The following is a 72,089-nucleotide window of genomic DNA, read 5'->3' as shown; positions in this document are numbered from 1 at the left end:
TGGGGAGGGGCCCGCCATCCTCGGGAACAGTGACTGGGCAGACAGGAAAGGTATGGAGCGTATAGCACTGCATCAAATTAAAGGAAAAAGGATCTTAATCACTATCTCGTAGAGGAATAGCCAATGACTGATTGATTGAATGTATTTGTCACAAAATAGAACAAAAAAATTACTTTTGGAAACATTCTGCCTGAACCAGCTAATGGAAACTGTGGTAGTGCGAGTGGCAGGAGAATATTACAACACACCGGACGTAGACTAACAGGCACTACAGGGGGGACAAGGGAATGGGGTTAACCTCTACATATTCCTGCCCAGGGAGACACCAGGCCTTACTTTAGGTCTGATAGGAACCAGAAGAGGAGGAGGAGCTAATCATGCCGGTGGCGTCTAAGCAGCCGCGGTGCGTCCATTGGGGCGTAGGGGCGTAGCCCCACCAGCCCACATGGACCCGCATCGCGGCCGCCGGCCGCAATCCTATTAAAATAAAATTACTGACTGTAAATAAACATTACAACAATAATCAGCCGCCAGGAATCCGGGACACACCCGGCGATTTCGGAGAGCGCAGGGGGGTGGTCTGCTGCAGCTTGAGTGACAGACAGTGCACACACTCAGGCTGCAGCAGACCGTAGTGCGCAAGTGCGATATGGTATCCAACTCGCCGAAGCATGCGCACTGAAGCTCCCCAGCGGGACCCAGGGGTACTTTCACCTGCCACAGCCCGGGTTTACAGACGGGCGACAGGGCGAGTAGCAAATGTGCCCCCCTAGCCGCCAGGATTGGCTGGTGGCACACACACACTGCCTCTGCCACCGTGCCACAACTTAATGGCCAATCACTGCATGGCTTCACAGTGAAGCTATGCAGTGATTGGCCATTTCGCCGGGATGCATGGGTTCCGTTTACTGCGCTGCTGTGAAGGGAAGTAAAGTCAGTCTGACGATGATCGGGATGACGGGATCGGATCCTCCATCGAGTTCGTGACCTGTAAGAGGAACACCCAACAGTAAGACCTTAAACCTGCTACCTATTACCCTATTATAAACTGACTTACACAATGTAAAATTCTATTCTGGGTGTGCAGGCTCCTTCCCTTAACAACTTGGGCTGCCGCTGTTGTCTGTCTGGCCATCTTCGTGAAAAAAGCACTCTGGTATTGTGAACGGAGTGTTTTGCACGACAAATGTATTTTGGCTGTGTAATCTTTTTGAAGATCAGTTATTCGAACCTCTAGCCGTCCTCCATAAGCCTAGCTGATTATATCTCCACGGATGCATGCTTCTCCAAAGCCTGTGAATTGTTTACATCTCCCGCCGGGAACAGAGCAGCGGCGGGAAATAATGACCGGCCTGTCTTCTGCAAATGTGCGTCGTTTGGACTCTGTTTAGAATGGTCAAATAAATTAATTCTAAGTAAGTCATCGGTAGATTCATTCAAAAGGTTAGGTTTCCCTTGTCAGATTGCCATAACTACTTAATCATATTCTGAGTGGGTTTCCAAATCGCCAGCACATGTTTCATTCATCATTTGTGGTTAGACTAGACACTAATTGGTTTATTATCTTAGGAGCAGGAAAGCATGACTAGGATACCCACAGCTATTACAGTGGTCATCTCACAATAATGAACTACATATTCGGTCATTAAAAGAGAACCCGCACTATGTTTTTATAATGAAGACATTAGCCTTGACAAAACATTGTGTAACTGTGCTGAATATTTCCCTTGCTTCTTTCTGCGCACATTGTAAGCCTGTCCAGCAACCGTGGGCACACTCCTCTTACTCTTTCTAATATGCCAGTCAGATTCTCAGCATTCAGAACGTATTCTCAAGTAGTGATGCTCATGCTGCCACTCAACATCACTCTAGTGACACGACTAATCGACTCAGGAATCAGATTCGGTGCAGCAAGGAAGTGACGCACAGTGTCAATCATGGTATTCAGGGATCGTCCCTTGAGCAGTATCTCACTTCATTACAGAATACGTAATTTGCGTGAAACAGTAACCTTTTTGTTACACAGTACAGAAATGCAGTCTGATGATTCTGTGGACTTAATGCCTCCATATTTCCCCCTGTGTATTCAAAGTAGTAAGTACTATGCAGCAGGATATACATCAAGGTGCCAGTGGGAGTCAGTCATCTGTGGTTGTTTAACTGCAGAGTATAACACGCAGTCTTGCAATGTTCTGTGACAAGCCAGGAGGAGTAACTCTTCACTGTTAACCTCTGTACACCAAGGTGGATTGAAGCGATCGAGTCGCAATCTGTAATGTTTATGGCTGTCTCAGAGCCTTATTTTGCTGCAGCCAGCATTGGTGTCCTGCTGTGCTGTCTGTGATGTTTGATTGGCCTGTCCATTTTCTGCTTTGTGCCACTCGCTGGCAATCAAGGAGGTTGCGAGGGTCATCCGAAGATAAAGTAAGTGATCGGGGTGTGGCACACGACAGTGTGTGTGGGGGTGTGCGTGTGTGTGTCAATGAAGCTTCGTAAAATATTTTCACTATTCAAAAGCTAATGCGATTGTCTTTATCAGTGGTTGTGCCTGTGTTTCTACAGACCTTTGCGCCATTAGTGTCGCTGCCTTTTATAGCAGCCGAGAGATTAAAAGTTGCCTCCTGCAGTCAGCCGGCGCTGACTTGTGACAGCAGAAGGTATTTCTGTAGGGCAGGGGATCATTAAAGCCCAGATGACCTAAGGGTATTGGAAGGTTACAGAGGGTGCAGGAAGTGACTGTACTACAGAAATGAGAACTTCCAGGAAAAGGTTAGCACTTTGGAAGGACCTTTTCGAAAACCCTTTCATCTCCGTGGAATGAACACTTGAGCTCAAATTCCTCCATCGAGTTCGTGACCTGTAAGAGGAACACCCAACACTAAGACCTTAAACCTGCTATTACCCTGTGATAAACTGACTTACACAATGTTAAATGCTATTCTGGGTGTGCCGCCTCCTTCCCTTAACAACTTTGGCTGTTGTCTGGCCATCTTCGTGAAAAAAGCACTCTGGTATTGTGAACGGAGTGTTTTGCACGACAAATGTATTTTGGTTATGTAATCTTTTTGAGGAAAGCCATTAAATCAGGCAGAGACCACTGAAATAGTCAACAAAGCCATACAATCACAAGAAAAGCGCAAACTCTTTTATGTATTGAAAACAATAGGTCTGCCTTCAGCCAGCTAAAAGCCAAAACTTAAAAAGAAACTCCACAAAAATAGAGTTGGCAGCAAAACCAACCTGAAAGATTAAGTCTTGCTGGAACCATTTTCAATGTAACTAAGAAAATGCAAAATGTAAACCAATTTCAATTTTTATTTGCTTTATTCGAAGTAAAATTCATAAAAGCAGAGTTAAAAACCATACCATTGTTACAATATCAAGGAAATCATTGCAATTAGACCATACTAAACATGCTTGATAAAAAAATGTAATAGGTTTTTTTTAAAATTCAATAATCCAGTTAAAAAACCAAAACATTGCTGTGTGCTAAAAAGGAGTTTAGTAGATTGTCCCCTGTAGTACTTCTATTTTCAGCAATGCATCATTATAAAGTGCAACAAATATAACTAGTGCAAAAATACAAGAATGGAATGAACAAACTACCCATCCGACCCTAACTCATATAACACTAGAGAAATTTATTCCTAATAGCCCATGACCAACCCAGGAATTTAGCAACTGCGACCGTTATTACTGGTGCTGTCTCTGTGCAAATTATTCTTAGGGCAACCGTGCTATCCCTTGTGCCAAATAACTTACATAGGGGTTTAAGCCACACTCGCCTGGGGGAGTTATAGGCATTGCAAGCGAATAGGGAGTGGCCAATGGTTTCCTTTTCACTTTTACACACTGGGCACATGTTTGAACTTCCTTTGAACCATCTTCCTGTTAATGCTCCTAAGGGCAGAGACCCCACTCTCAGTTGAAAATAGTTTCCTGTCGCCAGGTTTTAAAATAAAATCCCCAAAAGGTTCTAAGCTAGGGAAAGGTTTGAATCCCAGGAAGCGCCCTTCCATAGACGAAGATTCTGCAGCATGCCAATTCTGAATCTCTACCATTTCCCAATATTTTTCTTTGAGTACCTTTTTGGGAGGAAATTTGGCAGCCTCAGGGGTCTGCCACAACCCCGGCATACCCATTTCTTTCAAGGCTTTGGAAAGTTTGTTTAACCAATGAATCTTATGGAACCTGTCCGCTTTTAAAATAACCAGAAATCCCAAGGCATGCTGGGATAGTTCAGGGGTTACCCAGATCCTTCGCCAGTATAAAAGGGGTCGCAAACTTGCACTATCCAAAATGGCCCTTCTGCCCAAATCGTTACGTAGAGGTTTAATGGGAGTACTCCTAGGGAGCCCAACCAGATTTTTTAGAAATTTGTTTTCTACAAGTGTTAGGGTAGTTAATTTCTCATAGCCCCAAATCTCGGCACCATAAAGTGCAGAGCTAAGTGCCTGGACCTCATAAACTTGCAGAGCCGGATGTATCGGCTTTGTTTGTGATTTCGTGTGTTCTCTAGTGATTATACCTGCCTTCTGGGTGAGCTTAAGGGCAGACATTTCTATGTGTTTCTTCCAGTTGCTGGATTTGTCCATATGTATACCCAAATAAACAAAATCAGGAACTCTCTCTGGCTTTTGCCCACTCATATAAAAGTTCCCCTTAAAAGAGCGGTGCTGATTGAAAACCATAAGTTTTGTTTTATCTATATTTACTTCTAATCCCCTGTCCACACAAAAAATTTCGAAAATTCTTAGGGCTCGCTGCAGACCACTAGGGGTCTTTGATATTATCAGGGTATCGTCAGCAAATAATAGAATGGGGGTTTTCATTCCTGCCAGGGATGGCGCGTCCAGATCACTTGAAAGCATACCCTCAACTACCCCATTAATATACAATGAAAACAAAGTTGGGGCCATGGTGCAACCTTGGCGGACACCTCGTTCCACCACAAAGTCATCTGTTACCTGCCCATGACCCCCCCATTGAATTTTAGCGTAATTAGATTCATGCAGTCTCATCACTAGGGTCAAAATTTCTACCGGCATGCCTAGCTTATGCAGCACCTCCCATAGCTGAAATCGAGGCACTAAATCAAATGCTGCATGCAAATCTATAAAAGCTGCATAGATGCTACCATTACCTAACAAAACGGTTTTCCAACATAGTAAGGCAAATCGGAAGATCTGGTCGACAGTGCTGGTCAACCTCCTGAAACCAGCTTGAAAAGGAGATAAGATGTTCTCGAGTTCGACCCAGTTTAAGATCTTATTTAAAGTCATTTTCACGTTTATCTTTTGTATCGTGTTTATGAGGCTGATGGGCCTATAATTCCCAGGGTGGGTTTTATCCCCTTTTTTATAAATTGGGATTATTATAGCCCCACGCCATGAATTGGGTACGGGTGCTCCCCGAGCTACAGCATTGGCCAATTTTAAAATGTGTGTGTCCAATTGCATATTAGGATCTAAAAACAAGTCAGCCGGGACCCCATCAGGCCCTGGTGCTTTCCCTCTGGGGAGTGTTTTAAGGACTCGATTTACATTCTCCTTGCTAAAAGGTGGATCTACACAAAGTGTATTCCACAACTTCCCTATACCTATCATTAGGGCTACATGCATATTGAGGGCCATAGTGGTCCACCCAAATCCTTTGACTCACAAAATTTGTGGGAGGTGCAGGGTGTCCATGATTCCCCCGGTGTGTTACTCTTACAACGCATCTATTACAACGTAATGCTGTTACAACGCAGCTATTACATCGCAAATACCATTACAATGCATGCCATTACAACGCATGGCATTACATAGCAGATGCTATTACAACGCATACCATTACATCGTAAGTATTGGTAAGTATTTAATTTTTTTTTATTTTATTTAATATTTTATAATTGATTTATTTATTAGTAATTATTAAAAAATATTTATTTCGTTTTTAAATATTATAAATTAAATATATTAATTTAAGTATTTTTTTAAATAAGTAGGAGTATAGGAGTATATGTTTTGGGGTACTGATGTATATGTTTTCGGGTGTTTGGCTATTTTTAGGTTTTAGGGCAGTGTTTGGGTTTTGGGGTACAGGGGTGTTTTTAGGTTTTAGGGCAGGGTTTGGGTTTTGGGGTACAGGGGTGTTTTTAGGTTTTAGGGCAGGGTTTGGGTTTTGGGGTACAGGGGTGTTTTTAGGTTTTAGGGTAGGGTTTGGGTTTTGGGGTACAGGGGTATTTTTAGGTTTTAGGGCAGTGTTTGGGTTTTGGGGTACAGGGGTGTTTTTAGGTTTTAGGGCAGGGTTTGGGTTTTGGGGTACAGGGGTGTTTTTAGGTTTTAGGGTAGGGTTTGGGTTTTGGGGTACAGGGGTGTTTTTAGGTTTTAGGGTAGGGTTTGGGTTTTGGGGTACAGGGGTATTTTTAGGTTTTAGGGCAGTGTTTGGGTTTTGGGGTACAGGGGTGTTTTTAGGTTTTAGGGCAGGGTTTGGGTTTTGGGGTACAGGGGTGTTTTTAGGTTTTAGGGCAGGGTTTGGGTTTTGGGGTACAGGGGTGTTTTTAGGTTTTAGGGTAGGGTTTGGGTTTTGGGGTACAGGGGTATTTTTAGGTTTTAGGGCAGTGTTTGGGTTTTGGGGTACAGGGGTGTTTTTAGGTTTTAGGGCAGGGTTTGGGTTTTGGGGTACAGGGGTGTTTTTAGGTTTTAGGGTAGGGTTTGGGTTTTGGGGTACAGGGGTGTTTTTAGGTTTTAGGGCAGGGTTTGGGTTTTGGGGTACAGGGGTGTTTTTAGGTTTTAGGGCAGGGTTTGGGTTTTGGGGTACAGGGGTGTTTTTAGGTTTTAGGGCAGGGTTTGGGTTTTGGGGTACAGGGGTGTTTTTAGGTTTTAGGGTAGGGTTTGGGTTTAGGGATAATTAAATTATATTTACCATTTTAAAATTGATTAAAATATATTTAATAAATTAAATTAATTATTTTACACTAATTACATTTTTAAATTAAATTAATTAAATTAAATAAATAATTATTATTAATTTAATTTAATTTCATTATCAAAAATATGTACTTTAAACTAATTACTTTTTTTAATTAAATTAAATTAATTACTATTTTTAATAAAATTACATTTATTAAATAGATATTATTTATTAAATAGATATTATTTATTAAATAGATATTATTTAATTAAATTAATTTAATGACAATTTTAAAATGTCTTTTAATTAAATTATTTTAAATAAATTAATTACAATAAACTAAATAAAAATTTTTTAAAAAGGTATACTTACCTATACTTACGATGTAATGCCATGCGTTGTAATAGCATTTGCGATGTAATGCCATGCATTGTAATGACATCCGTTGTAATGGATCCCGCGTTGTAAAATCTGCGTTGTAACGGAACGCGTTGTAATACAACGCGTTGTACTGACACCAATCCGATTCCCCCACTTAATAATGCTCGAAAAGAGCTTAGAGTCTTTGGCACGGCTAGCTAATAAATAATTCTGCCAGTGCAATTCGTCCCACCTTTTCTTAGCCAAATGGACTATTTTCTTATAATTTTTCCTAGCATTGCGAACCGCGGGAGGATGCCCTCTTTTAATCACGGTTCCTAGGGACTTCCTTGCAATTCGGCAATTCTCATCATACCACCCCACGCTTGCTGGGCAAGGAATTACCCCCCTTGGCTTCGTAACAGTCTTCCTGAAGTGGACCCCGATATTTCTAAACAGTCTATCGTGTAGATTCGTAACTTGGTTCATACCCTCCGCGTCCCCCTTTAGTCTGTCTCTCAATAGCAGATAAGGTTTAATCCAACTCCTCATTGATGGATCCCGTGGCCTCATCATTTACTAGAACCTGTGCCCACTTTACCCTCCTCATATCATTAGTTGGTACCGTCTCGAATAGCGGGACCTGCTCTACCAGATGTAACTCCCCTTGAAGCTTCCCCAAAAATGTGTGGGTGACACACAAGGGGTTGTGATCGCTTTCCTGCCTCGTGACCACCTCCATGTCCTAGACACTCGACCATAAAGCCAGATTACAGAAAACAAAATCAATTCTGCTTTTTGAACGTCCATTGTTAAATGTACATTCCCCCTGACTATCACTCTTTGTATGCCCGTTTAGGGCTCTAATCCCTCTCTCACAACAGATTGAGTTCATCTGAATTATGTTGTCAGTCCATCTGAATTATGTTGTCAGTCCATCTGTCCACTGGTTTGAGATCCAGTTTCGGTATCCCCCACTCTGTATCCTCCGTTTCCCCCAGTACCCAATCCCCGCTTCCTAGTGGCTCAAAGGTCCTATTTAGGTCACCGGCGATTATGATATTATTATCGCACGGTTGAGAGCCCATTATAGAGTCCAAGGCGCCCAGAACTTGCAATTTAGCACCCCCAGTCCCTCTAGCATATATATTATAAATGTCTAGTGTACTTAGATTGCCTAAGGGTATCCTGATCAACTGAAGATCTCTATTGTTAGTGTGGATCTCAAGAGGGTTAACAAAGGTTTCTTGACGCAATCACATCGTTAACCCCCCTTGTGGCCGGCCCTTAAGTCCCTTGGATGCTGGAATGGAATAATTCAGGAAACCCTGTAAAAACAGGGGCTCCGTTGCCCAAGTTTCTTGAAACAGGCATATATCAAAGCCTTTTACAAAGTCCATCCATTCTGGGGACTGCAATCTGGTGGCAAGCCCTGCGATGTTCCAGGAGATAATTTTGCTCCCCTGCCCACCACAAACGCGCAGTGGCCCAGTAGGGCCTCGCTTAGCTATCGAGAGCCCTTTTGGGCTAATTGAGGGGCAATCCCCTGCCTGGGGCTCAGCAATATTTCTGTCACTCCCCCCCGATGATATTCCATTTTGTTTTCTCTCCACATCAGGCTGAACTCCCACTAGAATATCCTTGCTATTTACCCTACAGCTTAGGCTGGTCTTCCCTCCAGCGTGGATTACAGCTTCGGTCTTTCCACTTTGATGCTTATATCTTAAATGATCGCGGACCAGTCAGTCGCAATCATTCGAGCCTGAGAGTGCTGCATATCGGTTTGCTAGATTTAGGGGGGAGTAGCCCTCGTGTCTATTCGCTGGAATTGCCATCGGATGGCTTAGCGCCGGGTTTTCTGATGTCTCTAATCTTCTTCTTGCAAACAACCTATCATTCTGACCCCCTCTTCTCCATTTAATATGGAGATCGACCATCTGCGACCTATAAAAATAGCCAAGGGGCAAGATTTCAATTCCCGGACCAGCAAGCCCCCCTAGGTATTCACCTTCCCTAAGAATCCTTTCTGTTAATAGGTGGGACCTAAAGTTTACAACAATATAATCACCTGCCCTGATCTTACTTGAGTAAACCAGTAATCAGAGTCCTCGAGCCTGAAGTAACCTGTCAAGCAATGCAGGACTCAAGGCGTGACCCAGAGCAAATAGGTTTGTGGCTACGCCGGTCTTGGTAGGGACTGTGATGATGGAGCAGCAAGAGACGGCAGCAACAACATCTCTCAAAAGCCAGTGCTTCTCTCAGACCCAGAGCATTTCTGCTGCAGATACATGGCGGTGAATGCATTAAAACCACATAATCTTAGGTTCTCCCCCAGATTTGTGCACTGGTTCTTCTGGAGAGCCGCCCAACTGTGTTCATGGCTCTGTAGCCAGCCCTTGTAGTTCTTCTACCCTCTCTAGGAGGGAGAGCAGCCTACTGCTGGGTTGCTATTACATGCATATCTGATATTTTATTAATTTTACAGGTTTCTTTATCACGCTGTAAATTTTGTTCTGTCATTTCGCTTTTTTGCCCATGTATGTTTCCTATTCCTCCCCTGTTTTTTGTTATTTGACTAGTTCATTCATCCTCTTTTGTATGGTTTAAGGGAGGGGTAGTTCCACTTGTTTTGTTCTGCTTTAGAGAATATGCTGTAGAACCTTGCATGGTCATTCTGTGGTTATACTGAATAAGCAGCTACCTATGTTATGCCATCTATTAATTAAATAACTCCACTTTCACAATTGCTTTATTAACCTTCCTGCTTTTTCAAATTTGCTTGAAAATGCACGATTTTTCTTCTTTTTTTTCAAAATTTTCCTGGGGGGGGGGTTATCCCTCCAAACCCCCCTTATGGAGTTCGGGGCCGCTCGCTGCGCTCGCTCGCTACGGTGCAATATGCAAATCACTTTGCGCCCCACCACTTTGAAATGTCACCCACCGCCCCTGCGTCTAAGCACTCGCCTGATTCCTTAAACCGCACCTGACCGTAACTACTCCTGCTCGCCACTTGTCTTATCACCTATTCACTGATCGCAGCCTGTGGTGGGTGGCAGAGCACTGCACGCTCCAGGCGCTAGAATCCAGTAAGCATGGGCGGGTTGCCGGTGGTCTGCTTGATTTCCCTAGCTATATTAATGGGGTGCTTCCTCCTCCGTCTCATACCTCTGGCCATCAAACTCTTCGAGGAAAGCGCATTTGTTCAACATGGAACATATTTAGGATTCCAGGAAGGCGGCCATTAACAGTTTGTTCTCTGCCGCCTTCAGATTTTATCAGCAGTGGCCTGCCCAGACTGGCAGAGTTTAAAATCCCATCGTTCAACACCAGGATCCCCAAGTGGCCGCAATTAGTAAAAACTGTGGTTCAGAATGTACATATCAATTCAAATGCTGGACTATTCATGAAAAATGGCCTGGTTACTTAAGCGCTCGCTGCTAACACCTGTGTGTGACGTGCAGATCAGAGGGTGGAATTCCGGCGTCCTTTTGAGCCTTCTGAGGTCGTCAAGTTGAATATGGGCGCAGGGGGAGGCCGAGCAGATGGTCCGCACTGCTGTGCTTTTGATTGGAGAGGAGAGGAGAGTTAACATTTGCAGCCACGCCAAAGAGACAGTGTTAAGCTAAACAAATTGGTCTCAGAAGTGCATGGGCGCTGGAGCGAGCCCTGCTGCAGGCGAGGCTGTATGTCACCGTAATGCCATGACTGTTTTCTTTTCCTTTATAAGAGGCAAAAAAAAGAACCATGATCAAATCGGTAGCCCTGACATTATGCGTGTATTGTGACCAGCTAAATCCCATTAGATGGTGTTATTCCAAAGATAATTTCTTCACAAGTATTTAGGCAGGCACTATCTACTGGGGCACGTTTACAGAACAATGCTTCAACATGGCTTGGAAAGAGGCATGGAGAAAGACAGTGTGCAGTTAAGAGCAATTCAAAACGGGAAAAAGAAAACGGGAGCCAGAAAGAAAAAAAAAAAAAAAAAAAAAAAAAAGAGTATATTGAAAGGTACAAGTTAATTTAAAAATAAGAAAGAACAAATAAAGCAAATGTGCAATTTAAAAAGCAATAAAGAAAATAAAAAACAAAGAAGCACAAGCGTAAATAAAAAAATCAAAGTGTGTACAGTAACTACAAAAAAATGACAGAAGGTGGAGAGGTAGGAAATTAAAAGACGTTTAAAAGTAAAACAATCGACCCCACAAATATTAGTATCAACATGTTCACTAGGCAAAAAGGTACGCAGTGATACACTATTGTAATTATTTTTGAGTGTGATAAGAACTGCTCTCATGGGAAGCCAATGGATCTCTCACTACACATGCTCCCCTAACTCAATACCTGGTATTACCACTCAATTTGAGGTACGAGGTGGAATGAAGGCCCAACATCCCTTGTATCCACACCCCCATTGGCCTGCCTGTGGTGGCCTGGTGCGGAGGTGTCGGGAAACCACTGCTTCTGGGCTGGTCGGCACATGGGGAGCCGGGGTGTGAATGGCCCACGGGTCAGAGCAACACCAGGACCCCTGCTTAGCTCACATGGGGGAGAGGAGCGGTTGTGGTCTGCCACACCCGCAACCAAGTACTTCACAGGTCTTTAAAAACACAATTTACTTAACAAGGCTTTGTTGTTCTTTCAACCCTTCTTAGAGCCCTTGCAGCTACACTCTGCTGATTTTGACCCTAGTTGCGCCTCTGGGAGCTATGTAAATATGTAAACTAAGTATAGGATATTTACTCACTCATGTCCCTCTTATTGTACATTTAGACTCTGTACTCTCTACCTCCTTGTACTTCTGCTCAGCTCCAGGAAGCAGCTTAGGGGCATATTCAAGGACTTCTCGCAGATTTATTGGGACTTTAGCGCGGCGAAAGTGGCGGTGGCTTCATCGCCCCATTCCCGTTGCTGGTGCAAACTGCCAACACTGCCAGTTTTCCAGCGATAGCTGCCGCAAAAAACATCACGGATGAGAGCGACAACCAACACTAATGATATGCAGAGTAGGCGTACCCATCCAAAAATACACAAAAACACAACTTGGCGATATTGGGAAGGAAAGAGAAAGCATGAATGACCAAAGACTCACTGAAGAACTATTGTATGGTGTACTACAAGTTTGACTTGTAAAAATGTATTTGGACCTCATGTACACTGTACATACACAGTCTATATACCATGCATCAATGAGGAAAGCAAGCAATAATAAAAGCAAAGTGTTCCATAAACACCGGTAAAACACTATTTCAATTGTTTTTTATGGCGCGAAAATGAAATAATCACTGAAAAGCACTGTTTTTTTGAGGTATTGAAATCACTGGAAAACACTGATAAAACACCACCAGAATGTACCAAAAATAGAAACTGAAAACAGGAAAGCCTAATTATACTCTTCAAGGTTATTTCTTTATTCCTGCTTGCTAAAACACTGCACTTGAGTTTTCAGACAGGTAGGGGTGAATAGTTTGCCTACACTCCCTTAATAGTATAAACACATACTAACACTACTTACACAGGTATGCTACAGCATCCAGTATCCTACAGCGCCCACATCACTTTACAGCAATCACGGCTTAGGCTTACGGTTTCATCCCCGAGTCTTCAGACCAGTGATTAGTTTGCTTCCCACTCCCGCTATAATCTAAACACATACTAACACCACCTGCACAGCTATGCTACAGCACCCAGAGCACATCAGTTTACAGCGCTCCGCTCACAGTTTAGGCGCACACTTTAATCCCCGAGTGTACCGGCACCTCACCTCAGCACTGTTGGACTTGGCTTTCTCCCCTGAAATTTTTCGCTTTTGACCCCCTTGACTAGGATGTCTCCCCGATGGTAGTAAACCTGTATAGGCCATGTGTGGTAGGAGTTACCCTGTTTTAAAAATGTAATGTCATGCAATGGTGTGAGCACTTGTCAATTTCCCCCATTGCAAAATGCACCCTGGTAAAATCTTGTGTTTTTAAAATGGCTGCCATGGCTGTGCGTTGTGCCACCTGACTGCAGGAGGTTAGCAGTCTAGTTGTTAGGTACCCAGCCACCCCTGCATTTGGAGGGAAAGCCTGGCACCCAGGGTGCTCTACTCCTCCCTCTGAGCCAGTTAGAACTAGTTCGCCTCTCTGAGGTGGGTTAACGGTCTAGTTGTCTGGTACCCAGCAATCCCAGCATTTGGAGGGACCTTCTAGAAGCTTTCAGCCTTTCTGGTACAGGGAGAGCAGTAGAGATGTGATGAGCAGAGACAGAGCTGGGACAGGAATGTGAGGGGACCTGCTGCAAGGGGATACCGCCACTTGGGCCTGTGTGCTGGACCCTGCACCCATCTAAAACCTCTCTACCGTCCCCAGGGCTTGTAAAGCCCCACTTCAGGAGTTCAGGCTACCGTGTGGGAGGAGGGCCACGCTGCAGTGGGAATGGTGAAAGCCTACCACCCTGCTTTGATAATGCCCCCACTACCTGCTGGCCTGCCCAGTAGTGCTACTGCTCTGTCCCCCGGCCCCCTGAGGAAGGAGGGCGCCCCTAGGTCCCTGGAGCTGCCGGGACACTGCGCTACGCAAGCGCTGCGCCAAGAAGCAAAGAGAAGGGAAGGAGTGTTGTGGACTGGACCCCCCAGGAGGTGAGAAGAGTTACCCTGGGACTGTCCGCCCCCCTTGCGCTGTGTGCCTGGAAGCGCTGGCCTGCAGAAGACTGCTTGTGTCCCCAGAGTGCTGTGACCAAGATTGCCCTGCTGATTGCCTGCCAAGCGCTATAATCAGGAAAGCGCTGTGCTGCAGAAGCGCTGTATGGGGAGGATTGTACCCCCAAGGAGCTGTGCTGTGAGGAGCTGCCTGTTAAGCGCTATAATTTCAAAGCGCTGGAGAAGTGCTGCTGGCCCTTTGAGCCCCAGGGCCCTGAAAGCTGTGCCCAGAGAGAGGAGCTGAGCGCCGTGAATAGCGCTGTGGGTGCCTACCCCATGTGTTTGCGCCCTTTTGCAGAGTGAATAGCGCAGCGGGAGCCCACCCGGCGTGTAGGCGCACTTATGGCGTGTTTAAAATAATTACCAGAAGGGTGCCTGGCCTACCGCAAAGGGAGGAGCCCCAGAGTAGCCCGGTGAGTGGGGAGCCCCAGAGTAGCCCGGTAAGTGGGGCCCTATTCAAACTGTGTGAGGGGGTGGAGAGGGCAACGGGGCACAGGGTCGGTGTCCGCCCCCTCCCAATGACTTGGAACATTAGAGACCTTGGATGGTAAACATACCCTGAACTGGACAACAGCCTGAAGTGCAAACTGGTGTAGTCTGGTTGTCAATGCTGTGCCCCTGGGTCCCCCAAGGAATCATTAAAAGCCCAAGAGCTAGGGCCAGGACTTAGGTTAATGCTGGGTTGCTGTTCAGGCCGATGGTTTCGCGCTCAGTGTGCTTATGGCCTAGTGTTAATGCGCCTGTTAATGGTGGGCATCCCTATGCGTTATACTGCTGAGGCCGACTGCCCCTCTAGTGAAGTGTTAGTCGCCCGAAAAGATATTTAGGGTTTCCCTAATGAAATGTTTATGCCTGCCCAGTGACCAGGTTATAGGAAATGTTTGATTGGTTGTGACCGGTTACTACTGTTACTGATGCCAATGTATATTGATGTTTCCCGCCTGTTAGATGATCCTACGCTGATTCCAGGCGGTTATACAAATAAGATTGTGGGCCCCTGCGAATGTTATTTACCTGCCTAAGTGAGCCGAAAGTACGCACTGGTGAGGTGCGCAATGTTTTGGATGCCCAGGGTATTGCTCAGGAATAATGCGCCAGTGTTAATATGCTTATGGTTAAATGCCTAATGTCACCGCGTAATGTGTATGCCTAAGGTTGTATTGCATACAAGGTGCCTACTACCCTGATGAGATGTCATCTCCCTGGCCTAAGGTGATGAGACCGATATCTAATGTTGACGTGCCCTTTTACTGCAGGTGTCCTGCCCTGACGTGTCATTCCAGGCCCCTGGTTATATCCCATGTTAATGAGCAAGCATTGCTGATTTATTACAGGTGCTGCCGTCTGTTGGGATTTGCTGTGATGCCATGAAGTTTTCCTTTACAGGGGTCGGGTTGGAGTTATACCGAATGGGGTGTCCTGATGCTGAAGCTGTACTTTGTTGTTACAGTTTACTGCTAAGGATGAGAGCCTGAGTTGGCCCCGCCATAGTGATCCCAGGTTTAATGACAAGTTTAATCACCTTCTTTATTTCAGCCACGGACTTAAAGACTCAGCCCTTACTTCCCATGTAAATAATCCCCCTTGATACACTTGGCTCTGGTGCCAGTTGGCGCCGTGTTGCAATACCACTGTTGATGCATTTTTGCTTTGCAGGTTGGAGATACTAAACATTTTACTAATTTTCCAACGCAAACTGATGTCCTGCCTCTTTTGTGGTGTGCCTGGTGTGTTGTCTGTTGGTACTGCGCGAGTGCTTCACATGTCCTCCGAAGTTTGGCCTGCCCGCTTGGTTCCATGCTACCCCCTGGAGATTTGGTAACCCCATTTCTTACAAGCACCATCTCACTCTGGGCAAAAACAGCACTTTCACACTGGTAGGGGTAAATACTTCGCTTCACACTCCCTGTATAGCACACCCTAACCACCCCATAGAGCTCACAGCGCTCCTACCCTAGGCTTTCCTACTTTTTTGCCCTTTTTTCCCCCTTACTCACTTCAACGGAAACACAAAATGGCTGCCAACACTTCCTAGTTGCAACCGTTTGCAGCCAATAAGCAGTAAGCTTGTGCTCATAACGCCTCAGTCAATCAGATACCAGAATTTCCAAATATAGATATCTGTAAATTTCAATATTTCTCAAAAACTACTGAACGGATTTACACCAAATAAACAAAAGTGTGCTTTATAGACCAAGACCCCCCCCCCTCCCTGATGAATCACCCCCAAACGTACCACATAGGAGCTGATATGAACAAAGAATTTGTTTGGAAAATTTCATGAAGATTCATCAGACTACGCCAAAGTTGTAAGCAAAACAAAAAATGCTCTTCCTATGGAATCTTGGTCCCAACTATAACTACCTACTGGCAACCGCCAGTAGGTAAAATAAATATAGGCAGCTGTCCTTCTAGAACTCCATCTGTGAGGTATGAATCAGAAGGAAACCAGAGCTATTGGCAGCTGTCTCATGCAACCCACACCACTATATCAGTCGAATCACTGAATCATTGGAGTCATGAAAGAGATATGAAAACGAATGAACAAAAAGCGTAAGAAAATGTAAATTGAAAATTAAGTTACAGTCCATAATTGACTAGGGCCAAGTTGTGAGATCAAGTAGCTGCAACACAGCATTTCCTGGCTAAGCAAAGTTGGTCATTCGGTATTCTTTTTACATTGATACCTACAAGACATCACTGTTTAAGTCAGGCAGTGGTGAAAGGCAAAATTTATAAGCGAGAAGGCGTCACTCAAAGTCAGATCTATCGTTTGGATGCTGCCAAAGCCTTCGGAGAACTTGGTACCAAAACTGAGTGGACAAATCAGGATTTCTTCGCCACTGGAGTAGATTTTGTACCTCACACTGTTCCACAGTTTTATCATTTTTGGCTCTCAAATCTTTAGTGGGGTATGGCTGGAAGATGTAACTAGGCAGAACTCCACATTGCGAAAAAACATTCTCCATGACAACCCACTCAAGTATCTTTCTTTGGGTCAAAAAGCTACAAGCAAGACAAACATGGACATCTTGACATTGGCGGGTGCACCCTTCACAAGGATCCTCAGCACCTTGCCTTGGTCTTTAAAAAGTAGAAGGAGGAGAATAAATATCTGGATTTCTAGAGCGTGTGGCTACTCTGACGATAGTCTTTGACTAAGTTTGTCCCCCTGGCTTGACTAGGCCGCTGCGCAGCAGCTGGAGTAGGGGGGCACTGCGCTGGTTTACATGCAGACACATGTGTACATGTGTGTGCACACGTGTAGGGGCTGCGCATGGGAGATTCCTAGCGTGCGCAGTTCAGGAGGACCTACAGAGTGAATGGTGTGGCACGACTTATGCAGAGTTGGGTGGTAATATGGAATAGGCTTTATACACTGGAAGGAAACATGCCAGGGAAAGTCAGTGTGTTTACTGTGTCTTTCACTTCATTATTCCCTTATAGGGAGGTGGAACCCATGGCTAGAGTAACTCCCACATGGCCTACAGATTCCAGACACGCACTTAAGTCCTGTGTAGCGGATGTGAAAATAAGTATTCTGCAGAGTCCAAAGTCATATTTGTACTGCTTTTAGGGCGTCCCGAAATGTCATATTTCTCGGAGTCCCTGGTTGGGGTCTGGCCCTGGCAGGTTAGATTAATGACCTTTCTTCCCAGAGCAAAGATCTTCCCTTCAAGGAGAAAAGATAGGTGGAGCTACAAGCCAATCCAACAACTGCTGTCGCTGGGTACAAAGCTGAACCAGAGTGAAGGCAATAAGGGTGAAGGAGTTGGGTTTCAGAGGCCATGTGGCCAGAGACACTGGACGCCGCCATTTTGAACAAACCCAGAGGCTGGACAAGGAGGGAGCAGGGGCAGGAAGTGGTGCATCACTGTTTGAAAGGACACACAGAGACTTCCTGACAGCCCCCTACTCAAGTACTTGCAGAGGAAGAGAAGCTCTCTCTAGGGTGTGGTCTGCTGAAGAGGAAGGTGCTGGAGCCTGGCAATGGGCAGTTGGAAGGAGGACACCCCTGACTGCCCCCCCCCCCGCCCCCTCAGGCCCCTAACAGCGCCAGAAGAAGAACCCCGGAACGGCGCGCAGAAGCAGGGACTTCTGCGCAGGAAGAAGAGGCGCAGCGAGCCAGTGAAAATCGCTGCCTGCAGAATGCACCCTCAAGGAGACCAGGAGGACAAAGGAGTGCTCCCAGTGGCTGGGGGCACCACCAGGAGCAAGACGACGCAACAAATGGGGCAGATCAGACCCCCAGGGGCTGAGATACGGCCCCCGGAAGGTAGGTGACCTTTGACCCCCTAAGAAGACCGACGAAGCGCGGGGGCTCCGCCACCGGTCTCAGAGATGCCCCTAGCGAGGGTCAGTCCCAGGGGCTGCTCCCAAGGAAAAGTAAAGCCGGGGAGCGCTGTTGAGCTCCCCGTGAAGGTGCCCTGCATGGGGGCCAGGAGCCCACCATGGCCCCACCGAAGACAGAAGCTGCCAGGCGTCTGCCCGCCGGAGCGGGCAGACCGGAAGACCGAAGCCGGCTCCTGCTGCAGCACAGAAGAGTGCTGGCCGAGCAGGGAGCCGGCGGTGAGCTCCCCAGGCTGCCCTCCATCGAATGCGCAGGCGAGGGCCCTAGGTGGAACCGGGACCCCCAGAAGATCGAGGAAGGTGCCAGGGGCCCAGACCCCAGAAAACCGAAGGAACGGCCAGGGATGGGCTCCCCGAGCCACCGACCAACACCTGGGGGCCCGGGCACCCCACCGAAGCAGGAAGATGCGGCAAAGCCACCAGCACAGCTCTCCCCTGCACTGCGGGAGAGACGCTCATCGATCATTCATGAGGAGCACAATCGCCCCATAATGCTTTGCCAGGCATTTGGAAACCTGCGGTTTTGATCCTTGGTAGTACTCCAGAGGGGTGGGTGGGGGTCACCCTCAATGGTGAAAAGGTGCTGGGAGGAGGGGGGGAGCTGGTGAAGCGCAGTCTTCCCCCTGCATGAAGAGACACATCAACCTAAGTTTCCTAAGTATTTCAAAGGAATGACACCTCAAGTGCTCAGCCAACAATTATCACCTTCCGGGCTGGAACGTTTGTTCTTCAGCTGAGGATGTTTGCATAATTGCCTTAAGGAGTAAAGGGCTGCGGGAGGAGGTTTGGAAGAAGGCATCCCCTGCAGGTGAAAAGGTGTAATTGCACCAGAAATGCTTTTACTAATGGTTATTTCCTTTAAAGGGACTGAAGGTCACATGAGTAATGTAAAGTACTGGTGTAAGGTGATGTCATAAGCAAAGTGGGATTCTTTTATCAGACATTCCTGCTAGGGTGTCTGGCTTTATATTCATAATCTTGTGATCTTCTGTGATGCCTTTAGGGGCTGTAATTGCAAAGCATTTTTAATGATATCCAAATGTAAGGAGCACTGTCATTCTAAAGTGTGCATAAACATGTATTCTTGCTGCTGGTTCTGGTGGTGGGCGACACGCCACTGGGATGGTGCCAGTGTGCAGGGCCCTCGCAACCAGGTTATGTTCAACTAATTGCATTGGGGGCAAGATGATGTGCATACATGGGAGTAGTGGTACTAGACCCCACCCCCCTGCGGGAGAGGTGGAGATGGTATACAATGTTACAAAGTAATTCCATTCACTTATGTGCATTTGTAAATTGGTGTTTAATATTTAACGTGTGTGTGTTTAATAAATGTACTCTTACTTTTATAAAGCAAAGTACAGACTGGACAATCAATTAGTGTTATTTTTGCACACCTGCAAATGGCGATTACTAGCCCACACTACCTCCCTTGAGTAAGCCCCTAGACTGCTCTGCAACACTACCCTCTGAGTGAGGCGCTGCCCTAGGGTGTTTGGTTCCCAGTGAAGGACAAATGAGTCATATTATTTGCGCAGGCCTCAGAGATGTTGCCTAGTTTTCCAACAGAGACCTGCCTTTTGGTCCCCACTATGTATACAATTGTTTTTACATTAATTTAAGCAGAGATAAACTATTACTTGGGATGTGCCAACCTGTACAATAAAACCTACCAAAAACACACATTACAATATTAAGAATTTTAGAAAATGAATCAACTTGTATTTAAAAATGGATAAGATTCAGATGCTCTATGTGACATCAAAGTGTAGGTGAGGAGTAAAATGTGTGAAAGCACACACATGAATTGAGGAAAAGGTATACAAAATATGGCTGTATCAACACCTCTTTGTATTTGCACTGATCAAAACATTTGTTCAGCCTTTCTTGCTCTTGCAATGAATGTCCAGGGAATAAATTAAATCAACGTTTTAACCCGGTCAGTTATTTAGATAGAGGGTCTTCTTCATGACAAGAGGATGTTAGTATTATACAGTGTAACAAAACACCATTTTGCCACTTTGGTGTATGCTGGAGACTCCTAAATATATCTAAATTAGTCAAACCTCTATGGGTAATAAGAATCAAAGAACAATTCTTTAAGTCTTAGACATCTTAAATTGAAAGGGAAAACATATGGCAACATAGGTCACGTTGACAAAAGGGGTCATACTGTGCTATACTGATAGCTTGCAAAAGGTAAGTGGAGTAAGTTCTTAAACATTAAAGGCCCGATGTAGGTAAATCTATATTTACCACTTCATAAATACTGAATCATACAGATTCGGTATTTATGAAGTGGTAAATTAGAGGGGGGGAGATGTAGGTATTTCAGATTCGGTAAATACCGAATCTGTAAGATTCGGTATTTACCGATTCTGTAAATACCGAATCGGTATCCCCCATTGATTTCTATGGGCCTTAAAGCCCATAGGAATCAATGAATACCGATTCCAGCAAGGGTGCAGGGGGTGTCACTTTGACACCCTCTAGCACCCCCAATACTGGCTTGTGTGCCATGTGGCACATTAGGGCATGTCTGTCTGTCACATGGCATAGGTGTGCATGCACACCTGGATTCGGTATTTTAACACCCAATTAGATTGGGTGTTAAAATACCGAATCTGAAAGGCCTGTGGGACTCAGAAGAGTCCCACCTACATCTGGAAGATACCGAATCGGTAAAAATACCGATTCGGTATTTTACAGATTCTGTAAATTTACCGAATAGGTAAATACTGGCCCCCTACATCTCAAAGTGCCAAATACCGGTCGGAAACGGACGATTTCGGCCGTTTCCGACCGGAATTTGCCACCTACATCGGGCCCTAAATGAGAAACACGACAATGTGTTTCTATGAGACCACCATTTCGTGCATGTGAACAATCTAGTAGACTTTTTAATACACTAAGACAAACTTAGTGAGGGAGTGCTATATTCAGCGTGAAAAATGAAACTCACCTAGGTTGTGTCAAAAATAAATTCAGACAAGCATTAATTCATTATCTGAAAATGTTAGGACTCACACAAATCAGTATTAACAACCATTCCCAATGTGTTAGACCTAATCTAACGATGCCATCAAGGAGCAGCATTGGAAACTAAGCACAGATTTCAGTTCCCAAGACACTGAACAAGTGTGTGGCGCAGTATCTTAAAACAGCTCGCACACAAAAACATGCATCTGGGCTTCTAAAAACAGAGCGGAGTCTGTAACAATTTCTAATTATCTGAAGTGATATGTATCAGATTTGCAAAAATTGTATTGAAGCCATATTAAAATGATAATCTCGAATGTACTTACAAATACATAGAAAAGGAAGACTAATTATTGAAGTTTCTGATTGAACAGTGCTAAAATCATATTTTGGACAATTGGTATGTTCCATCTTAGTATACAAGCACGGTGAGTTATATGTCAAAGTGCTGTGCTCAGTAGGTTTGCAAAATAGTGTTTTTTAAACTTTGTTACCCATCACGATTAGATCCAAAAAAAATTGAGAATCTGAAAGAGTATATTGTACTCTCCAAATCATAACAAAATTGCACATACATACAGCATTCAAAAACTGGAAGTAGTTACTAGTCAAGTGTACTTCTGCCAGTATTGAAATAAAAGTGGAATATACTGGCCAATGTTGTTCATTATATTGGGTGGTACACGAATCATAGTTGACTGCCACACTGAGCAAGACACTTTGTCCAATGATTCATAAGATTCTGAACCTCTCCTTTACAGAGGGGCAACTTCCTCAACAATGGAAGGAGGCAGTTGCGAATCCCATACGGAAAAACTCGGCACTGCCATGGACAGAACTTTCCAACCTCCGTCCCATCTCCTTGCTGCCTTTCCTGAGCAAACTGGCCGAGAAGCATGTAAACATCCATGTTTCCAGTTTCATAGAGGGGACAGGGGGTCTGGACCCCTCACAATCTCGGTTCAGGCCCAACTACAGCACCGAATCTGCACTCCTCTCCGTGACCGATAACATCAAGATGTCACAGGATAGAGGAGGGTCGATGATTCTGGTGCAGTTAGACCTGTCTGCCGCCTTTGATACTGTGACTCATGACATTCTTCTTGGCCGTTTGCGGAAGATGGGTATTGGAGGTGTGGCACTGTCCTGGCTAGAGAGCTTCCTCTCCGGCCGCTCACAATCTGTCAGCTTGGGCCCCTATCGCTCCACCTCTAGGGTGCTCACTAAGGGGGTGCCACAGATCTCATGCCTAAGCCCCACATTATTTAATGTGTACGTGGCCCCCCTCGCTGAGATTGTGAGAGAGTATGGGTTCACACCGGTGTCATACGCAGATGACACCCAACTCCTTTCCTTCCCACTCTCTTACTTCGGACTTTAAGAACAACTTTGCCGAGGGCATGAGAGCAGTGTCCAACTGGATGGCTTCCAACTGCCTCCAGTGCAATGTCGGGAAGACCGAGGTAATGCTTTCTGGGAAAGCCAGTATACTCTGATCTCCCACTGGTGGCCCTTAGATCTAGGACCTGTACCCTGCCCAAAGCCGTCAGTCAAAAACCTGGGAGTGAAGCTGGACCAGAACCTCACCCTAAAAGAGCATGCAAATTTTATTACAGGGGCATGTTTTCGAACAATTGGTCTGTTGAGGCGAGTCTTCCCTCTTCTACCTGACATCCACAGAAAGACCCTTGTACAGGCCTTGGTGAGATTACTGCAACAGCCTTTTAATATCAGCTAATGAGGATACATTGAACCGATTGCAGGTGGTCCAAAACACGGCGGCTAGATTAATTCTTAATGCCCCCACAAGAACTCCGTCTAAACCCCTCTTGAGGGAGCTCCATTGGCTACCAATACAGCAACGTATTAAATCAAAAATTTGTTGTACAGTGCACAAATGCCTCTTTGGAGATGGCCCCAAATATCTTGCTCAAAAATTTCACTTATACAAACCGGATCGTCTTCTACGATCTAGCAACCAACTTCTACTGGAAACTTCCATTAATTAAGAAAACCAGACAAGGGGGTCGTGCCCCATCACTTATAGGACCAACTCTGTGGAACAAACTTTCCATCAGTCTTAGACAAATCACCAACCACCTCTCCTTTAGGAAAACCTTAAAAACAATTCTGTTCCAAGAAATATAATCCCCCCCTATAGCTTTCCAGCAGAGGCACTGAAATCTGTTATCCAGGGCGAACAAAGCGCAGAGATACCCCTTACGGGGTAGAGTCCAGCGCGATACAAGAAATTAAATAAATAGTGCCTTTAGTTGGGAATATATTAGTATTGAGGGACTGAATGTCCACAACTTGAAGTTGGCCGGAACTGTCAAAGTTTAGATTTTCCACAGTATTATACATTCCATGCTGTCCCCAATATAAGCACATGCATCTGTGAGAAACGGTTTGCAAAAAAAAGTATAAAATGGTGGTATAGTGGTTTAAGGACAAACTGCATCCAAACCCAATGGACCTCCCAGGTGGATTCTGCAACAGCTTGTGTATTGTAGACAGTGTGTAGCTGCTGGATATTCTGGGCTGTTTTTATCTCAAGGAAGGAGTTTTTCGTTTTTTAAACTAGCTCCACTCCTTCAGTTAACAGTACGAATCAGATTATATAGCAAATAGGTCACCCACCAGTTGACCCTTGGAGAGTAGTCTAATCCCTAGGTGTCAACTGACGTTCTGGATCTTCTTTCCTGGGTAGTCAGGCTCCAGGAATGCTCTGCTCTGTAGAGATGGTGAGTGAAGCATCATTTACATCTTATTGATTAACCAGTGGCTGAAGCTAAGCTGCACCCATTCCGGGCACCTGTTTATCCAAATTCCAACCACTTTTTCTCAAGACTTCCTTTTTAGTTAACAGCAAACCTTTCTCCTAGCGTTCTTCTCCCAAGATGAACCTAACCTTACTTCAGTTATCTTGTGCAACCCCCCCCCTTCTAGACACTTATGTATCCGAGAGGTCACACCTCCACTTCATCCCCTCCTACCCAGCTCTGGAACTGGGTTATAGGTCAGAAGTGCCATGGCAATGATTTCCTGTGTTTACTTAAAAAAGGAAAAGAAAATTAGAGAGGGGGGGGGAGCACGTTAAGCCCACTCATTACTTACCATTCATTGGCATCATATTCACTCTTCTTTGCTGTCTTCTGATACAGCAGCTCTGGCAATACCACGTCCTGCCCTCTTTGAGGAATATGGACCAAGTACAGACTTAGTATCACTGCTGCTCCCGCTTCGATCCCTTGTGCACAGCTCAAATTCCACAAAGTGGGCAATGATTAAATCATAGTCTAATTCCAAAGTTTTGGCGTGTTGCAGAGTAGACGTTTTAGTCACATCAAAATCAATGTTATTGTCATATTCTGATCATGAAGATCCCTTCGTCAGGGGAAACCTCTGAAAGTCGCTGCAGTTTAAAGCACGACTCGCAGAAAGTGTACAAACAGAAGCATAATGTGGTGATGTTAATCTGTAATTCTCTCACGGATGTGAGATCATATGATCACACTTTGGGGATAGAAAGTGAAGCCCCAGGAGTACGCCACAGACAGCAACTTTTGATCAACGGGTAGTGCGTGTCCTGATCACATGTAGTTTGGAGAGGCTGCCATAATCCAGTATACCCTTAACCATTAGCATAGTGTTACCATATTTATCAACATTTTTGTTAAAGCTTTGGTGTAATAATGCAGGGAACACTACATTTCTGGCTCAGCAAACTACTATATGTGGTCTTAAAGATCACAGGACGTATCTGTGGTGAAATAAGTGGTGCTTGGATAGTTAAGTTGGAGTTAACACTTCTTACCCGTACCCAGATATTTTTCAACAAGTCATCTTCAATTAAAAGATCATGGAAGTAAAAGAACTGAACACTAGTGAGTGACCCGGGATGCTGCATACAACCAACAGCAAAACGGCCAGGTTCACTGCAAGACTGTATGGTGTGTCTGCCTGACAGTCAAATGAAATCGGAGTGGGAAGGAGTCCAGTAGGAGGAATGGGCAACTTGTGACCAATCTTACTGGTCTTGCCAAAATGTCCACTATTTCCTTCTGCTTTGAAATAGGGCATTACCCACAAAATGACAGGAGCATGCACAGTGAAACCATACTACCTTTGCCACCCTTTCTCCACACCACCAGTATGCAAACTCTAGACTTTAGCACACAAATCCCAAAAGGTACAGGAGAGCTCCAAGCCATTTAGCAGTGTTCATGACCTAAGGAACAAAATACCCTCCTCCCCAAGGTACAGGGGTAATGAAAAAAAATGTATATTAAGAGGGGAAAACACACCAATATGGGAACTTGATTCAACTCCATCAACTTATGTAAACTACTAAGCGGAGGGGCAGAGAAGAGGGTTGGACAAACACCACATTGGCGACACATGTACCAGAAGCTATGCCAAAAGAAGCCACCAACATCAGGGGACTACGGCTTGGTAGAAGTCAAGTAACTGCCTCTAAAGTACAAGAGAAAATAGGACTGAGGCACAGTTGCCCATGCAAGAGCCTTAAACCACAAGTGACTCAACCAAACCCAATACAAGAGAAGCACCTGTTGCAAAAGCCCAGGCAGTAGCTATACACAACACTGATTACGTGTGCACACTCAGTAGCCGAGATGCATGCAGTTTCTTCTGCAGCGCCCATTAACGTCAGAATACAAATATAAAATGACTTCTACATATTTGCTATCCATATCAGGGACTTAATTGATCGACCTCAGAATGGGAGAGCTACCCCCTTGGCCCACTAGGAGTAAATCACGTGAAAATTTTTCTAATACCTCTACACTAGCTTCATTTTTTTTTTTTTTTATTTAGGTTTTTATAGAGCGCGTAGTCACCCTCGAGTATCCCAGCGCTGAAACCTCAAACTCCTAAGGGGGGGCACAGAGAAGCTTCGAATGAATCAGGGGAAAAGGAGGGTTTTGAGGGACTTCCTAAATCGTAGGAGGTTTGGTTCAGCTCTGAGGTTCGGGGGGAGAGCGTTCCATTTTCTGGCCGTGTTTACCGAAAATCGGCGGCCGCCGATGCGGGTTTAAGTTGTAAAGTGCAAAAGGAGGACTTTCTCCCATCACAAAGTGCATTAGAAGTGAGTTTTTTGCATTACAAAAATTAAGGTCAGTGAACCTTTACTGGCTACACTAAATGCTATATTCATCAGCTGTTGAGGGCATAATATACAGGGAAAAAAGTTCAGAGCGGTTCAAAGCAGAGTGATAAGCATGTGCCCTCAAATGTTCCAGACTTCTAATGGCACATGGAGCGCGTGGTACTGGTTATCAACATTCCAACACAAAACAAAGAAAAGACCGGCTAGACAGTTTCGCTCCAACATCTTTATTTTCCCCTGCCCCAATACAAGATTAAAAGAAAGTGTCTCCTCCTAAAAAAAAAGTTTAAAAAGTGTGTCATCCCAACTTATATCTTCCACTGGGACCAGTGCATTCTCCTCTGACCTCACTTCTGCCCACCCCACCACCCCACCGCCCCACCATACCCCTCCACCAAAAACAAATGAACTGCACTGAGTGGAGACAGCCGGAGTCACTGTAGGTGCAGTGTCTTCTGCTAATAGAAACCTGTGAAGAGAAGAATTCACAGCAAAGCAATACCACAACAATAAAGAAGCACATTTACCCAGGATAGGGGAGTCCTCACAACATCGACTGGCCTCCTCCCCTGCCAAAACCAGCCCTGTTCCCACAAGCATACAGTCAACCAAACCTTGGTCAGTTAGCGGAGACAAAAGTGCAGATGGGAGACAAAGTCAGCAACAGTTTAAGGGAGTATGAAGGCAAAAATCAAACACAGGGAGAGGCCTGCTCTAATGAAGCCGGTGCAAATAAGCTGTGGGAGCCCAAAACAAACAGTTGCAAACAAGCCAACAGCATTATGGTAATATCCATTCTGCAGAGGAAAGTATGTTTTTTTGGGGGCGGGAGAGGTAAAAGGGTAGCGGGGGAGACTAAATTAAAAAAAAAGATGCAAAGCGGAGTATCCACCAAAACTGAGGTGGCAGCCCTGGTAGAAGACTAACACAGGAAACACATTAAATGCGCTAACAGCTAGGAAAGGCCCACGAAGTCCAAAAAACGGAACCCTGGCAAAGGACTACAGTCATTAAAAGTAGGCAAACTTTAGGACAGAAAACAGACATATGGTGACATAGAAGAACATAGAAGCAAAGGCTAAAATGATGGGACTAAGGGAAAACAGGACTGGTAAGAGTTGGAATTTTACACAAGGTGTGCCAGAGGGGAACACAAACCATATGAAAAAGTTATGGTATGCAACTGAAAATACGACATTACCATTCTAGCTTTCAACATCAAGTCATTATCAACATCGCCATAAGGCAGAAAAACAATACCCGACAGAGGGAAAAAGAGTGCAGGAAATAGTGCCTTGCACCTTACCAGCTACCATTGTGCCTGTGCATGATAATACTTTCCCATGGTTAAGCAGACCATAAAAAGGGAAGAGGACAGCAGGAGCAGACGCACACTGGGAAGGGTTGAGTAAAAGTTTAGGTAGGGTAGCCAGACAAGAGGTAGGTGAACAGTAGAAGCAGAAGGAAGGGAAAGTCAAAAGAGTGAGGGGGGCAGAAGGGGGAGGAAATCAACAAGGACTCAAAGTATTGGTATTCAGAAGCGATTGATAAGCCGTCACAGGAGACTGAGTGTGCGCAAAGAAGGGTTGAACCTACTCGACAGAAGGAACAAAGAGCAAATCGAGAATGGTTTTGAGCAGAGAAGTGAAGACGAACGTTACTGGAGAGAAAACTGGCAGAGTTAAAGATGAGGAAAAAGAATTGACGAATGGAGTTGGTAAGGGGACAGGCAGACAAGTGAGGGAGAGGTGTTAGGAAAGAAAAAATGTGTGGAGACAACAGGTGAAGGGAAAGGAGTGGGATGCTATACACAAACAATGTGAGCATAGAAGGGGCAAGGTTGGAGACAGGGATGGGAAATAAGGAGGGAACGAGCAGGAGGAGTGGTCAGGAATACGGAGCACCCCAGGTTCCCCCAGAACTTCAAAGTACAGTTTTTTTTCTTTTCTTTTTTTTAAAAAATATCTTTTCATGTCTTCTGTTCTTTTTTTTCTTTTTTGATTTTTTTTGTTTTTGTACTTTTTTTCTTTTTTTTTTCCACGTCTTCCTAACATAATTTTAGTAAGGGGAATACCATGATGTAGCTCTAGCGCGGCCCCTGAAAGAGAAGAAGCAGAATGCTAGGTCAGTTAATTGAAGGAAATCTACCCATTTAATAAATACAATCGCTGGAATCCAACCCCTTGGTAAGTCTACTCTAGTGCAAAGGGAAGGAGGAAAGCAAGCCTCATCGTTTCCACTGTACTAACCCTTCCAGCAACTGTACATGCCCCCTTTCAGCTTTGCATTCTCATTTTCAGTGCAGGAAATTGCTTTTTTCATGTTAATCCTTTAACAGCAATTGACTTATTTTAATCCCTTAAGCTTTTCTTTAAGAAGCTGCAATACAGCCAATAACACAATCTTCCCACTAAACAGCTGATCGAGGGGACATCCCCATCATCGTGTACTCATTCACGACACATTCAAATCGATCACTCAACCAACTCAAGAGTCATTGATATTTTGAGTGAATGCTACTTTTGAGTTCCACCTTATGCTCAAGGGGGAAGACTATTTGCTATTCTCTCCAACTTTCCTCAAAGGATCTCATCTGCACCTTCAGCTCAATTTGTGGAGAGGAGCTCAACTACATGGAACTTTTTAAACCCCTCCCACATTTTATTCAGTCCTGCCAGAAGAACCAGGCAACGGTCCCCTAGCACTATTCTCTAAACTGGACACTTGCAGTATGGTCTCAATTTGGAAGTGAAGCTACTGGTAGGTATCCTCTGCAGCATTCATCTTTCCAGAAATCAAGGTTGTCCTCGTTATAATTAAGCATCACATCTGCTCAATTTTATTTGTCTGCATCAATCACCATTGCATCCCGACATTCACTCAGCCCCCCAATACTTGCCAGTTACAACTATGCTCCACTCACACCATATGTGGCTACAAGACCCCATCATTCAGTCCTCCTATTATCTTCCGTCCCTGCACACAATGCAAGGGAGTAGCATTCACCAAAATGCTGCCCAGTGTAAAAAGGAGAGCAGGCTTGAAGGCAAGCGGTTACTTTTTCCTACCTAAACATCTGCCCTTTCACAACTGCCTCACACTACATCATGAGCTCTGTGCATTGCACTGTCCAAGCATCTAGACAAGGAGCTCAGAACTGCAGGCAAAAACCAGTCATTAAGATCACCTACCAAACACTAAGCATCTCAGTGGGCCTCTCCCACCATCACCGCCCACCCTTCAAGTTAATGCCTGTTCAAGGAGCGCATGCCCCATACACCAAGCAGACTATCTATTCAGACCTGTAGATTCTTCCTCTAGGTCTTGGGGTGAAGCCACTGTAGAATCGGGACCGGGAACTGTAGGAGGCTGTCCTGGCTCTGTACCGTGCTCGTGGGAATCCCCGATCTGTACTGCTGATACCTGGTCTGTTTGTCCGCTTGGGCACCACCTAGAATAAAAACAAGATAAAACTTAAAGAACGGCACTTCCACAAAAATAGGTTTAAAAAAAGTAATCCTGCAACCAAGCAACAAACAGGGACAAGGATGTATCTGGATGGTGAAAGAAACAAATAAGACTGAACAGAAAACCAAACTTGTCAACCAAACTGAAATATCAGAATACAAAATCAGAAGCACAGCCATTTAGGTCCTTTTTGTTGGCGAGAACGAAAGAGGGTACGCAATATACTGGATAACACTAAATTTAGTCATGCGACAAACCCCATAAGGCATAAACACAATCACACAAATAGTGAGAAGCCTGTTCGTGCGGTACTATTTTCACTGTCATCTATTATGACCACTAGAACTGAAATATAATTAATTGTTTTACCTGCCCTAGATCGCTGCTGTAATTTAGTGTACTACTCTCACTAAGGTTACTCTAAGACTCAACAGAACCAAAACATCACCGAGGTGCTTACATTAACATGACCACAGGAAGATTTGTAGCGGATTGTTGTCCTCTTACTACGTTTAGCCTAAACACCCGGTTAGACCAGAAATTTCATGTAACTGCCATGGTCGTGTTCAAAATACATAGGTTCCATGCTGAACAGTCTCATCACTGTTCTTAAACTGTGATGCCAAGTCATAGAGGAGTGCTTTCAATATATGCATTTTATCTTTGAGCAGCCGGTCCCTCACTTCTAGATGGCGACCAGAGGAGCAGCCGCAAAGCCCCGTGGAGATTAACAGGGTCCGCGCTGAGAGAGGTTGAGTGGCCCACTGTCTTCAACAAACGCAGTGCCCATCTATACCTGCAAGCCTTGGGAGCCCCAAAAGTGCCCCAGGCTCATTGCAGTACCCTCCCGGCCGCTGCATGGCCTGGGAGGGACCAGCTGCACCTTTGGGCCCAGGACACTTGAGAAATGCACCCCCTACCCAGCACAGGCAAGAAAGACTATCCCGCACAGGAAAGATAGACTACTTTAACCCCTTCCATGCTGGGCCGATTTTCCTCGTGTGCTAGGCTTTTAAAGAATCAATGGCTTTATGACGGCCCCCAGCCGTCATCAGCACACGAGCACTGTAATGCATGACGGATGGGGGCCGTCATCAGCATGGAAGGGGTTAAGCAAACCTCCGGCCCCAGTGAGACGAGACAGTTTGCTGAATTTAGGGGAGGTCTGTGCCCTGCTCTCTCCCTAGCTACCAGGGGCCAAGGAGAAGTCAGGCATTTGAGCTCCCCTGGCCTGCGGCCCCCCCCCCCGGGTACTGTCAAAACAGGGCTTTAAAAAATGTACTCACCCGCTCGCAAATGCGAGTCAATTTCTTTCAGGGCGAGACAGTTTTCAGGCCTACTTGGCCGGCCTGTCGAGTGAGCTTGGTCGCTGTGCTAAAGTGCAGTGCCGGTTGAAGGCTTTAGTGGGCAGCTGGGTGAAATGTTCAGGAACTGCTGCAACAAAATGGGGGAAAAGCAAAGGTGTTGATTGGCTGATTACAACGCAGGCTCGGTCTGCTGATAATGTGCCGCAGGAGGATATACTGCCTGAGAAGCGTGTAAACTGCCTTTGCCAACCCCTGTACCCAATTCAATTGACCGGAGGCAGGCCATGAATGACACTGGTGCCCTAGGGAAGCAGAAGTTCTCGTCCTGCACCTTGGGTGTTTAACCATGATCCTGGGAGCCCTGCGAGTGGAGATCTGCCCGTGATGTAAGCCTGCTGAGGACGGCTCGATCTCTCTGCAGGGGGACCCTAAGGTACATGCACTTGGAATACATTAAGGCTCTCTTGACGTCTGACTCAGGATTTTGGAAGAACACAGCCAGTTCTATAGTCCGATTGGTATGGAACTGTGAAACCACCTTAGGAAGAAACCTAGGGTTAGTGCGAAGGACCACCCTGTTGGAGTGAATTTGTATGAATGGCTCTTGGATAGTTAGTGCCTGGAGCAGCAATGTAATCGCTATCAGGAAAGCCACTTTCCATGTTAAGAACTGAATCTCGCATAAATGTAGAGGCTCAAAAGGTGGACCCATCAGTCTGGTGAGGACCACATTTAAGTTCCATTCAGGAGCCGGTGGGGTCCGGGGAGGAATGACTCGTTTGAGTCCTTCCAGAAAAGCTTTGATGGCAGGCACTCTGAAAAGTGAGAGATGCTGCCTGTTTTGTAGATAAGCTGCTATTGCGGATAAATGTATACGAATGGAAGCATAGGCCAGATTGCATTTGTATAGATGTAACAGATAACAAATGATGTTGTGAGTAGACGCGTCTAGCGGGTTGATGTTGTGGTCTGCACAATAAATGACAAACCGCTTCCATTTTGCCGAATAGCATGCTCTGGTGGTGGGCCTCCTTGCCGCTCTTATGATATCCATACAGTCGGGAGGCAAGTTGAGGTAGCCAACTTCTAAGGTCTCAGGAGCCAGATCGCCAGGTTGAGCTGTTGCGGATCTGGGTGCTGAATGTCGCCATGGCTCTGCGTCAAAAGCCTGGGTGTGAGGTGCAGCCTTTGATGTGGTACCACAGATAGTTCTAGAAACGTGGTGTACCACGGTTGGCGTGCCCACGTCGGAGCAACTAGGATGAGTCATCGAGTGTTGCTTCAGCTTGCGTGCCACCAGCGGTTTTAGAGGTGCTGGGGGAAAAGCATACACAAATATGCCTGACTAGTTCATTCATATCGCATTGCCATGCGACTGTGGGTGTGGGAACCTGGCGGCAAAGCTTTGGCATTTTCCTATGTGGCGAACAGGTCTATCTCTGGATGACCCCACTGCTGGAAGTAAGGGTGGAGTACTGATGGATGTATCTCCCACTCGTACATTTGGTGGCTGTACCTGCTGAGCAGGTCCGCATTCTGATTGTCATTGCCTGGGAGGTGTTCCGCCATGAGGAAGATGTACCTCTGAATGGCCCACTTCCACATGCTCTGAGCCAGATGAGACAACTGTGGAGAGTGTGTACCTCCCTGCTTTTGAATGTAGTACATGGCAGTCATGTTGACCGTCCGGATCAACACTACCTTGTTGCACAGATGTACTTTGAATGCTTTCATTGCCATGAAGATAGCCATCAGTTCTAGAAGATTGATGTGCATTTTCTTTTGCTGCGTTGTCCATAGTCCCTGCACTGTGTAGTGGAGTACATGAGCTCCCCATCCCTGGAGAGATGTGTCCGTTGTAAGAATGATCGGTGGCACAGGCTCCTGGAATGGTCGTCCCCTGCAAAGGTTTTGTGGATTCCACCAATGCAGAGAGTCGTATGCACGACCGGTTACCAACACTAGGTCTTTCAACTGTCCGTGAGCCTGATTCCACTGACGTGCTAAGCACTCCTGAAGCGGACGCATATGTAGTCTCGCGTGCAGGACTATGAAGATGCAGGAGGCCATCATGCCTATCAACTGCATGAACACTCGTGCCGGAAGCGAGTGTTGCGGTCTGAATTTTTGTATCTGCAATTTAATGCCGTTGATCCTCACTGAATTTGGCTGTCCTTTGGCTGCCAGAGTGTCTTTTGTCGTGCCCAGATACTGTTGAACGTGGGCGGGCTGTTGGTTGGACTTTGGGTAATTCAGTGAGAATCCCAGATCGTGAAGAAGGTGAATGGTGTGGGACATGTGGCCGGCACACTGCTTGGCCGACTTTGCTTGGATAAGCCAGTCGTCCAGATAAGGGTAGGCGTGAATATTCTGTCTCCGTAGGTGTGCAGCCACTGTCGCCAGGCACTTTGTAAACACCCTGGGTGCCGTCGTCACTCCGAAAGGGAGGACCTTGAACTGGTAATGCTGATTCTGAATGGTGAATCTGAGGTATTTTCTGTGTGGCGGGTGTAGCGGAATATGAAAGTATGCATCTTTCAGATCTAATGTTGCGAGGAAAATTTCCCTGACTGAGCAACGGTAGGACCTGCTGCAGTGTTAGCATGTGAAAGTGTTCTGATAGAATGTACTGGTTTAGGGGTCTGAGGTCCAGTATGGGTCTGAGGGACCCGTCCTTTTTTGGGATTAAGAAGTACAGTGAGTACACTCCTGTACCGCTTTCTTCCACAGGCAAGAGTTCGATTGCTCCTTTTTGCAGCATGACGAGTACCTCCTGCTGCAATAAGTGCAAATACTCTGTGGACATAGGACGGTGTCTTGGGGGTATGTTGGGTGGAGTGGATGTTAACTCCAGACAATAACCGTACTGGATAAGCTTCCTGACCCACCTGTCTGTGGTGATGGATTTCCAGATCGGCAGGAACTGTTGTAGTCTCCCCCCGACCGGTGTTGTATGGTCGGGGGGCAGTGACAAGTCGTCACTGTTTGTTAGTGGCAGAGGATCTGGAGCTATTTCCACGACCTCTGCACTTGGCACGGTTTCCACGATAGCCACCTCTACTTTGTTTGGTGTATGTGGTTTGCGCGCCACCTTTATTGTACTGTTTTTGCTGGGACAGCTGGCCTCTGGAAACTCCTCTATTGTTTGAGCAACGAAAAGAACCACCCCTGAACTGCTGCGACTGGAGAGCCCCCATAGACTTTGCCGTTTCAGTGTCCTTTTTGATTTTTTCCAAGGTGGTGTCCACCTCTGGGCCAAATAAATGATCAGGGTTTACAGGCTGATTTAATATGGTGGTCTGTATCTCTGGCTTGAACCCGGAGATTCTGAGCCAGGCATGTCGCCTCAACATCACACTTGTGTTAATGGCTCTGGCCGCGGTGTCTGCTGAGTCCAGTGCACACTTGATAGAAGCATTTGATATGAGCTTTCCTTCCTGTATGAGCATCTCTTCTGCCTCCTTATATTCATCTGGCAAGTGTTGTAACAGGGTCTCAAGTGTATCGTAATGGGCCCTGTCATATCTGGCTAAGAGTGCCTGAGTGTTTGAAATGCGCCAGATATTGGCCGCTTGAGCTGCCACCCTTTTCCCTGATGCTTCTAGCACTTTAGATTCTTTGTCAGGGGGAGGAGCATCACCCGTTGTTTGCGAGTTTGCCCTATTCCGGGCATTGGAAACAACCAGAGAGTCCAACGGCAACTGTCCCTTAATGTAAGTAGGGCGCCCAGGCGCCGGTTTGAACTTCTTTTCAATTCTGGGGTTTATCACCCTGGCCCTTGTGGGCTCTTTAAATATGTCTCCAGCATCTTTTAAGACACCAGAACAGCAAAGCCCCTGCACTACACAAAAGTGTGACACTTTACAGTAATGACATATATGGCAACAAATGATTAATAAGTACACATCCACATTTTCAGAGTAGCTGTAAAAGGATCAGTTACTCCAGGTTCAGGTACAGGAGTTCCGTGAAAGAAAGAGAAATGTTCAGTTCTTGGTGTAAAGTGAAAGGTTTATTGTTCCTTTGTTAATGCCAACACGTGTTTCATCGCAGGGAACCTACTGTGAATCTTCAGGGCTTCCTAAGAATGAATGTCAAATTTTGACACATTGGTGCGCAAAGTCCGTGTCAGGACGAGCTTCTAATGAGCAACACAGTGTAGAAGAAAGGAATGTAGCACGCTGCCCGCGTGTTCGCGGAATCTGGTTTGGTATTTCAGGGTGTCTAAAACCGGGAGGAGTTGACGGATTGAAACAGGGTCTCTGGATGAGGGACTCGCAAATCGTGAAGGCGGGTACACCTTCTTGGTCAGGAACTCCCTCTTGTGTTTCCCGGTGCCGTTTTCCGATGACGGTCCGTCATCGGAAAACGGCACCGGGAAACACAAGAGGGAGTTCCTGACCAAGAAGGTGTACCCGCCTTCACGATTTGCGAGTCCCTCATCCAGAGACCCTGTTTCAATCCGTCAACTCCTCCCGGTTTTAGACACCCTGAAATACCAAACCAGATTCCGCGAACACGCGGGCAGCGTGCTACATTCCTTTCTTCTACACTGTGTTGCTCATTAGAAGCTCGTCCTGACACGGACTTTGCGCACCAATGTGTCAAAATTTGACATTCATTCTTAGGAAGCCCTGAAGATTCGCAGTAGGTTCCCTGCGATGAAACACGTGTTGGCATTAACAAAGGAACAATAAACCTTTCACTTTACACCAAGAACTGAACATTTCTCTTTCTTTCACGGAACTCCTGTACCTGAACCTGGAGTAACTGATCCTTTTACAGCTACTCTGAAAATGTGGATGTGTACTTATTAATCATTTGTTGCCATATATGTCATTACTGTAAAGTGTCACACTTTTGTGTAGTGCAGGGGCTTTGCTGTTCTATTGTTTGTGTGGATCCCCGGGGTCCAACTTTGGGCGGTCTTGTGAGATTACCGCTCGCCCTTTTGCCTATACCCCTCACTTGAGAGTGCTCTCTACCTGTGCGGACACACTGGTGCGCGCCCAATTTTCCCTGGTTTAAATTGAAAATCTCCTTGTTGTCTACATCTTTTAAGACACCCTTTAGCATTGGTAGAGTCTTGACAGTTCTCTCTAAAGTGGAAAAGGTGTCAAACAGAAAATCCACTTCAATAGGATCAGCATGGAGCTGGACATCATGATTTTTGGCTGCCCTTTCAATAAGTGAATTAAACGCCGCCGAGTCTTCAGTAGGCGATGTTACAGCATACACATGACTCGCCGGGGCAGTGTGTGGATCCCCTGGGTCAGCAGCGTCCGCCCAGGGTTCATTGTGATCTTCTGGATCAGTGTCTACAGGATAGCTGTACTCCTCATTGTCACCTTCCCCTGTCTCCACACCAGAGTAAGTGGGCGAAACAGGAGCAGTGTCTTGGCCACGTGGAGATACAGGTTGGACAAGAACGGGTGTTGTAGTGGATTCCTTCTTTTTCAATGGGATTCTTTAGGACTCCATAGGCTGTTCCGGGGCGATCTTTCGTTTGTAAATTGAAAGTCTACCCGTGTCGGCATCGATGAATTGTTCAGACTGCTCTTCAAGCGAGGGTTGTTGATGCTGTGTAACCAGTACCGCAGTTGTGGGCTTCGGCCCCGTGACACCTCCGTGGACGCTTCAACGGCCATCTTGGGGCGGAGGCCTTAGGTACCACTTTCGGCGAAAGCGTGAACTGGATGGGCGCCGGCGATTTTTGAGGTTTACTGGCAGGCTTTGGTGGAGTATCCTTTGGTCCGACAGCCAAAGTCTTTTCCTTAATTCGCTTCAGCGATTTCAACACCTGCTTCGAGAAGGAGGCGGACGGCTGCGTCGACTCGACGGGTTCCTTTGAGCCACCGCCAGGCGTGGACTCTAGGTTCGTACCGCTCTTAGCCTTGTCTGGTCGACGCGTAGGATTGAGAACCTTCTGAGCTCTGAGTCCTTTGTCTGTGTCGACTGTCTTCGGCGCCGATTTTTTCGGGACGACGTCCTTGACCAGTTTTTTCGGTCATCCAGTCTTCGGCTTGACACCCTTTAGCGACCTCACCGGGTCGATAACACCTTTATGCTTCGCCAGTGCCGATAGTTCAGAGGACTTAGAGCAGACCAAAGCAATACCCACTTTCGATTTCGCCTCTAGTGCTTTTGGTTGCGTAGACACCGAAGCTTTCTCTTTGTTTCGATTTGGCAACCCGTGGCTCCTTAGAAGTGTCCGAAGCCGGGCCCGAAGGCGAGGATGTAGAACCCAGTGCAAGATCTTGCTTAAGGCCAGCCATGTGGCAATCCCTCGACCTGAGCCTTATTAAGTGTCTCGGCCCCAGTATCAACGTTCGGGCCTAGCTCCTCGCTTGAGCTATCTTCCATGGCCCCAAAGGCCCCATCGTCGTCTCCTACCTCGGCGACGACGTCTTCAGTATCGACCATTTCAATATCAGCGTTGTAGCTGGAGTCCATCTCCGATGCGGGATCAGACAGGTTCTCTCGAACCTCCCGCTCTGCTCCCTCATCGTCCTCGAAGATGTTCACCAGGTCAGGTGCCGTCTGCTGGGCTTCCTTGCGCGCGAAGTCGAATCGTCTTCTTGGAGCGGAAACAAGAACAAGCCATACAGCTGGCTTCATTGTGATCCGGCGACAGGCACTTGTTGCACACCGGGTGGATGTTGATGTGAGGATATTTCGAGTTGCACACGGGACAACTCTTGAACGGGCTCCGTACCATGATGGTTCGTCGATAAAGCCTCTGGCGTCGACCGGGCCTTCAGTGCTGAAAAGCCACGCGGTTCCTCTGGATGTCCGGCTCGGGAACTGAGCTGGAACAGAACGGGGCACCGATCGCAAGACAATACCGACGATATACTAAAGGCCTTTTGGCCAAAAAGAAAGTTTATCGATTCCGAACTTGAGTTAACAAATATGCATCCGAACCCAATGGCGGAAAAAAACTATCGGGATTGAGTCGATGCCCATGCGCACTGTAGTCCAGGGGAGGAGCCACCTATCTTGTGATACTTCGAAGACTCTTCCAGGACAACAATGTGCGATCATCCGGACCCAACACTAGGCGGCGATCTTTGCACAGATATGAATTCAGCAGCCCACATGCCTCGAACCCTGAGTTCTGCTAAGAGTATTCATCCAGGCCACGCTCTAGTGGGTGTAATATACAGTAGTGTACCCGAGTGCTGCTACGAGTGTTTATCCGAGGCCACTCGCTAGTATGTTTAAGGTTCAGTGGTGTACCAGAGTACTGCTGAGAGTGTTTATCCAAGGCTGTGCTCGTAACTTCAAAAACACTGCAGTGAGAATAATAATGAGGCAAAAAAAAATGTGATCATGCCTTACTGGTCATAGATAAACTGCATTGCAAATGTTTTGAAGAAAGTGTGTATGCAACCAATTTGTGGGTCGAGTGCATTGATGTTAGGTCGAGTAGAAAATTCTAGTCACTAGACCTGCAGGTCAAGTACGATTTTTAAGATTTGCAGAGCCCTGCAAAAGCACAGGGGGGAAATTGGTTGACCAGCTGTTGGAATGGGTGCATAAAATGTCAATACTTACCATGATGTGTACAGGCCCGATAATGGTTGTACTAATAAATGCAATATTAATGGATGCCATAACCTGTGGACGCACGACCATGCCAGCACCCATCAATGCAGTGTTAATGTAAGTCATAACCTATACCTACAATGGCACAGTCTCCAGCAAGAACGTGACCATGGTATGCTATAATCCATACCTAATGACAATACTGTAACTCGTAACAAAGCCAATGTAAGTTATGACTTAAGCAAACTAAACTGTCAATACCAGTAAGAACAACGTCAATGTACGCTGACAACTGTATTCACAATATTGAAAACGTTAATGAAAAGGATACAAGTGACGACCATATTTTTAGGCGTTCCAATGAACTCGTATCATTGCGGTCTGATTCGCCCAAGGCGACCTCCACATCAACCCAGTCAGATAAGTGCTTAGTCAAGTCCTACAACCTGCATCCACACCTATCAAATATCAGGTCACAGGTGGGGTCTGCCAACTTAAAGACAAATGCGTAGGAAAATCCTGATCGATCCAACAGATACATAGTGGCACCACAAACCAGTCTGAGGAAATTGGCCCCAATAAAACAAGTTTGGCCAAGGGCTCGTGTTAAACAAAATTCAGCAAAGCTAGATGCCACATGTAGATAGAAACACTCAACCAATCAGAACACGACATGAACACCACACATAGTGATCATGCGCTCCTCACGCCGGACATCTAAACACAGGCCAACACTAGCTCTCCCTGAGGTAGAGCACCATCTGTGTCCTCACCTGATACCCTCACTTGTTGATTTACAGCTGAGATGCTTTTTGGAATGTAGAAAATTGTTTTACTGTACCTCGAATTGTATAAAAACGGCCACAACTTTGTACACAATTTATATACATAATGCAATGTTGCAACAAATATAGGCAATTTAGATATTGCATTAGGTAATATTGTGCTTTTTATATAGTATTATACAATATTGGGTTTTTTGGTGTTTCATATAGCGCGAACCCAAAGCTATCAGAGCACTTTAAGTGACTATCAATTGCTTTTTTGTTTTACTACACCAGCGTTTACCAGCATTTTTATTAACATTCGCCTATATGTGCCTGCAAACAAATGAATACTGGCATTAGTTAGTTGTATGAGAATCGACACAAAGGCTTCTGGATTTTATCAAAGATGTTTTGAAATGTATATTTTTATCAACTTTATATTCAATTTTCTCATAATAAAACAAACGTTACAGCATACAGTGTATTATCTACCTTTATAGAATTTAATTGCAGTGTTGGGAGCGAAATAAATAAGATTGGGATCCACAGTCATGGTTATATACATTACAGTATTGAACAGAGCATAAATTAGGCAAAATATCCATAGGACATGTACTTCTAGCATTTATTCTCCCTGCCTTCCACTCTCTTGTTGGTCCTCCTTGTCTTGCCCACTTTCTGAGCCACTGAGAACCCATTATTACACAATTCCTGCCACTCTATTAAATCGAATTGTAATTTTTTGTCGCTGCGTGTGAGCTTCATATGTACCTTTTCAGCTAATGCCCACTCTCAAATGACCTTAATCCACACCAACAGTTCTGGGCCTCTCCACCATTTCCATGTCTGGATGGGGCACCCTCCGTCTGGCTAATACTAACATTTCAGCTTCCTTTTTTTGGGCTTCCGTACATGGGCTAGTAAGCATTGCAATGGCTCCTTCTTTAAGGGAAGGCCTGTGACCTCTCAAGCCTTGTATGCCACCCCTGTTCAGAACTACCTGACATCCCCACGCCAGATGAAGTAAATCTGCATCTTCCCCGGCGCAACTGGGACATATACCATCCGTATTGTGTAAAATGTGTTTATAACTTTACCGGTGTAATAGAAGTGCGGTGTAAAAAATTGCAATGGGTTAGTTTAAATCTAGCATTGCAGGAGACTGTGGTTTTGAAATATTTTTATAATAACTTTTGCTACTCAATAAGTTTTGCACTGCACTGGTATACGGGTGCGGTTCAGACAGTTCTGTAAAGGGCCTTTGAAAAAAGGAGGAAAGGTATGTTTACATGACAGGCAGAGGTCTTAACATCTGGAAGTTTTCTTTAGGAGCTGCCTATATTGCCAGAAGCATGCCCGAAGGATAGCTTATATTCACTTCATGCAAATCAGCGATTTCTTCATAACATGTACTTTAAACACAGTAAGATGATAGAATACTTTAGCGAGTTTAAGGGTCACCACTGAAAAATGCAGTGATTGGAAGGTCAAGTGATCAAATGATTGTTTTTACCTGGAGTGTAATGCAAACATACTGCTTCTTAAATTAAAAATCACAAGCCCTCTTAAATGTACCATTGTTATTTGATAAAGTAATTGTAGCTAATTATTAAAGCCAACAAAAATTTGGAAGGAGAAATGGCTCTAGCCCCAAGATCCGATCCCCTCCCTCCCTCCAAAAAAAGGGGGAGGGGGAAGGAAGTTGAACAGGGAAAATATAAAGAAAAATGGGGTGCCATTCACTCAAAATAAAAACTCCATTTACCTACACCCCTAATAAATTATGAAGCCCCTTGGAAACTTCAATATTTAGGGCCCTTGCATCTATGTTTCCAATTAACTTTGCATGGGAAGGAAGGCTGCACACTGGGTGAGGCTCACTAAAAGATTCAAACCTGTTAGTCTCCTGCGAGAGTAAGGTACAAATATGTTGCAGCAGAATGGACGCACTTTATAGAGCAAGGCTGCCGAGATGGTGTTAGGCTAGGAGGGCTCGATTTCTGTGACAACTGATCTTTGACCATGAAGGCTAGAGGTTTGTACGAGTACCATGGGGGTAACTGGTGTATAAGAATGACAGGCACGCAGACGTCAAAGTATCTAGGCAGAGGTACATTAACTTTTCAGAGTTAAATTAGGCAATGTTAGATTAAAACTTCTTCGAGCAGGCTATTGGCTGGTCCAGAAGAGAGATCGGCAGTATTTACTGTAGAAAATGGAGTTCTAGGCTGATTGGAAATCGCAATCTGATTTGGAAGTACAGCCTTTGCTTGAACAATTGCATTTGCGATGCTTTCTTGGTTTCCTTAAAGCTTTCAAAGAGGACAGGCATTGCAGCACTCTCCACAATAATTATGCATAAGCTTTATATTTATGCTCAACTATTTAGGTTACATCAACTATTTAGGTTACATACACAACATTTAACCCCAAATTAATAGGCATGTAATCCGTTCAGACATTGCAGTGATCTCGCACAGTAATGATTAGGTTACTGAATATTCCTTCTTGACACAACTTGCAGAGTTCGTAAGCAAAATCCCAGATCCTAGCTTCATTAAATTCTCAGTGAAGTAAAGAATCCAGCACAAGGAACTGAAAACTAGCATACGTGACAGGACATATGGGTTATTTATATTTTATCCACACTTTGTGCCGGTAGGAGCAAGAGGGAGTCATCCACTTTCCAAATGCGTTCGCTTACCTTGATCTGCCTTCCTCTGAAGAGGGAATCGTCCAATGCCATGGAGGTCCGTACTGATTCCTTATCTGAGAATTCTATGTAGGCAAACCTATAACCGAACACGGGTGGGGTAAGGACACAAAAGATCAGATACAAAAAACAAAACGTAACTTTATAGCCATTAATAATCATTTCAAAAAGCAGTAGTTTTCACCATATCATATAGGTCTATGGCGCTGCCACATGCTTTTTCCCAATACGTCAAAAGAGTGCTCAACTCCCCCAACCGCCTCCTTGCTCCAACACAACAGGATCCCACCCCCCAAAGCTCATTGCCCAAGCCTCACTGATAAGTATGGAGCATCAGTCCTACCCACCAGCCTGGTTTCGAGGGACTGGAGACACTCACCCTTTTGGATGGCCAGTAAATTTATCACAGAGAATGGTGACCCTGTTGACTGAACCACAGCCATGAAAATGAGCTTCTAGCTCCTCTGCCGTAGCGCCATAGTCCACCTGAGTGGGTGATAAATAAGAGTTTTAAAAAACTAAAAAGGCGAGGAAGAAAACTGAAAAGTTAAATTGTAGAGGACATGGGGAGAGGAACAGATATTTATGACATGAAAGCAGTTAGACTTGTACAAAAGAGATTCATTTACAGCAGTTCAATTACGGCATCCCCAACTCAAACCCATGGTAAAAGATTTTTTTTTTTTTTTAAGTTCCCATCTAATCAGGAAAATATTTACACAACTACTCTTTGCCCACAAGCTGCATCCACGCATGTTGCGTCACAGGCACTCCAACTGCCTTCAACCCCAAACAAGTTTAAAAAAATTGCAGAGGCAAGTTACTTACAACAAAACAAGACTACTGATGTTTGGAATGCTAAAGGTGTTCAGGACAAATGAAGGATGTATGTTTGAGAGAACGGAGACCAAATCCAAGACACCTTCAGACTGTCTGGAATATTCTGCTGATGAACCCATTGGGGTGACACTAAAAGTAGGTCCAAACTGAGGCGACATGGTGTGCAAAATAACAATGGATTGGTATGCTGCCCAGGTAAATACCAGTGGCTGTGATTAATTTTGGCATTCCGTCCATCAGTTTCTTTGCATACTTTAGTGTGACACCCTGGGACCCATGCACACCGTCAATGGAACCGAGCTGTACCTGGCTGATGAATTTATAACTAGGGTGAAAACGGTCCTGGGTTGCTTGGGTCCTTGTTCAGGGAAGACCTGGCTTGGAGCAGAATGTTATGTTATGCGATTTTATTAGGCGCACAGATGCTCCAGCAAAGGAGCGTCCTGGCGCCTGACAAGGTAGCAGCACAACACAACGAAAACAACAAACAGAAAAGTTTAAAACCAAGGGAATAAAAAGGTTTTCACCGCACGGCGAAAGGAAAGCAGATCCCTAAGGCCGCGAATCGCCGGGGGAAGGGAGTTCCAAAGCACCGCCGCACGGACTTGGAAAGAGCGTCCGCCAGCTCTGCTCCGCTTAAAACGGGGAACAACAGCCAGTTCTAGGTCAGCAGATCTTAATGAATGAATGAATGAAGACAGACTTGCATATAGCTGGTTTCTAACAGAGGTGACATGGTGTGCAAAATTGCAATAGATTGGGAATAACCAGTGGCCGAGATTAATTCAAGCATTCTATCCATCAGTCTTTTGCATACTTTAACATCATACCTGTAGTCACATGAGAAAAATACACACTCTGGCCAAGTAAATAATACTCCTAGCCAACTGCTCCTATGAATGGAATAAACCAGAAAGAGTTCAGGAGGAGCAGGTGGCAAAAAGCAAACGTATGGGTTTAGATGTATTATTTTGCATTAAAGTAAACCACGCCCACTTATGTCAAATTGTATGTTCTCCAGTAGCAAAGTGAAAGCAGCTCCAAACTTGAAATGCTGTCAAAGGTATCTACAATATACCAAACCATACACAGAGGTATTATCTCTGGAAAGAGTTCCTGCTATTGCAACAAAAAGGGCTGTTGCACAGCTCCATGTCAAAGCTCCATTGGATCATACATCTCTGTTTCTGCGTAATGTAGAAACAAAATTAGTCATTTAGTGCACTCCCACCATAACGATAAAGCGAATGTACTTGCATGTAAAAATATATATATATATATATTTTGGAGAAAAAAAACTTCAGAAAAGCTTTTTATAATGTTACGGGTTTTGTCTTCTACCTAAAGCCGTGGAAAAGAAAGACTAATGCTACATCTTTAATGGGAATTTCAGAAACTATATTCTAGAGAAGTGATGAAACCAAGAAAAGGGAGTGTGGTGACTCATACAAAGCATAACAATTGTTTATGATCCTCCTAACAATAAAAATTAAAATAACCCAAGTTGGCATTCACCACCAATCATATTTGTTAATTTTAAAAATTTAACGGGAGGAAGAGAAACCTGGAGAGAAACGATGCAGGTAGTTTAAAAATGTTGAGATAGTCATGTTTCGGGATACAAATGTTCCAGAATGCTCTGTAAACGTAAGAGAATGGTTTGCAGAGGGAGCATGTCGAAGTCTACACTCCTAGGATACAGATTTGATAGTGGGCACCGTGCAAACAACGTTTTAACATCCGCACTGGCTACTTGCTTTTAACTTCATTCGTCATAGGCAGCACTGAGAATGTGGATTCATAGAAACACTCAAAATCATAACCCCCTTGCCTCTGCACGCATTTAATAGTCACACTAAGGCAAATAAATTCACTTACATTGCCTACATAGATAGACCTGGCATCAGCCTCCATTTTCTCCTCGACAGACATGATGACAGGACCAGCTGCAAGACAAAATAGAACTGGTACATTAACTACTGGGGTGATGTGCGGACAGAACTGTGATTCCCACTTTTTTATGCTGTGGACTAGGAGACTCCAACTACCTTAAACGTGCAAATACTCACCATTCCCAGGAGGGGGGCTCATGTTCATCTGTTTTTCCACCTCGTTCTGCAGTTCTTTCAGCTTCTCTGCTTCCTCCTCCATTTCCCGCACACGTGCTTTTATGGCCTCAAGTTCCTGAGCAGAAGAGCGGAAGATGAGGTGGGTGTCAAGAGAAGCTAGACCTAACGGGACCAGAGCTTGCTTTCAAGATGACGAGTACAAAACATGTTGCTCCAAAAAAAGCCAGTTTTTTTTTACTCCCAACTAATCCAGCTTGCTTACACTGCCCATCTCAACCTGAGCTTGTACATTGCATAGCACCTAAAACCTCAAAAGGGAGAAAGTCAACCTACAAACCACATCAACAGAGTTTCCAACCAGGAGTTAGTTACATATTACCCCTCACGCTAGGGCAAACCCACAAATGCAGAGACCAGTGTCCTGACAAACTGTTAAATCGCACAGCAGCTAAGGAGGTGGATAACACCGAGGGGAGGAAAAAATAAAAACATTAAGATGCCAACGATGGTCATCCGGATTAATTTACTAGATCGCCATCAACATCCATACGTGGCTTAGGTCCACCTCAGGCCATTTCTAGATAAGTTGACCAGGCACCCCGGTTTTCAGACATGGACGACTTAGAGGGAGGCTAGTTTTCGTGTGTGCCAGTGCATGATTACTTTGCAGTTTTTGTCAGAAATCAATGTATAGAGCAGAAAAGTGAGATGTTTCATTAAATTACCACCCAGCAGTGTCTCAATATACGGATTTTCTTTGTTGATTCTGTGCACCTCAATCTTCGCGAAGCTGCAGTCCTACCACTTTGCCGAAAGTCCCTGCTTTTAGTTTTAACATGTATTGGCAAAGCCAAAAAAATCTCGTCTTCGGGACCCACTGGTTTCGCCAATACCTTTGATGGTGCTTTAAAGCGTCAAGGTTTTCCACCATCCCTCAACACTATGCAGCATCATAAAAAAAACAAGACTTTTGCAATGCGACAGGTCTCGCATTTGCATGAGTTTAAGATATTAGCATTGTAAATGACAATGCCTTTATCTGTTTTAATAATTAACACAAATAAAATTTTAAAAAAAGAAGTAAAAAGGCCAGTCCTCATGCAAGGTTACAAATGAAGACCAGGGAGTACTGAGGAGGGAGTAACAAGCCTATTAACTAATCAGGCGCCAGCATTTACAAAGGACAATGGCACAAGCCATTTAAAAATATGGGCAGAGATTCAAGTCCATACTCGAATACAGCATGCCTCGCAGAGTAGCAAATGCACTGCCAAGGATTGACCTAAAAAATTAAATAAATGATTGATCTTCCCACAGCTGCTGGTGGTGGTTGAAGCATTCCACTGGCGCATGCATGCGTGATGATGTAGGCATGCACCATTAGCTTGAATATGATATTTACTGATCCAAGATGACGGATGCTACTTGGATTGGCAAATAGTCCATTAGCGTGAAAAATAAAAATAAAGAAAACAGACCACTTAGCAGAGAAGCTGGTGGGGGAGAAGCATCACAAGAGGAATAAAGGGGGAGAAGCACACATGGTGTGAATAATATAGTGCACATATAAAACAAGCCTTGGCAAAGTCTATTGGCGGCAGTTTTTTTTATGTCCCGATACTGTGTAACATGGCTTAAGGTAAAAAAAAAAAATAATAAGTTTAAAAAACAGAACTGCTATGCCGCCGTCAATGCTGGAGTCATTGCGCTTTTTTTTCTTCAAGTCATATAGCAGCGAACACTTCAGCATTTTTTATTTTTTTTTTTAAATCGGTGCATTGAGAGCGGCAACACATCAGACAGCAGAGGGTGGGTGAAAAACGACAGTGGGGTGGAAAAACACAGGCGAGATTAAGTAAAGTTACTTTTGGTCATGCACTAATAAGAGTGAATGTCCAAAAGTAACTAAAAATGTTCAGCAGAATCCTGCGGCCTGTGGAAGGACACTAGCCACAGGAAGCTTACTTGGTCAATGCCCATGCTTCATGGCATGGACACAGAAGCCCCAGGAGGCAGTGCTGACTAATGCTAAGTAAACAAACAGGAGTGACGTGGGAGCCATACCAATGGTAAGAAGAGGTAAGTAATGGACATGCTCTAACCCCTTAGATTTTTTAGAATAGCTTATGCAGTGGGCCAAACTTAAAAATAACATGGCACACGGGAGAGGAGAAGCACACAAGTGACAGCAACACAGGGAATGGAGAAGAACACACAAGGACAGGAACAAAACAGCGTGGGAGAGTACACAAGAGAACCTCAGAACATTTTGGGGTGCACACATGGGAGAGAATGCATGAGGTGGAAACCACATTAACACATGAAAAGCTTAACCAACAAGCATTGGCATAGCCAATAGGTCACGCCTTTGGGACCTTATAAGTGTTTAGCCATGCAACACTTGATGTTGTTGCACCAAGGATATTGTGCTGGATAACTAAACACTTATACAGTCCCAAAGGCGAAACCTATTGGCTATGCCAATGCTTGTTTTTTGTTGATTCCTGATGGCGAGATAAGGTAGTTTTCCAGGCCACTGGAAGCATTGGTGACTGTGGCCCTTGTAGCATGGCTACAATCCTGTGGAAGAGAAGCTACACCACCAAGGGAGGAAATGAACTGGCAGCAGGGGGAAAGCTCCTACCCACAGGGACATCCTGTCCCATCAGAGTCCCAAAAAATGTATCATTTGATGTTTGCATTCACAAGATAGATTCTGTGATCCTTTGGACTCAGGATCCTGTATCTTTAGTTTGGTAGCCGTGCTCTGTAAGCATCATGTTTGATACTGTTTACTACAGAATAGTTCAGCAACATTGAGCACTTAAACGAAATTTGAAGCAGACATCCTAAGCATCCCGGTGTTGATTTACTGAAATGTATAAAACCTAATATTTTCCAGACAGAGGTATACTCTTCATCTAATATAATGTACTAGTTAGAATAACAAATGTGTTGGTTAATGTATTGCATACGACTGAGGGATGATTGTACTGCAGTTTATATTTAGAAGGAAATTTGCCGCTTTCCCAAAGTTGGTGCCTTTGTTGTAAATAGCGCAATAGGAAGTAGCCGAGACTGTTGTATACATGTTTGGAAAATCGTACAGTAAAAAAGGTGACGAGAGATATGCAACCTAGAGGGTAGCAGTGAACAGCGGTCCCATCCACTGTGCTTTCCCAATGTCAAACACCCTCGCAACAGTAATGTGCTTGCAGAAAGTTGGAAAGATAATCTATAGAGTACTGAACACTGGAGGCCTGGCAAGGCACTCACTGTGGAAGTTTGGGTCCACTGGGACCTTCTAGGTACTAAAGGTGTAGAGGCAAAAAAAAAAAAATCCATGAGGGCTCCGATTTCCTCCCCGAAGTTTTTAGGACATATTCTTTATTTATTTTTTAAGTGACACAGGGCACTATGGAATTTGCTGACTTAATTTTACCTATCTATTGCATTTGAGCGAGTCTGCCACCCACAAAACTCTGGGTGGGTGTTCTGAAATCAGATTGTACAGCACAAGACTCCCCTATTAACAAGCATTGGACATGAAAGTCATCGCGATCGCAAAAAATAACAAGCATTTACAATGCAACGGTCTCGCCTTTGTAAAAGTTAGAGCTTTTGTCATTGTTAATGACAATTTTTTCTGTATATGTTGTAGAAATGTGATGAGTAAATGGCATGTTATTTATAATGACTAATGTGCTGCAATTGTGAGTAGTGAAGAGTTGTATTAGGGTTGGTATCAGAGAGCAAGTATTATAGTGATTTGAGGGTAGAGTAGTAGAGGAGTGATTATTAGAGACTGAGTTGTACAGTAGTAGAGAGTAGTGGTGATTATTGTAGTAGAGTGAGTAGTATAGAATTATTAGAGTTGTAGAGAGTAGAGAGGGATTAGTATAATGTGACAAAGTATTAGTAAGTGAGTATTAAGAGTAATTATTAGCTCACACTCAGCAGGAGTCAGGGGATACCACACGGCAGACGCAGGTCACTCAGCAGGAGTCTGGGGATACCACACAGGCAGACACAGGTCACTCAGCAAGAGTCTGCGGATACCACACGGCAGACGCAGGTCACTCAGCAAGAGTCTGCGGATACCACACGGCAGACGCAGGTCACTCAGCAGGAGTCTGGGGATACCACACAGGTCACTCAGCAGGAGTCTGGGGATACCGCACAGGCAGACACAGGTCACTCAACTCACGAGTCTGGGTAAACCACACAGGCAGGTCACTCGCAGCGCACACTAAGGAGTCTGGGGGTAACACACGGAGCAGACACAGAATTAGCAGCTCTTCGTATCGCTGGCCAAAAATTGCTTCATCTTTAGTAATTACTGGCGCTTTCTGAGTCAAAGCGCCTAAAAAATACGAGCGCACATTTTTTCTCGCTGAACACCCTGTTCGCTCCTAGCCACTTACAAGTGATGGGGCTGGTACACCGCTGCGCAAAGAGCTACAAATGACACATTTCAACGTTCGTGCCCCGTAAGGGAATTTATTTAATTTAGAAAAAAGAAAATGCTGTTTCTGCAATGAACAGACTGGAATGAGAAGAGAAGCATTGGTAACTCTACACGTGACTCAAACAGTCTTGGGGTTTCCTAGCCTAAAGCATGAGAACACGTCAGGGAGAGACAGTACAGCTATGCTGGAGGTTCGTATGGTCACTCGGCTGACACAGGAGGGGAAAAACTCCAAACTATCTATCCGACGCGGGGACACCGTAACGCAAGGCAATAAGCAAAACATCCACAGCCTGACGTCTTTTCTATAAAGGGAGTAGAATATTTAACTTTTAGGAACTGAACAAAGCGAATCAAAATGCGCTGCACAGCGTCACCTCGGTATTAAGCAAAACTACAGGTGCAATATATAGGTAAGACCTACGATTTTCCAGATCCCTGGGAACGAGGAACTTTATAAAGGTCGGAATTTGCAGGGGGTGGGGGGAAATAGTATATATGGCCGCTGGGGGATTCAGCTAAAATAAAGCTCAGAATAAGGCTAGAATTACTGCGTGAATCCCAATGGTCAGTGTTTCTAACTCCAGTTTCCGTTATCTTTTGTTTGCTTTTTTGGTTTCATTTTGTAAGGAACAGCCATTACCGTCTTCGTATATACCGTTGTCTTCTATCAGACAATACATAACTAAATTAAAACGCACAACTAAAGATCTATTTGAATTCTTCTGCTGACCTCGACTTTCATAAAATGCTTTAAATAAATACCCAAACCTAACTGCCATAAGACCATACATGTGAGAGAAAAGGCGTGTCGAGATACATTTTTTCCAGTTGTGCAATCTAAACAATCGATTGCGCACTTTTTTTAACGGGACAAATCAAACTATAACTGGGAGCTCTAAAGGAAATTTTCACAATACAAAGAAATAAGTCCATGTCCTAATCTGTATTGAAGTTTGAGTGATGCCAGCCTGTTCACCTTGTAGGCCCTTTTCTAGTCATTGAAAAGGCACACGTGATCAAAACCTATTGGACCAATTGGGAGACTTATTTACTGCCGCTTTATTTCTTCGTTATTTTACCCCCATTTATTAGGGAGATTACGTTCTTAACCAAGATGACAAATGTCACACTGCAAGGGGTATATTTTAGGATTCAACGAGTACGTCTAGGGCCTTACTCAACCCCCTCGAATGGACGATGTATGTTTAGGGACTATCCCAACCCCTTCACAATTAACTTGTTTTTAAAAATGTGATAAGTATTATACTGTATTTGCCTTCTCCCTGTTACTTCTATGGCTCAGTAGAGCCGAAAAATAGTATATTGAGGGTGCGTATGATCCGTTACGTTTTGAGATTAAATAGTTATATTGGAGTTCTCATATGCATCGATGGCCGTAACATTGTGGCACAACGCACGGGGGAAGGGTAATGCCAAGGTCTGGTATAAAGTAAAAATATATATATTAATAGTACGAGTTCGTATTCCATTTCTGACCACCCTTCATATTTCGGTGACCTCTTAAGGCTTTCCCTTCCCAAGAATAATCGGGGTTCGCAGTGCCCCGTCCATTTTAAAAGCGTGGGGGTCCCTTTTAGACCGCAATCCCATGAATTCGTCGACATTCCTTCTCCCGGGTCTCACCGGGTCCTCGATTGTAGGCCCACCCAGCTCTCCCGGCTCCTCTTCTTCCAGCTCCTCCTCCTCCAGCTCTTCCAGGCCAGGGGTGTTGGGTGCGGGAACTCCTCGGCCACCCCTTCGATGCACCCCCCGATGCTCATCATCGTCCATGGGCCCAGAACCCTCCTCAAGCAACAGCGACTCATCGGCTGACCCAGATCCGTGCAGCCCGTTTCCGAATTCCGAACCCGCCGCCATCATTCACCAGGCGCACACCAAGGAACGAGGTGGGAGAAAAGCAGTATGTCGAGCGCAGCCAATGAGATCGTGTCAACGACCATCACTCAACCAATCAAACGCGACTTCTAGCGAACATCCAATGAAATTAGAGATGACGTCAAATACGAATCTGGTGAAAGAGAAGGAGACGGCACGTAACGGATGGAGCTCGAATGTTAGAGGGGAGTAGCCAATAGGACAGAGTGTGACAAAACCTGCTAGAAAACCAGAACTAGACGAAATGAGCCAATGGACATGGAGGGAAATATGAGTTTGAGAGGTGACGAATTTATCGTGCGACATGACGAAAATTAACCTCTTAACTGCTAGGACCCCTCCCTTCCAATACTTGGTGTTAAATTATTAAGCCCATGTCTTTCTCTCTTATAATTATTTAAATAGTAGGGATACCTCGCTGTCAAACCTTCATAATTTATTTCCCTCAAAGGGTATAGGGTATAGTTGCATAGTTACTTCAGGCGAGAGACTCTGTCTCCTACCGATTTTGCAGCTGGGAATCCAGGTTTGAGTCTCGGTGTGAGCTCAACATCCTGTGATTCTGGGAAAATGCAGATTTTCGACAGTTTTAATGGATAGAAAATTATGACTAATAAAAGCACAGAGGCTAATATTATGCATATGTACCATTATTCCCCAAACACAGCAGCAAAAAATACTAGAATTTAGAATACACATAACTTCTAGAACGTTGAACATGCATATACTGACCAAACTGGTAGCCACCTTCCTCTTTTAGGTGCTGCTGATGGAGCAAGGATTCGCACGTAAAGCGACTTGCTCTCATTCATGAACCTCGTCTAACCTTTAATAAGCATTAACCAATCCTGTCCGTCTTAATTTTCACCTTTTCCAAATACACGCGGGTGCCCGAGAGAAGCTCGCATCTATGTTTATTAATTGTAATGATGCTTGCACTACTGAATGGCCGCTTCGCAGAAATCCAGTCTGCGCATGCGTCGGTCATACCCACGTGATGTGACGCACTCGCAATTTGGAGGGATGTTTTAGCTCATGCGCATTATGGCTAAATATGGCCGCTTGTCTTTAACCATGCTCTCTGCTAGCTCATGCTGCTTTTGCATATCTGTCTTTCCCACATTAACCCTCAATGCTATAGATATTACACAGCAAGGGGTGCAGTGAAGCTTTTTCATGGTAGACAGTGTATTCATTTTTTCTGTGTTTCTAATTTGTTTTCGCTTACTTTTCATGTACCGCGTATCTAGGGGCCTGGGAGTTGGGGAGCTGCGCCATTTTAGAAGCCCATGTGGACCTGGTCACCTGACAAGAGGACTGGGCCTCGCATCCGTGGAAATCAGCCAGCTGGCTACCGAAGCTGAGATGCTCCTGGGAACCTGCCCCATAACCCAGAGAGGAGAAGCTGAATTTCACCTGAAATGCTACATTTGTTTCTTTCTACTGTATGCTCTATTGTCCCCTTCTACACGTATGCCTGGGAACAGGAATTTAAGGGGTGGGTACTGTCATTTGAATATTAAAACATGGGAACGTAGAATTTAGGAGGTGACTATGACCTAACCACCTCTCCTGACCAATCATAAGTTGGGACCTTGTCACTTGCAACATTTGTGGGTGGTCTGGGGGTCCCAGAACAGTATAACTAGTCTAGTTTAGCTTAGAAAAATTGTCCGACTTGTCCGAGTAGCTGACCTGTCACTGACCCTACGAACTCTATAGGTGATTGATACAGAGCGCTGCGGAGCACTCTGTCCGTACTTTCCACAAACTCCAAGGGGTGGAAATAGTCTTAAGTGCTGGCGAAGCACTTTGCTGGGAGATTCGAAAACCCAATCGGGGTTACTGGCGGATTCAGTGCAGAGGGGGAGTAACGCAGGCGTTGCAACCGAAGCTGCAGGTGTTGGTCGTGCCCTTTGATGAGCCCAGTCCTGACCCAAAACCTGAGGGGTATCCTGTCCTGACTGTCCTGAGCTGTACCTGCTCGCCTACTGGCATTCCGAATCCTTGAGGGTCCTTGTCCCCGCCTATTCCCAAACTGACCCGTGGCCAGGGTTAGTCCTCATTCTGTCCTAGGTAAATATATGTGTGGGTGTCCGTCTAACTATACTCTTACTTTTCCTCTTCTTAATAAAGCACTCTTGCCTGTGATATTCTCCTATCACCTTTTCGAAAGTGACTTTTATGAAATTGTTTATTAGTAATGTTCCACTTTTTCCCCTACCTATAGGAGATGATTAAAATTGATTGCATATTTTAGCTTGTTCCATTATCCCTTCCCTTTAGTATGGTTGCTGTGAATTTAGTGAAGATAGCTTAGAGTTAGTAATTAGAACTCGAAAATTAAGTACCCATATTAGCCCTATTTCATTCACTCTGCCTTAGTTTAAAGTTCGTACTGATTAGCATGTTCCCAAATGCGCATACCCTGTAGTATTCATTAGTACTCTATGGTGCTTGCCTTAATCCATAGCTACATTTTGGTTTTGATCTTGATCATTGATGCTCTGATTTGTATCTGCCTGTTATTCATGGCATATTCATTCTAAACTAACTTCATATAAACTTTTTAAACCCCATCAGGTGTCTGTGGTCATTACGTATCACCTAGTGTCATTAAATGTACTGAATGTGTAAGGTATTTCTGCTCTGATAGGAATCTTGTCACCTGTTCACTGATAGCTCCTGATCCATCAGGAGTAATGTGCCTGTGGTAAGTCAGGTACATGTATAGTAAGTGGTGAGAGAGTCACCCCCTGAATTACTCATAGTAGCGTGTAAGAATCACCCGGTTCACGCATAATCAGTCATCGTATGCACGTCAGGGCCCAGTGCGTGGAAATTGGTAAAATAGTGACCCGGGTGAACTGCGCGCTCTATCAGTAATTTTCTGGTAGCAGAGCTATGGTTAGGAATAGTTAAAATAGGTAGACAAGATAGTTAACAAATAAACCGTGAAAATAAAATGTGGTGCTGAAACTTCCATGCTGCTATATTGATTACATTGTTTCAAATAATGCGAAAAGTTTTTTTTTTTGAAAAAGGTTTTATATATATTTTGATCGCTTTGCATTGCTGCTATATGTAATATTAACAGAATTGTCCGTAAATTGTTTTATGTTGTCTGAAATCCCCGGGGAATTGTATAGCGGGTGGTGAGTAGAATCCATCTCGCGCAGAGGTCGCTTGTCAGGAGGAAAAATTAGTGCATGGTTAGGTAGAACTGGAAGCACTAATTAGGATCTTTGGTGTTTGAAATGAATGATAGCCTCGAGTCCTATTGTGTAAAACTTCCATTGAGATATCACCTAGTAAGGGTCACAGGAGGAAGGGGTCATAAGGTCTCCAAAGCTTGCATGGTAAGCAAGGTAGTCCGCTGGTGAAAGCCTGACTTAGTATATATCCTGGAAATAAGTGGATAAGTCAGAGGAGTAACAGGTTCTATATTGCTCGTGTGAATGGTTAGGCAGTGAAGTCTATCCGAAGTGAATGAAAAGTAGACTGAAGTGGTTTGCTTGTAGCGGGAGAAAAACTTTCTTTCTTTTTAGGACACTCCGACACAGCGGCGAACGTTATATATTGTCAATTAAAATCAGCACTTGCACTTTAAGAAAAGTTCAAAGTTTCCGTTACCTTGTGAAGGAGGGAGTCAGTCGAAAGGCTGCTCTGACGTCACTCCTTGCCGCGTTGGTATTGGTCAAGACAGCGGGCGTGTAGTGAAGCTGAAATTGTAAGGGAGGGGTGAGTGCCGGAGCGTGAGACCACGTCTCGCGAAAGGCCGCGCACCCATTGGACAAGGGCTTTTTGTAATCACTGTATTGATTGGTTGTCGCGAAATAAAAGTCGCGCTAGCATTGGAAGCACAAAGGTAAACAAAATTAATCAAGCCGAGTTAGAAGCTAGTCTGGAAAGGTGTATGTGGTATCCTGAATTCTTGCCTAATCCTCAGAACCTAGGTTTTTATAAGGAGCAGATGCTAAGAGGTAGACCTTACAATATGTACGGAGGAAAGAGAAAATTGTCATTTGCCGAAAAGATTAAAAACTATTTCAAGAAAGACAAGCCCATACGAACCAGGGAGGGTGTGATCATTCCACCGCCAAATACTCCCGCCTCCTTCATGATGTTTGATAAAGGGTACCATACCTGTGTATGGTTGGAGAATTGGGTGAGGTACACGGAAGACGATGGAGTCTTAGCATTTCCCATTAATGGTACCTTTAATGGTAGGATCCTGTTTAACTTAAGAACCCGAATGAATGAATTGCATCCCCGACCTAGATTAACTCAATATGAAGCATTAGAGGAGTGGGAAATTGAAGCTCTAGAACGAGACAGACCCCGAATGGATAAGGGAGTGAGTAAGTGGTATCCAAAGGTCCAAAAAGAAACTAAAGAAAAAAAGATGCAACAGTGGAGACAGAATATGATGGTTGAGGGACTGTTTCCAATGTTTGGGGTACTCGAAGAGGGGAAAGGGAAGTGTACGGAGAAAAGCCGACACCTCATGACTATGGGGGATTCAGAAGATGAGCACCTAGAGGATTTATTGATGAAAAACACACCTCCCTATGTTGCGGAATCAGAATCTTTGAGTTCACAAAACCTGTTTTCTAAATATCCTAGATGTAGGAGGGCCAGTGAGACAGATGTAACGGGTACGGAAAGTAAAGCCAGTGATAGTGATGGGTTTTGCAGACCTAGTTCCGCAGTCCCAAATTATCGTCCTTTTGGAGAAGACCGACCAAGTTTGGTCCTTCCAACAGCCCCAAACATTTACCCTACGTTGGTACCCCAAGTGATGCATGACAATTCTTCAGAAAGGGTTTTGCGTGAGCGAGAAAAGGAAGCCCTGAACAAACAGCGAATTGATTTAATTCAGACCATAGCTCAGATAAATCCCAGTCCGGATTCACTGACTATCCCAGTAACTATTGGTCCTGCCATACCTCTCTATGGGGATAGACTGGCTAGTCCAAGAACTCCTATTATAACCCCAATTGTACCAACCCCTATTTTACCTCCCCCAAGAAAAGAGCCGCTCATAGTCGATGATCACGAAAGTGAATGTGAATCTGTAATCTCTTTAATGGATCTGCCCATAAGGGAACCAGGAACAAGTGTACCAAGGGCAAGGAGTCAAGCTAGGGCAAAAGAGGTCCTGATTGAAACCACTTCAGGAGTTAGGAGTGCCACTGTAGTAACTCCAGAAGAATTGGATAGATGGACCAAAGAATTAGAAAAAGACAACCCAAAAGACACACCCCAACCGAAACCCTTAGAGATCTATAGACTAAGGATAGAAATCGAGGAACTTATGGCCGGTAATGTAGGATTGGACGGATTGAACACCCTTAGTGAGGAAGAATTGCTGTTTATCAGCAAAAGCCTTACCCGGAACACCAGAGTGCTCCATGAGAAATTAATGGACACTGCCGCTGATATGGGAATTGATGTTAGTCGCTTCAAAGTCCTTCAGAAATCTTACAGAGCAGACTTTTCTGACAAAGACTTAGAAAACATGAACGTGTCAGGAAAACAAACCCAAATAAAGGAATTACTGAAAATACTACAGAAATGGGGGGATGTAGAAAAATGGAAAACCCGGTGGGCAAAGAAAAAGGAAGATAGTAGGGTAAACCCACGGCTTCAGAATACGTACTAAAAGAAGTAGGGCCAGCAGAAAAATTATGTCCCATGAAAGAAGTACCAGGGGGAAAATATGTCCATGTCCCTTGGTCCAGACAAGATATTGTGTCATTTACTAATGACTTTCCAAAACTGCGGGAGAAACCAGTCGACTGGTAAGGACAGGTCGAACGTTTCATAAAGGTCCAGAAATGTCTTCTGAAAGACCGAGATGGGTTTTTCGATATTGTGGTGCCCGTAGATTTGTGGACCGAATGCAAAATTGAAATTAATTGGCCCAATGATGAATATGAGAGAGACTCCAAAACCGGAGCTCCCTCATCCGAAGTAATGAGGAAGTATGATCAAGTCATACAATACCTGAAGAAAAAGGTGCCCGCAAAGGAAACTGATTGGACTCGGATAGATAGAACTACCCAAGAGCGCGATGAAACCGTCCACTCCTTTTATGAAAGGTTACTACAGGTGTTCAAAACTTACAGTGGAATCGATAATGTGGACATGAAGGATATGACCCATTTCAGTTACCGATTCATGTTAGGATTAAGACCTGAAATATCCCAGTGGATTCGAGATAATAAGATCAGTTGGCAAGGTAAGCCCATAGATGATGTCCTCAAGTATGCCAAGTACTGCGAGGATGAGATAGAAAATAAGAAGAAAGCCCTTAAGGAGAAGGTCATGTGGGCACAAGTGAAATTGGCGGAACAGCAAGAAAAACAGTTAAGTAAATTGAATAATAATAATGCACAAAATCCCACTGCTGGAGGAGGAGGGAAACCCCGGGTAAAAATGAGTCGGGAAGAGGCTATGAAAAAATTCCCCTGTCACGGGTGCTGTCAGATAGGGCATTGGAGAGACGAGTGTCCAAATTTGCAGGCTGGTAATGCCCCCGTAAATGGTTTAAATCCACAGGTGCAGAAAGAGGGGACACGGAAGAACCAACCACAGGTAAAGCAGCCTCCGTTGCCTCGCGCTCCTAGATAAAATTATAAGAATCAGGCTCAGCAGAATGAAAGGGCCGAGGTGTGGGAAGGAGAGAATGAAAGGAATGCAGCAACTTCACAGTTTTTGTTAAACGATTCCTTCCTTTGTGATGATCAATACTGACGGGGCCTGAGGGGGGAGGAAAAGGAGTGCGTACTTGGCGCCTCCTTACCGGTAGACCAGACAGGACCATACATCGAAGGAAAGGTTGAGGGAAAAGACGTCACCTTTCTGTTGGACACTGGTGCTACCCGTTCCACTGTGAGAACCGTGGATGTTCCTAACCTACCCCTCTCGGGAGAAGCTATCCAAGTAGTGGGTGTTTCAAATCAAATAATCAGTACTCCAGTAACTGAACCCATGGAGATTTCCATTGGAAATTTCAAGGAAATGCACAGATTTGCGGTCTGTGACTCCAGTCCCGTGAACTTGCTAGGACGAGATTTGTTGTGCAAAATGAATTGTACCATCTTTTGCTCACCAAATGGCGTCGAAATTCAGACCCCAGATGAAGATAGCCTGTACAAATTGATGTTACTAAAACCAGACACAGAAATTAAACTCCTGTCCATTAAAGACTTACCTGAAGAACTACAGCTAAAGGTGGTACCTGAAGTGTGGGATTTCACTGGGAGAGATATAGGTTTAATGGCAAATGTAGACCCAGTTAAAATAGCAATAAAAACAAATGCTGTTTACCCCAGAACAAGACAGTACAAAATGAGTGCAGAAGTAAAAGCGGGAGTCGCAATTGAAATAAACAGGTTGCTTGAAGCAAACATCATACAGGAAGTAATGAGCAGTCCGTGTAATTCGCCCATAATTGGAATTAAAAAGCCTAGCGGAAAGTACCGGGTAGTGCAGGACCTGCGCAAGGTAAACCAAATTGTTGTACCTTGCTGTCCCATTGTGCCCAACCCCGCAGTGATACTGTATCAGATTCCTTGGAATGCGGAATGGTTCATTGTCATTGACTTGTGTCATGCATTCTTTTCCATCCCATTGCATCCCGAAAGCAAATTTCTTTTTAGTTTTGAATTTGACAGCCATGTCTATGTCTGGAATCGTGTCCCCCAGGGGTACACTGAAAGTCCTTCGATTTTCAACCAGATCCTAAAGAAATGCCTTGAATCCTTAGTACTGCCAAAGGAGTCTGTTTTGGTACAGTATATAGATGATCTTCTGGTGGCATCCAAAAGTCAAACCGACTGCGTCATTGATACCATTGCCTTGTTGAATCACCTAGGCAAGGGAGGACATAAAGTGTCGCCAGACAAATTACAGTTCTGTAAAAACTCAGTGAAATATCTGGGGCACCAGATAGAGAAAGGGATCCGAAAAGTTACTACAGAGAGGATCAAAATAATTCGAGCAATGGAACTACCCAGAACCCAGAAGGAAGTAAGAATGTTCCTAGGAGTTGTAGGGTACTGCAGGCAATGGATTGTAGGATTCGCAGCTCTAGCCAAACCTTTGATAAAAATGACCAAGAAGGGAGTGGAAGATCCAGTTAGTTGGGACGATGAAAGCATGAACGCTTGGGTAAAATTGCGAAATTGTCTGTGCTCAGCCCCTGCCTTAGGAATGCCTGATTATTCCAAGAACTTCGAACTGTTCTGTGATACAAGAGACAATTGTGCACTCTCAGTCCTAACACAGGAACATGGACTGAATAGGCGTCCAGTGGCCTACTTTTCTGCCACTCTGGATCCAGTGGCTGCTGGATTACCCGGATGTCTGAAAGCAGTAGCTGCTACTTGTGCAAGTCTGGAACAAAGTGAAAACATTGTTATGGGACATCCTGTCACTGTATATGTTCCACATTCAGTTGTGATCTTACTGACCCAAACCAAGACCCAGTATCTCACCCCTAGTCGGCTGACTAAGTACGAGAGAATTCTTATAGGTGCTGAGAATGTAATCATCTCCCGGTGTAATATTTTGAACCCCGCAACACTGTTGCCCATTCCCCTAGATATTGAAGAAGATGAGGTAGAGCACAACTGCCTGGACATAACTGAATTTAGCACTAAGCCACGTCCTGATATCAAAGAAATAGCCTTGCTTGATGAGGACCTTATGATGTTTGTAGATGGCTCATGTTTAAGACATGAGGATGGAGGTCTGAGTGCTGCCTATGCTGTAGTTACATTGGAGACAATCTTGGAAGCATCTTACCTGTGCGATATAAAATCTGCACAAGTAGCAGAATTAATCGCATTGACAAGAGCTTGTAAACTGGGGAAAGGAAAAAGGGTAACTGTTTATACAGACAGCCAGTACTGTTATGGGGTTGTTCATGACTTCGGCCAACTATGGTTACAAAGAGAATTCATGACTTCCTCAGGTACCCCTATCAGAAATGGAAAGGTGGTACAGAACTTACTGGAAGCAATCCAATTACCCCAAGAATTGGCTGTGGTCAAGTGTGCGGCTTACAGGTCTGGAAATGATGATGTGACAGCCGGAAACTGATACGCTGACCAAATCGCCCAATACTGCTCCCGATACAAAATGTCCCTCAAAGTCAAATTATGGGGAGGTGGAAGCAGCTGCCAACTTATGGTGTTTGAAAGTGTGTCTACCTGGGAGGAATTGAAAGAAATACAACAGGCAACAGACAGGGAAGAAAAAGACAGGTGGGAAAGGGATGAATGTACACCGAGAGATGAGGATGGTGTCATGGTTTACAAAACTGGTGTGCCTGTACTACCAGACAGTCTGGTAGCCCCAATGGCTAGAATCATACATGAGGACACATTTTGGGAGAGATGCCATGTGCCGCATGTTTAACAAGGTATTCCATAACTCAAAATTCAGGAACATAGCAGAAAAACTTTGCCAGAGGTGCTTAGTGTGCCAACAGTTCAACGCAGGAAAGAAGACAGTAGTGGAACAAAGTACGATTGGGAAGGCAGAAGGTCCCTTTGTTACAATGCAGGCGGACTTTATCCAATTGCCCATGTGCAAGGGATACAAATATGTCCTAGTCATTGTTTGCCTGTTCTCTAGATGGGTGGAGGCCTACCCAGCAAAGAAGAATGATGCCATAACTGTAGCCAAACTATTACTTAGAGAGCTTATACCTAGATTTGGAATTCCAGAGACTATTGAAACAGACAGAGGTGGGCATTTTTCCAACGAAATCCTAAAAGAACTCTGTACAGCATTTAAGATCGAACAGAAATTGCACTGTGCATATCATCCAGAGGCTTCTGGAATAGTTGAAAAAGTGAATGGCACCATCAAGTCCAGACTGGCGAAAGTGTGTGATTCCACCAAAATGAACTGGATAGAAGCCTTGCCCCTTGTGCTGATGAGTTTGAGAAGTGTTCCGAACCGAAAAACAGGCCTAAGTCCTCATGAAGTACTAATGGGAAGAGTAATGCGACAGGCATGGGTACCTGGACACAAACTGCTAAGTATTTCTGATGATTTGGTGCTAGAATACTGCAGGCAGCTGGGTGACCAAGTGCGTTCTATCTCTCGCCAGATTGGAGAGACTGCTGTCGAATGGCCTACAACTCCAGCACATAACTTGAGACCTGGTGATTGGGTGGTGTTAAAGAAACACACCCGGAAGAGTTGCCTTAAACCAAAGTGGGGAAAGCCGAGGCAAGTGATCCTTGTAACCACAACTGCTGTGAAGTGTGCGGGTGTGCCGAAGTGGATCCATGCCAGCCATACGAAGCCAGTGACAGGAGAAAACGTGACTGAAGCTGAAGGTAGCGCAGCTGAGGAGACTCCAGAAGAGGGTCCAGATCTCGCTGACATCGAACTACCGAGCTCAAGTCAGGACGTTGAGTGGTTATCTGCCGACGACCAAGTTCTTGATCCAATAGAACCCGAAAATATTCTTACCTAGATAGTGAGTGGGATAGTGAAGGTGAGACAGAATTAGAGGACGAAGGTCAGGTCATCGAAACTCACAACAAACCTGATCAGGGAATAGGCCAAGTAGGGACAGACCAAGTTATCGACACTCCTCCTGAAACTTCAGAAACTGGAAAGGGACAGATAGTGATTAAAGCTGAAGTTCATGCGGAAGAAAATCAAGGGGTCGAAGTGCATGAACAGGAACAGATAGAAATAGACGAACGCGTTCAGGAAACAGAATCACAACTGTCTGAAAATAGAAATCAAACACCATTAAAACCTGAACAAGGCCAGCTTAGAAACCAGGCAGAAGAAACTAATGAAAGACCTGGAACTAGTCAGACAGGAAGGGAAATAGACACTGATGAAACAATAGTGCCACAACGAAGCGAAAACAAGAGAGTTCACGAGGAAGGCCAAGTTTCCTCGACCACTAAAGGGCTCAAGAAAAAGAATGAACCCCGATACATAAAAAGACTGAGACTAAGAATAAAGACAGTAGAAGAAAAGCTAGAAGATCGAAAAAGGGCTGCCAGTGAAAGAAAAGAAGCTTGAGTCCAGTCCAACCGACGAAGCTCACGAGTAAAGAAACAAAACAAACTGTATCGGAGCCCTGAATGGACTTACTTGGTATTGGAAGAAATTGATGAGCCTGAAACCAGTGGCAAAAGTGACGAAGAGTCAATTACTGATCGGAGTTCTGACGAAGACCCTCCTTGAGGAAAACCTGAGAGAACCTTCGGTGAAAAGAAACAAAGAGGGGTTGGAAAACCACCTGTAAGCCACTATGTCTGATTCGAATGTAAATGGAAGATCCAAATTTAGCTGTTGTAAAACCTGCTGTAAAATCTGTTTTTGTAGTATAGCCGTACTGATAATAATATGGATAGGACTAACAGTTTTTATACCTTTTATGATAAGTAAAGACCCTAACTTGTACCCCACTAACCCAGAGACTCTAGACACAGAAACTGTACAGACTGAAGAAACACCACAAAGTGTAGAAAGACGTGACAACCCTGCTGTACTAAAACAAAAACGAACCGACTTAGATGCATCAGATGAGGGGGGACTACATTTTCACAAGATGAAAAACAAAACTTAGTTAAATGTCTTCGCTAATCTTTTAGTGCACTATGTAGAAGCTATGGAAATAGAAGATTGTTACGTATGTATGAAGCTACCTACTTCTGTAGCTGAAAGCGTGACATATCACCATTTACCCTTGACCTATAGAATTTCCTGTAGTATATTAGCAAGCTTATTCTATAGAAGCACCTTACAGTATTACTACTCAAACACTGACGTAATCTTTTCAGAACTTCCTGTTCGAGGAAACCTGAACATTGTACATATTAGAAGCGAGGTAACCCGCTATATGGGAGAATATTTCCTGACCATAGGTGACATAGACTTAAATGAAGCTAGAGAAAATAATCTGACCTGTTCCTTACAAGAGCAGGAAAAGATGTTCCTGAAAATGGCAGAAAGAAGGAGGGAGAAATTTCAGAAAAAGGCCAATGATGAGAAAGATAGAATCCCTAGATGGGCAGAGAATATGGAAAGCACCTCAGAAGGCGAAGCTAGTCCTGCATTGTTGCTGGATTTTGAACGGAAAGGGAAACTCTGTCTTCATAGAGAAAAGACTAGTTATTATAACAATGTATTCATCGGTTCCAGCGAGTGTGAACATAATTACAAGGTAATTGGAGGTTGGGGTTTCAAAAATGGGTCAGAACCTGTGTTTCCCAGAATTTATTATATATGTGGAAACAAGGCTTATTTCAAACTGCCCGATCACTGGTATGGAAGCTGCTATTTTGGCATTGTTTTCCCGAAAATATACCATGTGAATGACGCTGCTGGAAGCAATGAAGATACTAATGGCTTAGTGTGTAGTAGACGTGAAAGTGTAGGAGAAATTGTAGGTGATATATTTAGTGCACTGATACCTGGAATGGGGGTAGTTCTGAATACTCATCGTATCTGCAAATTGTCTACAGTAGTGGATCGGTTATCAACTGACACTGCTGCTGGATTCCTACTGGTCAATACTGAAATGGTTGCGATCAGATCAATGGTTTTACAGAATCGCCTTGCTCTTGACACCCTATTGGCAAAAGAGGGCGGAGTCTGCCGAATGTTGAAGGCGCAACATTGTTGCTCTTACATTCCTGATAAAAGCATTGAAATAAAGAAATATGTAAGAAACATAACTAGTTTGGAAAAAGAACTCAAACCATTGGAGGTTGATAGTGCCTGGACGAGACTGACTGATGGTCTCTCCTCTGTAGGTAGTTGGTTTTCTAACTTGGGTAAAAATCTTTTATGGAAAATGCTGATGCCAATAGCTGGAATAGGTGTGGTTGTACTGATTATATTTATCTGCTGCAAATGTCAAAAATGCAAAAAGAGATATACAGTGAACAAAAGAGGAGTGAAGAGAAATGTTGATGAGCTAGAATTAGAAGAATTGAAAAACGAAATTTACAAGAGAGCTAAAAGCTTTCACCCTAATAAGGATGCAGGAAGAAAGCTCAACAACAAGTTTGTGGAAATTGAGATGAATGATATGCAAGAATGAGGTTGGCATCTGTTTCCATTTATAGTGATGATAGTAAATATCATCAAAGAGGGGATTGATGGAGCAAGGATTCGCACGTAAAGCGACTTGCTCTCATTCATGAACCTCGTCTAACCTTTAATAAGCATTAACCAATCCTGTCCGTCTTAATTTTCACCTTTTCCAAATACACGCGGGTGCCCGAGAGAAGCTCGCATCTATGTTTGTTAATTGTAATGATACTTGCACTACTGAATGGCCGCTTCGCAGAAATCCAGTCTGCGCATGCGTCAGTCATACCCACGTGATGTGACGCACTCGCAATTTGGAGGGATGTTTTAGCTCATGCGCATTATGGCTAAATATGGCCGCTTGTCTTTAACCATGCTCTCTGCTAGCTCATGCTGCTTTTGCATATCTGTCTTTCCCGCATTAACCCTCAATGCTATAGATATTACACAGTTAGGGGTGCAGTGAAGCTTTTTCATGGTAGACAGTGTATTAATTTTTTCTGTGTTTCTAATTTGTTTTCGCTTACTTTTCATGTACCGCGTATCTGGGGGCCTGGGAGTTGGGGAGCTGCGCCATTTTAGAAGCCCATGTGGACCTGGTCACCTGACAAGAGGACTGGGCCTCGCATCCGTGGAAATCAGCCAGCTGGCTACCGAAGCTGAGATGCTCCTGTGAACCTGCCCCATAACCCAGAGAGGAGAAGCTGAATTTCACCTGAAATGCTACATTTGTTTCTTTCTACTGTATGCTCTATTGTCCCCTTCTACACGTATGCCTGGGAACAGGAATTTAAGGGGTGGGTACTGTCATTTGAATATTAAAACATGGGAACGTAGAATTTAGGAGGTGACTATGACCTAACCACCTCTCCTGACCAATCATAAGTTGGGACCTTGTCACTTGCAACATTTGTGGGTGGTCTGGGGGTTCCAGAACAGTATAACTAGTCTAGTTTAGCTTAGAAAAATTGTCCGACTTGTCCGAGTAGCTGACCTGTCACTGACCCTACGAACTCTATAGGTGATTGATACAGAGCGCTGCGGAGCACTCTGTCCGTACTTTCCACAAACTCCAAGGGGTGGAAATAGTCTCAAGTGCTGGCGAAGCACTTTGCTGGGAGATTCGAAAACCCAATCGGGGTTACTGGCGGATTCCGTGCAGAGGGGGAGTAACGCAGGCGTTGCAACCGAAGCTGCAGGTGTTGGCCGTGCCCTTTGATGAGCCCAGTCCTGACCCAAAACCTGAGGGGTATCCTGTCCTGACTGTCCTGAGCTGTACCTGCTCGCCTACTGGCATTCCGAATCCTTGAGGGTCCTTGTCCCCGCCTATTCCCAAACTGACCCGTGGCCAGGGTTAGTCCTCATTCTGTCCTAGGTAAATATATGTGTGGGTGTCCGTCTAACTATACTCTTACTTTTCCTCTTCTTAATAAAGCACTCTTGCCTGTGATATTCTCCTATCACCTTTTCGAAAGTGACTTTTCTGAAATTGTTTATTAGTAATGTTCCACTTTTTCCCCTACCTATAGGAGATTATTAAAACTGATTGCATATTTTAGCTTGTTCCATTATCCCTTCCCTTTAGTATGGTTGCTGTGAATTTAGTGAAGATAGCTTAGAGTTAGTAATTAGAACACGAAAATTAAGTACCCATATTAGCCCTATTTCATTCACTCTGCCTTAGTTTAAAGTTCGTACTGATTAGCATGTTCCCAAATGCGCATACCCTGTAGTATTCATTAGTACTCTATGGTGCTTGCCTTAATCCATAGCTACATTTTGGTTTTGATCTTGATCATTGATGCTCTGATTTGTATCTGCCTGTTATTCATGGCATATTCATTCTAAACTAACTTCATATAAACTTTTTAAACCCCATCAGGTGTCTGTGGTCATTACGTATCACCTAGTGTCATTAAATGTACTGAATGTGTAAGGTATTTCTGCTCTGATAGGAACCTTGTCACCTGTTCACTGCTAGCTCCTGATCCATCAGGAGTAATGTGCCTGTGGTAAGTCAGGTACATGTATAGTAAGTGGTGAGAGAGTCACCCCCTGAATTACTCATAGTAGCGTGTAAGAATCACCCGGTTCACGCATAATCAGTCATCGTATGCACGTCAGGGCCCAGTGCGTGGAAATTGGTAAAATAGTGACCCGGGTGAACTGCGCGCTCTATCACTGCAACAAAACCAGAGTCCCAATAAAAGCAAAGATTCATCACTCAAACTCCAATCGATTCTGAATCTTCCAGAAACTGCACCAAACTATTATTCTTCTTTATCCTAAAGTAAAGTAAGTAAAAACAAACAATTAATAAACTGGGCGGGAACAGAGGAGGGATAATATTAGCCTCCGTGCCTTTATTAAAATCATGATTTTCTACCCATGAAAACTGAGGAAAATCTGCATTTTATAGCAAGGCGCGGAGGCCAATATTATGCATGTTCAAAGTTCATTCAAAACTCTATCGAACACATTCTCCACTGACTTAAAATAAAGCCTCTTAAACGTTGAGTCAATAGACGAATCTGCCGCATTCATAATCCCACCTAGACTAAAACCGCTCATAAAAGCTTTGCTTGCCACAGCCCCGCTAACAGAATGAGCCCCAAAAACACACACATCCACAGCTGCCTTTAACATCACCTCTCTCACCCACCTTGCCAGCGTAGGAGTTGACACAGCCCTGAAAGGCTTCTTATACGAAATCAAAAGTTGAGAACAACCTCCCTGCCTCAAACCAACAGTCCTTTTTAGGTTGAGCCTAGCGCAGCGCTCATGCGCTGCTCCAGGTAAAAAGACCTCTTGGAATCGCTCTGGACTTCCGGCCTAAGGCTTGCGGTTACGAGTAACACGAGCGTGTGCGCACAACTTGCGGGACCTTGCAGCTGCATTCCTCGCTCGTGTTGCACGTAACTACAATTCTCAGGCCGGAAGTCCAGAGGGCGGTGCAGCGCTTTCACTCCATCATGCCGACATAAGTAATGTCCAATTATTGTACTGTGCTCCTGGAGATCATGTAAGAGAGAAGTGTCCTTTGTTTGTTCCTTGTTTCGTTAGCCCAGCCTGCCATGTTCCTCGAATAGTGCCATGCACTGTGCTCCCTTCTGTCCCAGGCTGCTCATCCTCTCAGTTCAGGCTGCGTCTCTGCCCCCAGGCTTCTCCTGGGTTTGCTCTCTTATGTACCTTGTGAGCTCTTCTTGGCCCCGAATTCGGCTACCCACTGGAGCTCTGTGCTCCTTCCAGTCCTACGTTCCCTCCTGAAGCGATGTGCTCCCACCAGTCATAAACTTCATCTTGACACCGCCTGCGATCTTTTCTTTACCAAGATACGTTTCTGCTGGAAGCGCGTCTCACACTGGCGCACCTACCAACAGTGCAGCAGGTGTAGGCGCAAGCAACGCATGGTGTATTGCTCCCTCCTATTTCGAGCTCTACTCCCTCTGGGGTGTTTTCGGTCCTTTTCTCTGAATGGAATACCTGCCAGCTCTTCAGAAGAGTCAGAGGGAGGGGGGAAGTTTCTGACTCTTCCCTGGTAAATTCACCACCCCCGCCCTGCCTGTGAAACCCAAGAAGTCTGATCCTCCGAGAGCTGCTCAGTGCGGGAGCTGCAGCTTTATTACAGCAGGGGCTGAGTGACCTTCGGAAGACCGTCCCGGTACCGAGCAGCCAGATGCATCGCACCTGTGCAAAGCAGGAGGGAGCGCACGCAACACACACCGAGCTTACAGCTTGAGAGCAGTCCTCGTTCGGCACTCCTGTGCTCATCTTGGCTACACCACACCAGAGGGAAGACTGAGTGCACCGCACCTGAGGGGAGACTGGGTGAACCCCGCCGAAGCATACAGCGGATGCGCTGCACCTGAGACTACCTCTGTGGCCCCGCAACTGTGCATATACACGGCACACTGCACCTGTGCACTGATTATTCATATACGAGTGGAAGGCAGCATACGTTGGTGCTACCTGCAAGCAGCACTAGTACTCTGCACTACAAGACAGGCAGGACTGGAATCACTTTCCTGAGCACCAAGAGGTTTCTCAACAGCAACCTGGCCTGGCAGTGCCACCCTGGACAGGTGCCCCTGTTTACACTACAGAAAGGTGTCTGGGTTACCTCATTGCCCAGACACCAGCTCTGAATCTAATTGGCATGGTCATCTAGAGTTCTGTTGGTGATCTCTGCACCTTAGGCCAGCGGATAGACACCCGGGTACACACCTCTCACCATGGACTGCACCGCCCTGCTCTGGGCCATGCTTGCTGCCATTGGCGCTATCAGGAGCCCCTCCATTGAGTATGACACTAGCGCCAAGGCCCCCGCTTGCCCCCCGGGATGCCGCTGCGAAGAGGATGGGATGCGCGTGTGGTCAGACTGTTCAGAGCAAGGGCTCTTGGCAGTGCCTGGCCTATTGAGCCCCTTGTGTGATTGATAACATGCCACACCCTATTCAATAACAAGGCCAGGCTGTGATCGATAGGATTGTAGCTGCATACACAGTATGAGGGCTGTCGTGTGCTCAGCCTGTGCAGCCACTACCAATAGCAATGGACCCATAGGCGCCCATGTAATGATCAGGAAGAATGCTATGCTATGCCTGATTAAAAATTCTGTGGTCAACAACAAATTCATGCAATTAAAATTCTATCCAATTGTCAAAAACTGCAATATATGAATAAACAATCAATCCTTCTGGTCAATGAAAATTCAAAGCAATGACTAGCAAGGATTGACAATGTAGTCAATAAAACTCCAATCATTGATCAGCTCAGCATAGATCCTGTGATTGCAAATAGCTCAATCGTACAGCTCATGACATTTGAATCTATGATAAAAGAAAACCTAATGCTAGGAACCACGACAGTGCCACACTCTCATGAAAAAACCTGCTATGAATAATAAGAATGTCAAGCTAGGATCGATAGGGTTTTATTCAAAGATCAATTGATCAGAAATATTGCCTCATTTTGGTCAACGGAATGAAGCATTGTTATAATATTTTGCCCTGACTAAGAATTCCGTTGATGTGAATAGTGTGATGTGATCATTAAGAAATCGATGCTGTGATCAATAAAAATTGTGTGCTGCACACAATGTCATGCTAAACAATATGAAACATTTAATGAATTGAAATTGTGTCATCACCAGTGGGGATTCCTTGCTATGACTAATAGGAAATGCACTATTGTGGTCTAGAAGAGTTTCCTGCCAACATAATAAACAAGCATTGGCATAGCCAATAGTTCGCGCCTTTGGGACCTTTTTAGTGTTTAGTTATCCAGCACAATATCCTTGGTGCAACAACTTCAGCTGTTGTATGGCTAAACAGTTATAAGGTCCCAGCACTGAGACCGCCCTCATCGCAGCAACAGACGACATTCGAACTCTACTAGACAATGGAGACACAGTCGCCCTCATCCTCCTCGACCTCTCTGCAGCCTTCGACACAGTCTGCCACTCCACCCTTTTACAGCGCCTCAGAAACATCGGAATCCAAGGAAAAGCACTTGAATGGATCACCTCGTTCCTCACCGGAAGAACCCAGAGAGTCCGCCTTCCACCATTCAAGTCCGAGGCCACCGAAGTCATCTGTGGCGTACCCCAAGGGTCCTCACTCAGTCCTACCCTCTTCAACGTATATATGAGCCCCCTCGCGGCCATCGCCCGCCAACACAACCTCAACATCATCTCTTACGCGGATGACACTCAACTGATCCTTTCTCTCACCAATGACCCCAGCACCGCCAAAACTAACCTACACGAAGGAATGAAAGAAGTTGCCGAATGGATGAAACACAGCCGTCTGAAACTGAACTCAGATAAAACAGAAGTCCTCATCTTAGGTACATCCCCCTCCGCATGGGACGACTCTTGGTGGCCGGAAGCCCCTGGAAAAGCACCCATCCTGACAGACCACGCACGGAACCTAGGCGTTATCCTGGATTCTTCACTTTCAATGAACAGACAAGTCAACGCCGTATCCTCATCCTGCTACAACATTCTTCGCATGCTCAAAAAAACATTTCGCTGGATCCCCACCGATACCAGAAAAACAGTCACCCATGCTCTGGTCACGAGCCGACTGGACTACGGAAACACCCTATATGCAGGTACTACCGCTAAACTCCAGAAGAAACTCCAACGAATCCAGAACGCCTCAGCCAGGATCATATTAGACATCCCACGCAACGAACATATCTCTGGTCACCTGAAAGACCTCCACTGGCTACCCGTCAATAAGAGAATCACTTTCCGACTGCTAACCCACGCACACAAATCACTCTACGACATCGGACCAGAATGCCTCAACTCACGTCTGTCCTTCTACACCCCCTCCCGCCAACTACGTTCCTCCAACCAAGCCCTCGCCACTATACCTCGCATCAACAAGACCACCATGGGAGGCAGATCCTTCTCATACCTGGCTGCTAAAACATGGAACTCACTCCCCACTTACCTTCGCCTTACCCAGAACCACCTAGCATTCAGAAAGCAACTTAAAACGTGGATATTTGACAAGTAATCCTCCTCCCCTCCCTAAGCGCCTTGAGACCCTCTGGGTATGTAGTGCGCTATATAAATTCTTTGACTTGACTTGACTTGAAAGGCAAGACCTTTTGGCTATGCCAAAGCTTGTTTCATATTCTCTAAGACAAAGAGCCACACACAAATTATCATGCCCCTCCAAATGAGGATAAAAAATTGTTCTAGATATAGTCTTTGTCCTTTTCCTTAACTCAAAGCACACACCATCCGGCATAAATCCACCTCTTAAGCCCTAATATCAGAAACTCAAATAAACTAAACAGAGAAGCATAGCCAACTTCCATGACAAAAACTTAAGCTCCAAGAACATATTAACACCCTGACTATCCACTTCTTTCAGAACCACTGATACATTCCAAAGCAAACCATACTTAGCCTATGGAGGCAAAGCCACTATAACACTCTTAATCAACCTTTTAACCAACACATGTTGCCCTACTGGTAGACCACTCACCAAAACATGACCTGCTGAAATTGCAGACCTACTTATGTTCACAGTATTGTATGCCAAACCACTCTTATACAACTCCCATAAATAATTTACCACCTCCACTACAGGTGCTAATACGGAATCCAAATTCCTCCTCAACACACCAACCAGACCCTCTTCTCCAAGCTGATCTATAAACCTTGGTAGTTCCCTTAGACCATGATTCCCCGATAAGATCCTCAGCCTCTTTTGATACTCCATGCACCTGCCATACTCTCCTGAAATCAGCCAAGCCACCAACCTTAACTGACCTGACACGATCAAATCGTGAACATTTCCCTCTGGATCCAGTATAGTCTCTCTTAACCTCTGCAACAACACTGGATCCTCCACTACCATACTCATCACATCCGGAAACCACACTTGAGCTCTCCAGAAAAGCGTTATAATAACCAACTCTGCCTTCTCCCTCCTGACTTTCATCAACGCCCTCTGAATCAACGAGAAAGGAGGAAAAGCATAATTTCTTCCTATTTCCCAATCCTGAA

General features: G+C 44.9%; 1 protein-coding gene across 1 annotated transcript; it reads right to left on the bottom strand.

Annotated features, from left to right (window-relative positions):
- Nucleotides 1–26,607: 26,607 nt before the first annotated feature.
- PABPN1 (poly(A) binding protein nuclear 1) lies at nucleotides 26,608–51,507 on the bottom strand. The gene is made up of 7 exons (XM_086923763.1): nucleotides 51,224–51,507; nucleotides 45,109–45,223; nucleotides 44,918–44,985; nucleotides 42,579–42,685; nucleotides 42,191–42,278; nucleotides 29,699–29,847; nucleotides 26,608–28,494 (listed from the first exon to the last, which is right to left on the bottom strand). Exons 1-7 carry the CDS (start codon nucleotides 51,458–51,460, stop codon nucleotides 28,455–28,457), a joined length of 804 nt encoding a protein of 267 aa, XP_086779889.1. The 5' UTR covers nucleotides 51,461–51,507; the 3' UTR covers nucleotides 26,608–28,454.
- Nucleotides 51,508–72,089: the final 20,582 nt, after the last annotated feature.

Source organism: Lissotriton vulgaris, chromosome 5 (assembly GCF_964263255.1).
Source record: "Lissotriton vulgaris chromosome 5, aLisVul1.2, whole genome shotgun sequence".
In the NCBI taxonomy this organism is placed as follows: Eukaryota; Metazoa; Chordata; class Amphibia; order Caudata; family Salamandridae; genus Lissotriton; species Lissotriton vulgaris.
Note: the sequence above shows the minus strand (reverse complement) of the source record. Positions and strands in the feature narration are given on the sequence as shown.

Bases quoted from the DNA above. Each gene is read 5' to 3' on its own strand.
- PABPN1 (XM_086923763.1), bottom strand. From the start codon at position 51,460: ATGATGGCGGCGGGTTCGGAATTCGGAAACGGGCTGCACGGATCTGGG. The intron at 29,848-42,190 runs GTAAGCGAACGC...TTTTTATTCTAG, and splicing joins TCAGAGGAAGGCAGATCAAG to GTGGTGCCCAAGCGGACAAA. The intron at 28,495-29,698 runs GTCTGAATAGAT...CTTCTCTTTCAG, and splicing joins CCTAGAGGAAGAATCTACAG to GGGCCGCGCTAGAGCTACAT.